This window comes from Ctenocephalides felis, unplaced genomic scaffold (assembly GCF_003426905.1).
Source record: "Ctenocephalides felis isolate EL2017-DRISC unplaced genomic scaffold, ASM342690v1 CF-g0.4_SCAFFOLD_03570, whole genome shotgun sequence".
NCBI lineage: Eukaryota > Metazoa > Arthropoda > Insecta > Siphonaptera > Pulicidae > Ctenocephalides > Ctenocephalides felis.
In genome coordinates, this window is record NW_020539724.1 from 16,224,280 (window position 1) to 16,294,584 (window position 70,305).

Here is a 70,305-nt window from a genome sequence, read left to right on the forward strand (position 1 = left end):
ATAAATAAATGAAATTTGGATAGCTTATGCTTAATTAATAGTAATATTAAAATTAAAATTTAAAATTATTTAAAATTAATTGAATTTAAAATTAATTAATATTAATATTAATATTAAAAAATAATTGTGATATACAACTTGGCATTTTTGCGGGATTATAAAGAATTTAACAATTAATAAATAAATGAAATTTGGATAGCTTATGCTTAATTAATAGTAATATTAAAATTAAAATTTAAAATTATTTAAAATTAATTGAATTTAAAATTAATTAATATTAATATTAATATTAAAAAATAATTGTGATATACAACTTGGCATTTTTGCGGGATTATAAAGAATTTAACAATTAATAAATAAATGAAATTTGGATAGCGTATGCTTAATTAATAGTAATATTAAAATTAAAATTTAAAATTATTTAAAATTAATTGAATTTAAAATTAATTAATATTAATATTAATATTAAAAAATAATTGTGATATACAACTTGGCATTTTTGCGGGATTATAAAGAATTTAACAATTAATAAATAAATGAAATTTGGATAGCGTATGCTTAATTAATAGTAATATTAAAATTAAAATTTAAAATTATTTAAAATTAATTGAATTTAAAATAAATAAATAATATGAATAAAATAAAATAAATAATATGAATAAAAAATAAATGTGATATACAACTTGGCATTTTTGCGGGATTATAAAGAATTTAACAATTAATAAATAAATGAAATTTGGTTAGCTTATGCTTAATTAATAGTAATATTAAAATTGAAATTTAAAATTAATTAAATTTAAAATTAATTAATATCAATATTAATATTAAGAAATAATTGTGATCTACAGCTTGCTATTTTTGCGGAATTATAATGAATTTGACAATTAATAAACAAATGAAATGACAGATAGTAAAAACAACTGACGCTCACGCTCAGCTGCCCTACCTCTGTGGCGTGAGCGTATGTGAGCGCAAAATATGTGCTACGAGCATCCTACGATGGTGCTACGAGCGTACTTATGCCACACTCACAGCGCCAAGTCGAACGATGAAAGCGCGCTCACGGCGCGCTCACAGCGCGTAAGCGTCCAAGTCGAATGCACCCGAAAATGATAGATGAATTTTGACATTTCTCCGAACTGCTGTTGGCTGTCAAAAAATAATTGATAATATATAGTCACAATGTGATATTTATTTTTATATTTTAAAATAAGGAACATGCTGGAGCAAGAACATGTATCATTAAATTTACCCGATATTAAGGAGTCCGTTACTCATAGAAAAAGCATATGGCGTGTAAGCAAAAAATTTACTTACTTATGCAAAATTTGCTGATTCGCTTTGATAATGAATTTAATGTTATTATTTTAGTGGTGGAATCAACTGTCCAGATTTCAACGAAGTCTATTTTATATGATAGTATTAGTTCTATTTTTTACACTCTTATATTTATTACCAAGTCAACATAATGGAGATGGAAAAACTATAGAGCATATACAAATAACACCAATTGAAGCAAATGTTAGTTTTCCCAACATGGCTATTATATATCTACTATATTTTCTAATTCTTATAAATACGTTTGTTTATAGAACTTACCATTTTTACAAAATGATCAAGTGGTATCACCTATTAATTTAAATCAAAATTCAGAAACTAATGGCTTAGATTTAGAAAAATCAATTAAAGAAGTGAGGAAAAATGTGATTGATGAACCAAAACACCACACTGAGGCAATCTATTTAAAAAGTAGTCTTGGGACTAGTCATGGCAAAGTTTTTGATGGTAAAATTGATTATTGATATGTGACTTGTTATCTTTCGACCATTAGCATTCATGACTCACACTAAAATTGGAAATATGTTTTTATTTCAATACTTCATACAGTTTCATGTATATTATTAAATATTCTTCTTAACTATACACCAAGGAATGCAACTGATGTATACATTAGCTTTATGTGAAACCATGAATATGGCTTGATTCTTTAAAATAATTATTTATAGGCCCAAAAACAGAAAGACAGAAAGCAGTTGTTGAAGCCTTCAAGCATGCTTGGAAGGGCTATAAAACATTTGCTTGGGGACACGACCATTTAAAACCAATATCTGAAACTTATCATGACTGGTTCGGATTGGGCCTAACTATAGTGGACTCTCTTGATACTATGTACATAATGAATTTAAAAAAAGGTACGTAGATGTGTTTCTTCAAATATATTTCCTTGAGCAATTATTGACAAAATTGCTATAATTTCATTCAGAGTTCTCTGAGGCAAGAGATTGGGTTGCAAATCAATTAACATTCGAGATTTCCAGAGATGTAAATTTGTTTGAAATTACAATAAGAGTTCTTGGAGGTTTACTAAGTGCTTACCACCTGACAAATGATGACTTGTTCTTGCAAAAAGCAGTGGGTATAAACTTAACATGTTGATGTTCTAACAGCTAAATTAATATTCACCATTTCTTATTAGTTAGATTTGGGTGAACGATTACTTCCATGCTTTGAAACAAATTCTGGAGTACCGTTTTCTGATGTAAACTTGGCAACTCGAAAGGTTTTTGTTAATGTTCATATCATTTATAAATATATCACCATGTAATTAATTTTAACTTTAAATTTAGGCACATTCCCCAAAATGGTCACCAGACAGTTCCACTTCTGAAGTGACAACATTACAACTAGAATTTAGAGACTTAAGCAGAAGCACTGGAGATGAACGATTTGAAGTATATAAATTATACTTAATTTATTGTAAATTGTGAAAACATAACATTTGTTTCTAGAATGCAGTTAACAAAGTATCATGGCACATTCACACATTACCCAAGACAGAAGGCCTGGTTCCTATATTTATCAATGCAAATACTGGCCAGTTTCGTAGCTATTCAACAATAACAGTTGGAGCACGTGGAGATAGTTACTATGAATATTTATTAAAGCAATGGCTCCAAACTGGAAAAACTATTCAATTGTACGTAAATAGTACACATTCTTTTAAAATAACCAGAATTATCAAATATTTACTGAGTAAAACTTTAATATTAAATTTTGATATTTAAATGTTCAAAACTTGAGATTATTTATTGTAACATTGTGATTTCAATGATTTTTTTCAAAGTTCTAATTGTATCTTTTCCATTATAATAGCTTAATTGACGATTACTTAGACGGCATAGCAGGAATTCAAAAGTTACTAGTTAGATACACTCCACAAAATAAGTACTTATACATTGGAGAGCTACTCTCTGGAGGAAAAGACTTTAAACCAAAAATGGATCACTTAACATGTTATTTACCTGGAACATTAGCGTTAGGTGTGAAAAATGGAATGCCATCAACTCATATGAAACTAGCAGAGCAATTATTAGAAACATGCTACCAAACTTATGCCCAACAGAAAACTTTTCTGGCTCCTGAAATTACATATTTTAATATTCAGGTATTAATAATCACATTGTGAGCTCTTATTTTAATGTTGTCACATATTTTAATTAAAAATTATTACATATAAAGGATGAAGGTACTGATGATATGTACGTAAAAACTAATGATGCCCATAATCTTTTGAGACCTGAATTTATAGAAAGCCTATGGTACTTTTACCAAATAACGGGTAACACAACATACCAAGATTGGGGTTGGCAAATATTCCAAGTAAGTTTGAAATAAATATTTATTAAATGTGCCCCGAGTTCTAACACCTTTCAAATTATAATTTTATATCTTTCTAGGCATTTGAGAAGCATACAAAAGTAACAAATGGTTACACATCTATAGGCAATGTGAAGCAGCCTCTTAACATACGTCCAAGCGATATGATGGAATCATTTTTTTTAAGTGAAACTCTAAAATATTTCTACTTGCTTTTCAGTGATAATCCAAAACTGTTGGACCTCGATAAATATGTCATTAATTCTGAGGCACATCCCTTACCTCTTGAGTATTAGCTAATACATTGAAAATAACCGAAAATTCTTAATTTTTATAAAAAATGGCAACCGTTATTACAAAATTAAGACTGATTTTAGTTTTGTTATAATAAGTATGTTATGGAATAGTAAAAATAGTAGAAGCAAAAAATCTCACGCTCACATCCTGATTTGTATGATTTAATTAGCACTTAAATTATATTGTTAATCCTTCATATCACATTCATTCTGTAATTCCTTAAATAAAAGTTGTTATGTGAAGATAAAAATATACAAGTATGTGGAAAGCTTTAGGACTTTATTTTCTGATGTATAAAAAGAAATTTCTATGAATCGGAGATAATCTTTAGAAAGGAATTTTAAAAATGTATCATATTGGGCTATATGTAAACTGAATAATGTATTTGTTAAACATCTAAAACAAATAATTCAAAGAAATAATAATATACTCACTCATGCAGAAATACAGACATTCTTATAGATTTTGACATTACATTTATTGAAGAAAATTTGCAATCATTGGATTAGATTTATATCGATTCATGTAGATTTGCATTTATTCACGTAAAAATACACTCATTGTAGTGAATTCACACTCATTTAAAAATTTACAATTAGTATATTCACACTTACACCGAATATAGTACTTCTAATCATTATAATACCTTCACGTAGATTTACACTTATTGGAGTAGATTAGATTGATACTCACTCCCATATTTGTACTAATTCTCATAGAATTACACTATGGGTAAGCGCCATACAAAAATTTGTTTAGGAGTCTCCTTGAGAAGAATAAGTTTAAAAACCACTGAGATGAGTAATACTCACTAAAAGCTTCTGATAGAGAATACTCTTTCGTCAACTAAATTGGAGTGTTGATATATAATTCATAAAACCATTAAAAAAACTGAAAAGTTAAAACTAACCTGAAAAATGTGTTCAGATCAAAAAATGACAAACTCTGACAGAAATTAAAACTGTTTACTTAAACACACCTATACACTTCTTAATGTTTAATAAAGATAGTTTTAAATCAAATTAAAACTAGTTGAACATTGAATAAAAAGTTTACAACAAATAGTTAATTCTAATTGTTGATATATCTTTGATATATGAGAGAAACACTACTGCACTTTTGATTCTCATTCTTACGTGTTCTACTTTAAACGAATTTCGATAGACTGATTTTATTTTTGAATAAAATTTCAAATAATGACAGCGGCGGCCATTTTTCTTTTACAAAATAATTTTGAAAATGCTAATATATTATATTTGTACCTTACATTATAAGAAAAGTGTTCACAACATTTTTCATCCACACTTTAGAAAAAATAATTTATTTTTCACTTACACATTTATTCACTTCGACTAAATTGTAATTCTTTAACGAAAGAAAATTGTTGAAGAAACTGTTGGCTAACTTAACGCCTATCAAAACTGACATTTGTTGTGTACAACGGTTTGACGTTTGACGGTTGCTATGCACGCAATTTTGAGGTTCGGACGTTTTAAATCATAAACAATATATAATTTTAAACGAATTTTAATGGATTAATATAAATAAATAATTGTTGTATGGATTTTTAAATATATATTTTTGAATACTATTTTATTTTTATATATAAATATATTAAATTCTGGTCATTGCAACATGCAGGTAAGATATTTTTTCTTATTATTGTGCAATAATTATAAACATTAAATTTTACTTTATTTTTTAAAGGAACCAGAGAAAGAACATTATTCCTTTAAAGTAGAATGGATTGATTCCGAAACGGGCTTTAAACGCCATTTTGTTCTTAATTTTTTCCCCGCTGATAACACTTTAGAATTGGTAAGAAATAACAAATATGATATACTGAATATTTTGTCTCTCAACAAATATCAGCATTAATATCATGCTGATAATGTTCAATGTAAAATTGTGTTTCAGTTTGATATAGATGTCAATAGAATCTTTTTGAAAAGAAGTCTTGTCAAAGATATAACAGCTTCCGACTTCTACTTAAACAATAAAATTACAGTTTTTGGAAGATTGATGGTGATTGTTGACTATGCTGATTTACATACAAAAAACAAATTATGCAAAAAATCTCAGAGGTATAATATATGAATATTCTATATATTGGTGAAACTGGTCTAAGTACATATCTGCAACTATTTGTGATTTAAATCCTGGTGAAATATATTTTATTTAATAATAACTTTGGGTTCTAATCTTTATTTTAGAACAATAGCAGTAATCAAACCTTTTGGAATGCAATATATTGGTGGCATCTTGAGACATTTGCATCAACGTGGATTTACAATATTGAAATGTAGAATGATAAAATTAAGAAAGGAGCAAGCAGAAGCTATTTATATTAAGGACCTCGAAGAATCACATTATCCGTAATAGTCTATTTGATATATGTAATTTGTATTTATTGAAACTTATATTATAAAATTCAGTTTCACACTACTATCTATCTATATAGTTTGGAAAAAAATTGAAGAAAAACTGGTACTTCAACTAGTTTCTATTTTCAGTTTGCTTATTGAGAATTTAATACTTGGACCAGCGTTAGCTATTTTACTAATGGCTGAAGATGCAATTTGTGCTTTGATGGAACTCATGGGACCCACAGACCCTAAAGAAGCTTGTAAAATTGCTCCCACAAGTCTCAGAGCTATTTATGGTGAAACCATTCTGAAAAATGCAATTCATGGAAGTTCTGATGAAGCTGAGTTGGAAATGGTAATACTTTAAATTTTGTCGCCAAAGCTTTAATCATTAATACTAACTAAGAAATTTATTGCAGAATATGAAAATGTTCTTTCCAGAAAAATATACCCCTGATTTGAAGTCATGTTTTCTATTGAAAAACTCAACGCTTTGTATAATTAAACCTCATGCCATAAAAGAAGGTTTACATGGTGACATTATACATGCTATTATGGAATGTAAATTTAATATAACGGGTATGGAAATGTTCAGTTTGGATTTAGCAAACGCTGCAGAGTTTTTGGAAGTATATAAAGGAGTGGTTCCAGATTTTTCAGTAAGCATTGAATAAAGATTTAATACAATAAATTTCATGAAATTACTATTTTCTAAGAAAAACTTATCAAATTAATGTTCATGTTTAATATTATTGATGTTTAAAAAAGTATTTTCGTTTTTATAGAAAATGGTCACACAATTATCATCTGGTCCTTGTATAGCAATGGAAATTACAACTTCGGACTTTAATGAAGAAACACCGCAACAATTTAGGACTTTTGTAGGTCCTGCAGATCCCGTAAGTACTTCATAATGGCAAATCAAATAAAATCTTATTAGCTTATTAAATCTTATTAATTTTTTATTTTTCTTTAGGATCTTGCTAGACAGCTTAGACCAAATACATTGCGTGCCAGATTTGGCAGAACAAAAGTGGAAAATGCAATTCATTGCACAGATCTTCCGGAAGATGGTCTTTTAGAAGTAGAGTACTTCTTCAAAATTTTACAATTTTGAGGAGTATGTAATAAATTAATCAATTATAAGCAATAGAATGTCAAAAATATTTTATAGTTAATGCATGTTAAGTTTTAAATTACATATACCGAATTATATAACAAGAATAAAGTGTTTTGCCATGTTTAAACACTATTACTAAATGTTATTTTTCAATGTGCTTAATAACACAATTAAAAATGTATCCGCATAAAGGTATTTCATAATGATATGATTTATATAAATTTTCTAAGTGGGGTAAATAAAGAATAGGAGTAACAAAAATCTAATCAGTCAATAATGCAGTAAAAAAGAGAAAAGTGATTTCTCCTGAATAAAATGGAAAATTGGTCGTTCCATAATTTTTTCTTAAATAGTTCTTATGATTTTTTAAATTCAATTCTGGAACTTAAGCAATTAATTTTATAAGTTCATATACTATTTGATATGTTGCATTATGTAAAGAAAAAAATATTTACAAAAATATGCAACCAATATTTAATATAAAAAATTAGTTACATTGTATAAAAATATTTATAAAAAAATGATAAAACGCTATTGAAAGTGAAACATTTTCACAGTTAATATAAAAGTCTTGTTAAAATAAACATGATCAGAGGAAATAATCCGGGAAATTAACGGCGATGACTTGGCGACGAATGCAGCAAACGTGTGAGGGACAATCAAAATTGCAGTACTAACAATAAATACAGTATCTGTTTTGACAATTGTTTTACATACTGAGGTCTTTCTCGATGACAAAAGACTTGAAATGTTGGTGACATCTCCTCTAATCACCACCATCTTCTTCATCTTCGAATTCAGCCTCTTCCTCAGCAGTAGCTTCTTGGTATTGTTGATATTCTGATACCAAATCATTCATGTTACTTTCTGCTTCAGTAAACTCCATTTCATCCATTCCTTCACCAGTGTACCAGTGCAAGAAAGCTTTTCGTCTAAACATAGCAGTAAACTGTTCTGAAACACGTTTGAACAACTCCTGGATGGCAGTTGAATTTCCAATAAATGTCGCTGACATCTTCAGACCCCTGGGATAATAAAAATTTTAAGAAACCATTACAAGGTTGCTATAAAAATTATCAGGGGCAAAATTAAATTCACTTAATATATAATACCTAGGTGGAATATCGCAAACAGCGGTTTTCACGTTGTTCGGTATCCACTCAACGAAATAACTCGAATTTTTATTCTGGATATTAAGCATTTGTTCATCTACTTCTTTCATTGACATGCGACCACGAAATACTGCAGCCACAGTAAGGTATCTGTAGATTGTAATTGATTAAAATCATTACTCAACTCATAAAGCAAATTTATCTTTGTATGAATTGAAGATGTTTATATAAAAATACTGAACTGATTTTAAGTACAACTAATGGGGTGGGTGGCATCGTGCCTTAGGGCAAATTGCTGGAACTTCCCGTACCGTAACGAAATGTTCGAGGATTACTGAATGTTTTCAAATAGATTATTATAAATATTGTAACATTGTCTAATATTTATAAATATTATATAAACTAAATTGCAGAGTTGAAATTATTTGTAAAGTATATTAGAACTATAGTCAGAATTAAAAATAAATATTTTCGATATTCCAAAAACTAAAAAAAAAAAAAAAATGGGACAATTTTTTTTTCCAAAATCGATTATTTTGTTAAGACAAGCAGAAAGTTCTTTGAATCATTTAAATCGGACGCTTAGTTCTCTCAAAAACTGCCATTTTTTACATATTTAGCTCCGTATCTTCAAAATGGCTGGGCCTGCCTTTGCCAAAAACTAATAAACACTTCTCCCAATCATTACTAATTGAATGTTTTTTAGATCATTCAAATCGGATACTCCGTTCTCTCAAAAATACGATTTCTATTTTCTGCACTCTTTGCTCCGTATCTCCAAAACGGCTGGACCTGCCTTTGCCAAAAACTAATCAGCTCTTTTCCCTATCAATAGGAATCGGATGTTTTTTGAACCATTCAAATCGGCTGATCCGTGCGCCCTAAAACGTGACTGGAAATTTGTATCCACACATACATGCACACACACACACACACACACACACATCCATTTTTTCTGAGGTATGCCAAAACGTTCAGAAACCTTCAAAACGTCGAGAAATGTAAAAATTTTCAATTCCGATTTTCGGCCCATTACAATAACTTACCCTACGGGAAGTTAAAAACTATTCAAAAGATATTAGTTGGAAAATATGCCGATTAGTTTTTGATGAAGGTAGTCTGTTTCATCGCAATTGTTCAGTTTTTTTAAAACAATTAATGATTTTTTTCATTTAATGATATTGAAAAGATAATGATCTTAAACAACAAAGTAAAATACTATAGTCCAACGACATGTCGGGTAATTTTAGAAAATAATCAATGTTTTAAAAAAAGAGAAGCGTTTGTGATGTGAAATGTTGGCGTTTCCTTAGAAACAATTTAAAGTCATTCGATTAAAATAGTATTCGCATTGGTCAGTTTTGACTGACCATCTGAACAGATTTTAGAAATTCAAAATGAGTTAGAAAGATCATTTGAAAATCGTGCTGTTTAGTTTTTGGCAAAGATCGATTGGACCGCTTTTTTGTAATGAAGATTAATTTCTTTTTACATTTCCAACGGAACTTTGGCGATAAAGTTCAGGAACTGAACTCCATGTACGTCCTAATACGCGGCTCATTATTCCAAAATTTCATGAACTTTAGAACTAGGAGCTTAAATTAGGTAAGAATCTCGGAATTCGAGATACCCAGCTGTAAATCTATAAATGCTTGTATTTTGCACCCTAAAAGTTGTCTCAAAACCTACATATGGTAAGGTGGACGCAACATATGTAAGTTTTCAGACAAACTTTTAGAGTACAAAATACAAGTATTTATAGACTTGGGTATCTCGAATTCCGAGATGAACTTACGATAATGACTATCCTAAAATATTATAGACATACGAAAATGGTAGTACTTTTAAATTTTAGGATGCCACTTGCATCTAGTTAATGTTTAAAGTAAAACAAAAGTACAAATGATATAACTATCGACTTCACTCTCACCTTCCGTGTCGTGGATCACAAGCTGCCATCATATTCTTGGCATCGAACATCTGCTGTGTTAATTCTGGTACAGTGAGAGCTCTGTACTGTTGGGATCCACGAGAGGTTAAAGGAGCGAATCCAGGCATGAAGAAATGGAGGCGCGGAAAAGGTACCATATTTACCGCCAATTTTCTGTAAAATAAATAATATAGTAATATAATAAGTATAATAATAGTAGTTCAGGTATAAACTTAGGTTCCTGGTCAGAGAGAAAGTGTCAGCATCATACATTTTCCATCAAAAATTGTCAAGAAGCAATATTTTATCATCATAATTTTAAAGATATACTAAATCAAAATTCTGATTGTTAAAACCGATTATTTACACACGTCGGAAAAATCATGCAACTTACTTTAAGGTACCAGTTATACCTAGTTTTTATTATTTTACCTTAAATCAGCATTCAGTTGACCCGGAAATCTTAGACAAGTCGTAACTCCGCTCATTGTGGCGGACACCAAATGATTCAAATCTCCGTAGGTGGGAGTCGTCAGCTTCAAAGTTCTAAAGCAAATATCATATAGGGCTTCATTATCAATGCAATATGTTTCATCTGTATTCTCAACGAGCTGGTGAACTGATAGAGTGGCATTGTAAGGCTCCACCACGGTATCTGAAACCTACAATAAAAAACAAACAAACATGTAAATATATATTAATAATATTAGTACTGTGTCAAGCATTGTAAGAGATAGTTGGTGATTTTTGTTTCTCAAAAATTAAATGGGATTTAAATAAAATATTAAATAATGTTTTGAAAATACACTGAATATTAGGCATACCATGGTCTCGAAACGTCTGGTCTGAGTGTTATATTGTTCATATTTAACATTTAATATTCGTTTCACTTAAATTCTATTTATATATTTATATATACATATATATATATATATATATACATATACTAGCAAACCCGACGAACTCCGTTTCGCCACCAGATGGTTTCGTGAGAAAGATGAAGAAATTTTTTGTTTGTTTTATATTTGTAAAGGAAAAATTTGATTTTATCACACAACAGCAATGAATTTATTTCGATTACAAAAATGAAGTGTTTGTTAGTTGAACTTCTCTAAGTAAATGAAAGTGAATCAGCAAATTATTCGTTTCATTGAAGTGCTCTTTGGTAAACCACATTTTTGTTTTGTGGTCTGACGTTAACATAAACAAAGCGGATGGATTCGCAACTCGTGAACAGGCAACGTATAATTGCCCATGTGAAAAATAATGATTTTCAGAATAATCTATTTGAAATTTATCCCGCAAACACTATGCGATTGGCCTTGCGGCTTGTTAATTGTTATTGCGAACGCAAGGCAAACTGGAAATTGCAATCGTTTAAAGTCAAACGGAAGACCAGTCGGAATCATTGGTATGTCACCAAATTACCAGCAATTTTTGATTGAATGGTGAAATTCAGTGCGCGTACATCATTATTGTTTGCTGCAAGAATTGCTCGTTGACGTAACCAAGCATAATTCTGATAATTCTCACTAATATCATTACTCGAATTTTTAATTACGGTGCGTGAAGTTCCAGCAATTTGCATTAAGGCACGATGCCATGCACCACTAATTTTCTTAACTATAAACCTTGCGGGGCCCGAGACCTTTCCAGCGAATGCAAAATTGACGAACTCGGTTCGTGCCTTTTGGAGTTATATCGTCAGGAAGGAAAACCCGACTTATTTTTATATATATGTAGATTTAAAAACTAAAAAAATATATATTATGAATTTTACCTTTGGACTGGGCACAACACTAAAGGTATTCATGATTCTATCAGGATATTCCTCACGAATTTTTGAAATTAATAAAGTTCCTGAAATATTTAAACTTGTATTATAAGTTATTATATAATTAAATAATTATATCGACATTTCAAGAAAATAATATGGTTTAAAATTTGATTTAATATTTTAGTTTTAATTGAAAATTCGAATTTTTAAGAGAACTCACCCAGTCCCGAACCAGTTCCTCCGCCAAGGGAGTGGGTGAGTTGGAACCCTTGTAGACAGTCACAGCCTTCTGCCTCTTTTCGAACCACATCTAACACAGAGTCAACCAGCTCCGCACCTTCGGTGTAATGGCCCTGTGGACAAAAATATTTTTTATAAAGGATTTTTTATTAGAAATGTACTATTTTAATTAAGAACGTTGGCAGAATTCACTATGTTATGATGTTTTTTTTTAAAAATAAATAGTAAGTTTCTTATTGATCGGACCCGTTCTGCACGACGTATTCAGATGTAAAACAGAAAAACTGAAAGGAATCGGAAGAAGAAGAATGCAAATGATTGACGACCAGAAAAGAGAAAATACAGGGAACTGAAAGTCAAAGCGCAGGATCAAGAAGAACAGAAGCAAAAATTCGGAAAGGAATACATATGAAAAAAAAAGGTAAAAAATGGGGGGGAGGGGAAATAGTGGTAATTAGAATGATAGCCAACAAGGGTAAGGGAATCATTTATTTGTGGTGGCTCTCGCACCATGTACCTGCCTTCGGGCAGACTACGATTTATTATTAATATTATGTTTCTTACTAACCTTTGCCCAATTATTACCAGCTCCTGATTGACCAAATACGAAATTGTCGGGACGAAAAATCTGGCCAAATGGCCCAGAACGAACGGAATCCATGGTACCAGGTTCCAGATCCACCAACACAGCCCTAGGCACGTACTTTCCTCCAGTGGCTTCGTTATAGTAAACATTTATCCTAAAATAATAATAAAAAACTAGTTAAATTAAGTTTTATCAATAGAAAAGATGTTAAATCAATTACATTCACCGCTAATAAAAATTTATATTTATTTTAAGTTATATTTAATTAAACCATTACATATATCATTAGTATGTTTGAAAAATATCAATTGAAAATCTCATTGATTATGTTTTAGTAAAAGCAAAATCTTTGATTTTGAAATAACAGTAATTTTTTGAAGTAAAACTTCTTTAGGCACGACTAGGGTATAAATCCGTACAAATGCAACGGAACAGCCGAACTGTACGTCATTCGCTCTCGATGAAATCATTTCAATACAGGTCGATTGTGATTAGTCGTCGTGTTTGTGAATAGAGATCTGTCGTTGTATGCGTACCAGCATCAACGTTGTATGCTTACCGATATCAACAAGGAAATCGGCATAGATAAATAAATATTTTAAAGTTACATCGTAGTACAAATGCCTGAATCAGAAGAATCTTTTACCCTGTACCTTGAAAATAATAAAACAAATTACACATTTATGCCTTGTACTAAATGTGATTTTATTGATTAGAATATTATTTCTATATAATTCGTAGTTTCTATAAATCTTTGAAGTTATTAAATGGAGAATATTTTTTAGGCAGGAAAGATATTACAACTGTTTAAAGAATGAGATTACATAGCCAGCGAAAAAGTGAAAAAAATACAAGCAGTCAATAAATCTATGTTAATTTTAATTACATATTAAGTTCTTCAAGCACAATTATTACATGATGGGTGAAGTGGCGAAAACAATATTTGTTTAGGCGTTGTTTAACATAATCCACTGTGTGAACGAATATTATAGAATTTATTAATCAGCAATTACTTCATTTCTCTAATGAAGGTTTATTTCTAAATGCTAATTACAATGACAAACCGATCATGTCATATTTGAAGTATGACTTTAATTACATCATTGTTTTTAAATATTATACATATTTTTAATGCTATTAAAAATATATAATTTATAATTTATCATCATATGAATGTGTATAGTGGTTGCAACTAATAAATGTGTACATCACGAGTGTTACCATATTACTAATAAACATTATTCAAAATTGTTGTATGATGTATTTATTTTTACTTAAATGCCATCTTGTACAGCAGCAAAGTTTTACTTCAATCGCGTGTGAACCTTACGTGCACACTTTTTTATCTAAATAGCTAAATCTCAATTCTTATTAATTTTGTCGATTACTTACACCTAATAACTAATTATTTCACTGTAAATTTTAAAATATTTAGATGAAAATACTTGCCGCTCTAACTGCAAGTCGCTATCGCCGTGGTAAGCTCCAGTGGGGTCAATTCCATGTTCATCACTGATGACTTCCCAAAATTTAGCCCCAATTTGATTGCCGCATTGGCCTGCTTGAATATGTACGATTTCACGCATGTTGTAAAAGTTATATCAAAAATAGACTTGAAAATAACTGAAAATATTAAATCATAATATTATTGTATATAATATACATTATATTTAATTTTAACCCTTTCCACTCTGCTGTCCACCTGAAGGGACAACATAATTATTTCACTCGACACTGGAATCAACGCACCATGACTTTTGAAAAATGCTTTAAACTTTAACATGCTGCAGAAAATAAATTTAAATATTATTGTGAATGTATGCTTATCAAATAAAACAAATTGCATAACATACATAATAATATCAAGTTTACAGCAGATACGTTTTCGTCAGAATGTGGCGCCGAGTTGCTGATAGACAACGAACGGATAGGTAACGAGCGCAAAGGGTTATATATAAGTTTATTATACGCTTTATTTCAAATTTTTTCACAAATGTAAATATAATGCACTTAGATTGTATTATTTACTTACTCTGTTAATGTCCAAAGAATTATCCTTGATTCCCTCTCCTAGTTTACCAAAAAGTGTAAAAATACTAAAAAAATATGTATTATGAATTTTAATTTATGTATTGAAACGCAAAACACATCCCCACCCAATTTAGTCGATTTTATATTTGAAATTTTGCTTTCATTTCTAATTTTAAAAATAAAATTCGTATTTTACGTTCCAAACATTTAAAATTTTGATAACCCGTTTTATTTAATTTTGTTTCATAATATAAAAAATTTCAACGCCGACTCATCTCGCAAATTTTACGCAATTTTGTTTCGATTTTTCGAGTTGTCAAGGCTTCCTATCACTAAGGAAGATTTTAGTAAGAGAATTCATAATTTAGTCAAATCTTTGAGAACATTTTAATAAATTTAAATGGCAAAAACAGCTCAAATAAATTGCATTAATGTGAAAAAATCTTAATTTTGAAGCATATTGAGTGAAACGTAACATATAAATTTTCAAAAACCGAAATAAAATTAAAATTCAATAAAAACTAAAAATTATATAGCTCCATCTTTGTTAAATAAACCATTATAATGACTGGCTCTCAATTAAAATTTAACCAATAAAGCCTGAATTAGCTTTCAAGAAATATCAAGGATTATTGAAATCAATAGAGAAATCACAGATATCTTTTAGGAAATGCCCAACAGTATGGTGAGAAATGCGACAAGAAAGTTAAAAACTACTGTTTTCGATCAAACTTGTTCACTGGAAGGGCCACCATAAAACACAGGTGATCTCATCGTATTATTGAACTGATTCCAAAATGCTAAACATGCTGTATTATCAGAGTAAATACATCATTGTCAAAGAAATCAACATTTTCATTTAGTATAATTTCCAATCACAACAATTAACAAATTGGAAGTGATGAGAAGTCATATGGTAAAACTTAAATACATCACATACAATTTTGACTCAATATTCAACAAAATTGTAATACTCTTATGACAATACATATTTCAATGACTGAAATAAAACTTCACTTGACCAGTGAAAAAATAAAGAAGTTAGTAAAGTCACTTCAAATCAGTAATTGCAAAACTAAAAATAAGATCAAACTCATCTCATCTTTCTTCGGTCCTCACAAAAATCTAAATTGTTTTATTAGTTACAAACCAAACATAAAATATAAGTAGTAGTTCAAAAACTACTAAATTGTAAAACAATTTCCTATTTTCTAAATTAAGAAAAAATGTAAGTAAGCAAATTTTTGATTTATTAATAAGATTTTTAGATCATGTGTGTGCATTACAACTATTTGCTGTGTTCTGACCACTACTTACTTATATTTTATGTTTGATTTTTAACTGATCAATTAATTTAGATCCTTGTAAGAAGAATTGAAGAAAGATGATATAAGTTTGATCTTAGTTTCTTCTTTATTTTTTCACTGGTCACTTGAAATTTTACAGTTTAATTTAAAATTGTTTTATAATTGTACCAGTGGTACATTCAATATATAATTATAAGAAATAAAAAAATACTTACAATATATCCAAGATTTTTATTAAATTATTTTATCATTAAAATATTTTATCATTATACAGGTTTTCTATACTTTGCTTGCAACCAAACTCTGTACATTGTTAATTGTCTACCACGATTTACTTGGAGTCTTCGGTCAACAATATTTTGCTCTTCAATTAAACCTGCTGTAGTAAATAAGGTCCTTATTTCATCTGAAACAAACATTCGAGAAACATTAAAATATTTCTGATTTATCTATAGACATTTCAGCAATATTGAAGAATTAGAATATACCACAAAAGTGTAATAAAATTTTTAAAGTAGTTCTTCTCTATTTGATACTTTCATCATTTCTAGTTAACTATAGTTATAGCAAAAAATAGACTATAGACATAGTAATAATATTTTTTTAAATTACCTTGTGTGAAAAAATATACCCTTGTTCCATCTCCTCTAACATAGAAATTTTCCTGTAAACACTGACCATGTTTAAATCTTAGTTGTGCTAAATCATATCGCCCATAATCTCTGAATACAATAATTCCACCTGGTTTTAAATAATGATATATCTGATTTGCAACATGTTGCATTCTGAAAAGAAATTTATGGTAAATGTTAAATGTGCTCAAAATTAACATATTCATAGATTGAAATATAATAATCTTAAAATAAATTATATATAATGAGAATAATAATATGTGTTATACAAATTATAAACTTACTTTTCAGGATTTATTGCCGATAATACAAATATCAATATAATTATATCCAAACTGTTCTTTTCAAAAGGTACATCCCAATTTTTCTCTGTTGCATCTAGAACAAATACTTGAGCTCTTTTAGCATCAAATTGTTCATGTTCTTTCAAAATATCAATAGCCTTTGCAGAAAAATCACTCCCATACAATTTTAATTTAGGATTTATATTATATTGCAAAATTGGTAATATAGCATTGCCTACACCACAACCAATTTCAAATATTGAACATGATTCAAATTGTTCACTTGCACTTGTCAAGTCATCTGGTTGCTTATCGTGTACACTTTTAGGAACATCTTTATAATGAGGTGCTAATTCTGGAAATTCGGTAAATAACCAATGTCTGTCTTTGAAAAATCTGTAAGAAAATTTATTTATCTTTATAAAAGTTTATTAAAACCTTTATTATATGAATTTGAATCAACAAAAATAATATCTAGCAAACAAAAATATTAATTATTTCTTATAGCATCATATTTTGATCATGCGCATTGTTTTCAATATAATATTATAATTGTAACACTAAATTATCTACTAAAAAATATTAAATAAATACTAAATAAATATTCTACTAAAAATATTAATTAAAGCAAGTACTTGTTTTGATGAATTCCATAAAAAGTATCCCAATATTTATTTGCATTTTCTTCGTAGTCATTAAGTTTTGCAGCATCTAAGACAACCTCTGAGATTTTCTCCACTTTTTTACGTGCTTCCTCTTCTTGTTCAGGGCTCCACTCAACATTATCCCTAATAAGAATAAAATTTACATCAATTGTACTGTTTTAATATTGAATAAAATATAAAAAGAACTAAGCTTAGCAAAACCAATATAAATTAAATAAATCATGTGAATTTGATAAGTAATTGATCATTTGCAACCTGATCATTTGCTGAATCACTTTTAGATGACATAGTTAAGTGCACAAGTAAATAAAAGAATATAAAGTAATTTTAACACTGGTAATGTAAATTATATGATCAAGAAACATTATATAAACTTTACACAGAATATAAAATCTTGTAAAAGCTATTTTACAACTACGATGAGCTATAAAACCTAAGATTTTAATAAATGTCTGAACAAATGTAGTATGAAAACAACAATCATACTATAATCATAATATACTCTTCTTTTATCTTTGACAACAATATTAGTATAATTATTTTAAATTTTCATTAATATCTGTTTAGGATGTAGTGTTTAAATCCTACGTTCTAGTTTGCATATTGTTCAACAAAAATCAGCTCTACATAAATAATAAATAATTAAATAATATTAATAACAATCTTTGATAATCACCACGAATTGAAACTATAAATCTGAGAGGTGTCTCTCAAAAACCGTGTTCCATTTTTCGGTTTTTTTCTAAAACGTGTGTGTTCATAATCGCAATATTTTCTTAATCCATTAATTTGAATCAAAACATATGTGCAAGGTTTTAATACAATTTTCCTACCAAGCGTTATGACTGAATACATCATCGTCTTTGCCTAAATATCTATTGCCAAATTGTGCTCGTTTATCACTTTCCATTATCAACTTTCTGAATGCATTTAAAAATATACTATTTATTTTTTACATTTCGATAAAATAAAATAAAATACTAGACCATTTTTGGTGCTACACAATATATTAAAATACTTATAAAACTATGCAATAAATTGCAAAGAGGTTAATAGTTTTGACAGCCCAGCACGTGTTATTAAATGAAGAACTAGAGACATCTATCGACAGCCAACAATGTCATTTTGTTGTTTTTTTATTTAATATAATTTAAAATATCATTAATTTACTTATATAAATCCTTTAAATATATAAAAGATAAAAAATAGTTTATTGCGCAAAATATTTACAATAATTTGTTTTTTATATACAATGACTTTTTAAAGAATCGCAAGAGCAAAATTTTGCTGAATGACACAAGTTCAAACTTGTTGACCAGCTATCCTGGTCTTGTTGACCAGGAGATCTAAAATTTAATTAAAATTAATGTAATTATTACTAAAATAAAAAATAAATACTAGTTGTAGTATTATCTAATATTAGGTATGGTAAGTACGCTAAAAAAATGTAACATACTTATAATTTTAAATTATATTCTATATTCATGAAGTCAAAACATAGAATTAATTACTATATATATATATATATATATATATATATATATATATATATATATATTTATATATATACTTTTTTTGAGATAGAGAAAGTTCTTGTAGGACGATACATAAAAAAACAAAAACAAAATTATAAATTAATCTTTAATTCCAACAGAATGGAACACCAATCACCCAATAAGAACTTTCTCATATATCTCAACACCAAAAATAACTACAAAATCATAATATATATATATATATATATATATATATATATATATACGAGGTCTGTTCAAAAAGTACCCGGAATTTTCGTTTTTTCAAAAAAATATTTATTTATTCGTCTACATTAATGTGGTCCCCTTCAAAGTAGTCCCCCCCAGATATAATACACTTATGCCAGCGTTTTTTCCAATTTTCGAAGCACCCTTGATATTCACTTTTTGATATGTCCTTGAGCACTCTCAGCGATTCGGCCTTTATTTCTTCAATCGAGGAAAACCGCCGTCCTTTCATGGGTCTCTTCAACTTTGGGAATAGGAAAAAGTCACACGGAGCCATATCTGGTGAATATGGAGGTTGGGGCATGACTACGGTATTGTTTTTGGCCAAAAAATTACGAACAAGCAACGACGAGTGAGCAGGTGCGTTATCGTGGTGCAACAGCCATGAATTGTTTTTCCATAAATCGGAGCGTTTTTTTCGGATTGCTTCACGCAAACGTCGCATCACTTCAAGGTAATACTCCTTATTAACCGTACGACCTTGTGGTAAGAACTCTTGATGCACTATGCCGTTATAATCAAAGAAAACAGTAAGCAAAACCTTGACATTCGATCGAACTTGACGTGCTTTTTTCGGTCTTGGCTCACCTGGGCTCTTCCATTGGGACGATTGGGCTTTGGTTTCGACATCATAACCGTACACCCATGTTTCATCACCAGTTATGACCCTTTCAAGCAAACTTGGATCGTTGTTGACGTCATTTAACAGCTCTTGAGCGATGTTCATGCGATTGCTTTTTTGGTCAAAATTTAGCAGTTTTGGAATGAATTTTGCTGCCACTCGTTTCATGCCCAAAACATTTGAAAAAATGTTATGACATGAGCCAATTGATATGCCAACTTCATCAGCAACTTCTCTAATTGTGATTCGGCGATCATTCATAACCATTTTTTCCACTTCTTTCACATTTTCATCGTTTGTTGACGTGCTGCGTGCTGGGTCGACCGGAGCGTTCGTCATCTTCAACGTCTTCGCGGCCATCTTGGAAACGCTTATACCACTCGTAAACACTTGTTTTTTTCATAGCAGACTCACCATAGGCTTTTTGTAACATTTCACACACTTTGTTACACTTTATTTCATTTTTTACGCAAAATTTAATACAAATTCTTTGACTTTTCAATTCTTCCATTGTAAAAATCGCCGAGCTCAGAAAAACACGTCGAATCTTAGTTATATTGTCTAGGTTAGCGACTACCACAGCATTTATTATTTTGTCTAGGTACCACAGACAAAGTAAACAGTGAATATAGCTGAAAATTTCATCATACTTTAGGGGCATGCATACCAACACAATAAAAAAAAAATTTTGACAATCAGACACTCCAGACCCGCGAAATTTAAATTATATATATCTTGATATAAATTTCAGCCAGTCGTCAAAATAAAAGAAACAAATACAAAATATTTATTTAAAATATACGTTTCGACACCGATTGTGTGTCACCATTCAGCAATTCTTTGTTAACAGTATCTAAAAAAAATTTTTATAAAGATTTTTTTAAAAAGAAATAAGCTTAATTTTATATTTAAAATAATTAAAAATAAAATTGAGTTAATTCTTTTTTTAATATTTGTAAAAAAAATTTTTTAGATACCGTTAACATATTTTAAATAAATATTTTGTATTGATTTGTTTCTTTTATTTCGACGACTGGCTGAAAATCATATCAAGACATGTCTCAACGTCGAACAAAAAATTTATATTTTATTTATATTTATATTTATATATATATATATATATATATATATATATATATATATATATGTATATATATATATATATATATATATATTAGCTCATAAATAATAATGAATTTTCAAATAATAATGATAAAAAAATAATGTATAATCAGGCACAAAACTAGGTATTAGTTAGTCCTTTATACAATTTGAAAGTGCCTTGGTAAAACTATGAGTAAAACATTAAATATTTACTTAAAGTTCCTGTACAACTTTATAACTCATTATCATTGAGGTAGTTTTACTAAAAAGGCAGTTAATATACAAATATATCCATATTTACATTATTTGAAATATTACAATAAATATTATAGAGTATTATCACATTTTAATATATTAAAATTATTTAATTTCATATTTGTTTTGCAAAAACTTTCTTAAAAGTAACTAATTCAAATTTAAAGGAATAAAATAAGATAAAATACAAAAATAAATGTTATATTTTATAAATTATAGCTTCATCAATTTTTTTTTTTTTTTTGTATTTGTAAGTATGTTGCAATACAAATTTTTCTCATTTGTTTTCCTTATCTATGGATGACCCATTTAGTGCTAAAATAAATATATTTATTTCACATATTTTAACATTTTTGGTCTTCAATTCCAATCAATAGCCTGCTAATAATATATATATATATATATATATATATATATATATATATATATATATATATATATATGTATATATATATATATATATTATAACATATATATTATAATAATTTTATGATAATATGTTGTATAAATTTGCATTGCTAATCTTCCACAGCTGTACATCGAATGATAACCAAATATTTATGTGAAAAACTCCATTTATGCCAAATATATTCACAAATAATTTCAGTACTACTAAATATTTATTGACTACTTTCATAAAAAAATAAAGCATATGACAAATGAAGATTTTCATAAAATATTTGAGTTTTCAATTCATGTGTGATTCAGATTTTGCAGATTATCTATCTATAAATTATATTTGTATATAAAATTATTTCATAAAATTTCTCGTTTATATTCATATTGAATTTTTTTTTTCCAGAATGCTTCAGTTTTTTTAGTCATAAATCTTTTAATACGATTCAATAATTGTTGAGTAGGTAAAAAATTGGGTGACCACAACATTATGATGTCAGCTACAATCTCATACTCAAGCCTTGATAACTGGATCAGTGCCGAAATAGCTGTTTCTTGAAGTTCTGGATTTAGTTCTACACATACAAAACAATAAAACTTAGAAAGTAAAGAAAGATTCATATTAAAATTATTTCAATAAAAAAATAATTATTTCTCTTCAGAGTAAAATCTGTTTACACAATTATTATATATAATTAAACATGCAATATGTTGTTCTCAGTTTATAAGAATTGTTATAATATACTCTGCTTCTTTTTTTGTTAAAAAATATTTCTTATTGCAATATTTTATTATTGAATACTTCTAATTCATTACTTACCAAAATTTGATAAAATATTCTTGAGAAAAAATATGATTGTCATCAACTTATCCTTGTTAGCATTATCAATAGTCCTACAAACAGCTCCAATTACATTTATACATAATTTTATAGTCCTTTCTAGTTCATTTTTCATCACATCATCTTTACAATCTGCATATTTATCCCAGCATTTTTGTAGTAAAGGTAAAAAGCCCTGGTTGATCACTTTGTTGATTACCCAGGCAGTACTTTCTCTTCGAGCTAATAGTATAATCGATAAATATACTTCTGCACATGGATCATCTGAAAATTATTAAAAATCGTTTTCCTTAAAGAATCATCTTTCTGATAACATAGAAATAGTAACTTTGTACATATTATAAATTAATAAGCATGTGGTAATGTGCACAAAATGTGTATTCAGAGCTTGCTGATGAGAAATGTAAAAATATTCATAAAAATAAAATACATTTGAAAAATTTAAGACTGCATAGTATTGATTCATAATGCTTGTATATAATGATTTATATCTATCTTAGAGATAGTAAATACTGTATTTTCTTAACTAATAAAAACAATGAATACTCACGGATTGTTAATTTTATTATTTTTGCCAATAATCCATCCAAGTCCCGGCAATCTTCTGGTATTTTGTATCTGAATAAAATTTGCTGTCGAACATTCATATATTTAGGGCCTAAGTAAGTTGCCTCTCCATTAGACTTAAAATTCAGTAAAAGATATTTCATAGTAGTATGAAGAATATTTTCTATAAAAAAAATATTTGTGAATATTAAGCTCTTGTTATTACAAAGATTCATATTAAACATACTAATTTATAATTGAAACTACTAGCAATTTCTAAGAACACTATTTTCTCTAAAAGAAATAACGCTTATGTATTAAAATAAAAAAATGGTTCTTGAGCAAAAATATCAAGCACTTCTTATTATAAAGATTCAAATTAAGCAGGTTACTAAATTTGTAATTAAAACTATTGGCAATTTCTTAAAAAACCAAAGTCTACTTAACATTTTTAAAAATTAAAATGACTTACCTCTAATATTAGAATTGTAACATTGTAACAAATCAGGACAAGCTGTTAATATCTGTTCAAAAATATTCACACATTTAATGTGGAAACAATATAAACTATCTGCCAGAAATATGGACAATGCTTTTACATCTCCAGCTTCTAAACACAAGGAAATGAATATTTGAGAATACAACATAAAATATTTATCATCAGCTTTTTTCAACCTGAATAATTTGTATGATGTCGCAGACATATAATAATGCTTAAAACCTTCATAAATTTGATCAAGATGCCATATAAGTCTAATTAAATATTTTGCAGGTTGTGGATTTTTTTTAATTATCGTTCCCCAATCATCTTTCATGTTGTATAACAAACATTGAGAAAAAACTTGTTTTATGTCCAAATCTGTAATTTGTAATTCACTAATGGCTTTTGGTATACCTGCCGATACATCTGGGCTCTCTAGAAATTCTACAAGAATCATTTTAATTTGTTGTTCTTGTGTTTTGAAACTTGGGGTAAATGGTATAGCTGTTGGAAATTGCTTAATGAGCTTTTTATAGTTTTTATTAGGTAGAGCATATTCCTTAATGAGTTCTGATAAAACACTTATGCGATTGTTGAACTTTTCAACAGGTGTTTGTACTGAATTAATGCTTCTTACATGTTTTTCCATGACTGAATAGTCAAGACACGTTGATTGGAAATTATTTTGTTTTAATCTAGTATTATTGTAATTGATTATACTAGTTTTTGTTTGAACAGCATTATTGTCTGAAATATTTTCTTGTTTATAAGAAGAATTATTCAATGTAGGAGTATCAGAGTTAACCATTTCAGAATCAGAAGTTCCTTGAATTATTTGAATCTCTTCAGATTTTTCTAAAACCATTTTCAATTGCCTATTTTTTTCTGGTGTGTGAAAATCTTCATTTATACTTTGTTCAGTATAAAAATTTAATTTCATATTTTCTTCATTTGAATTTTTAATTTTTTCTGTGTCAACATTTTCATTGTGAATTGAGTTACCTTTGCTCAATATACTAGTATCGTTTTCTGAGAGACACACTGTATTTTCAATTTTATTAACAAAATTTTCTTTAGGTAAATTGTCATTTTTGCCATCAATTTCTTCAAAACAATCTGATTGTTCAGCTCGAGTTTTTGAACTTTCGTTTTCATCTAAAACTCCATTGATCTTGATATTATTGTTCTGGATCTTATTAGAGTCTTCTGTTTCTGTTTTTGTAACATTAGTAACACAATCTTTGGTTTCCTTTGATTCATAGTCGCTTTCATGGGATTTGATGTTTTTAGTTTCTGTGGAACCTTCAGGAACAAATTTTACATGAAAATCAGTTTTTGATTTGGTATTATCTTCCAAGTAATTTGGACAATTTTTCAAAGGATCCACATTTGATTTAGTTACATTACTTGAACTATCTATTTCTGCCAAATTTATGTTCAAATTTTCAAGTTTTCTGTCCTCTTGTGTATCATTCAAATTTGAACTTTTAATAGAAGTAATTGAAGTTTGATCACATTCGCCAGTTAAATTCTTACAAGTGTCTATCACAGACTTATTTAATTTATCATGTCGATTGCTTTTTCTCTCTTTTGCTCGATTGGTCTCGGTTTTCTCAGTATTCAAAACTTTTGTAATAACAGGGCTTTCAATAGTTTTAACACTACTTGTGCTTAATTTCATGTCTTTATTCTCCGTAATGGCTGTAATTGGGATTGAATTATTTTTTTCATTTTGAATGTTAACATTTTGATTATATAAATTTTCTATATTTGGAACACTGTTCACTTTTATAAAATCAGTTTTTATTTTTTTTAATTTCTTTCCTTTTGAAAATATTTCTAGATTTCTCTTCATTCTTTGGGAATCGTTTAATATTTTAATAACTGACTTACGTCTACCTTTGGGAGGAACACTCTTCAATTCATTATTTACATTGTCATTATCAATACTAGCAAATTCCTTAATTATTGGAGGAGAGATGTTATTTTTTAAAGATTTTAGTTTTCTTTTTGAGGTTTTGTTTGCATCTTTTGGAGACAAAGCAGCAATACTTTTAATTGGACTGATTAGTTTATCATGTTTTTTAATGTTCATATTATTGTAAATTAAATCATAGTCAATTTGTTGTGGTTTTAAAGTGCAAGTGCGTTTCGGAGCAATTTCATCATGAATTAATGGTTGTATTTCATCAAGTAATCGCTTTTTGCTTTTTTTATTAATTTTACCATCTAGTGGTGAACATTCAGTATTTTCTGTCTTGCCCAAATAAGCATTACTAATATTATTATTTTCTGGTGAGTCTTTTAATTCATAAGTTTTATTAAATTTCTTTGTAATTACTTCGAAAGAATCTTGAATGGAATCAGTTACTTCAGAGAGAAAATTATATATTTTTTTTATTATCTCAGGTAAAGCATTTTCAGCTCCCAAATCAAGTTTATTGAAGGCATTTATATGCTTATAACCACAAGAATTTATGGAAAATATTAATTTATTTCTATTTTTAAATATTGTTTTGCAAATTTCAGATGTACTAAAACCAAGAGGATTGCTTATAAGTTCTTGATCATTTTTAGTTAATGTATTATTTTTTATAAACTGATCATGAACAATATCAGTTTGAATAGAAACAGATGAGAAATGCTTTTCTTCTGGAACTGGAGATACAAAATGAAAATGTCTTGTAAAATTCATAGCTTTCTCAAATGATAATTCATCTTCTAGTTTTATACATTTTTCACAAGCAATATTTTTGTTTTCTTCCACTGGCATTTTCTGAGATTTAACCTTATTATTTGCTGGAAATTCACTTTCATCATCAGAAGAAAGTTCTAGATCAGCCATAAGGCAGTCATCAGTATGATCCGTTTTATTAGCATTATTTGTCAGAAAAGATTTTTTCTCATCCAGTTGTTTATCATATAATGTTTTTAGTTCATTCAAATCACGGTTTAAATTCTCACATTCTTTTAATAAATTTTGATTTGAGTTAAACAGCTCTACATTTTTCTGCAATGATTTTATTAAAGATTTTATTTAAGTTTTTTATTTGAATATTTATATATATTTATATATATATATATATATATATATATATACATGTGTATCTATATAAGTTACCTTTTCAAGATCCTTTATTTTTTCATCTCTTTGAGCATTCTCTTTAACTTCTTCTCGTCGATTATCATATAATTCTTTTAGTTCATTCAAATCACGGTTTAACTTCTCACATTCTTGTAATAATTCACGCTTTGAATTAATCAGTCCTGCATTTTCCTGCAATGATTATATATTATACATATATATATATATATAAAATATATATATATATATATATAAATGTAAATATATATATATATATATACATATATATAAATGTAAATATGTGTGTATATAAATTACCTCTTCAAGGTCCATAATTTTTTTATCTTTTTCAGCCAGATCTGTATTATCAATAGTTAATTTTTCTATTAAAGGTAAACTTCTGCTGCAAGTTGATTATAATGTTTATATTATAGCATTGTTGATTAGCAGGATATATATATAAATATATATATGTATATATATATATTATATATATATATATATATATAAACAATTTCATGACACATTTTGCATAAATTATACTTACTCAATTTGCAACAACCTTGCTCGAAAAATACTGTTCGCTCTTAATAACAAAGGTAGATCATCTGATAAATCCTAAACATAAAAAAAATATGAATTTCACACAATTGAGACAAAACCTAAAGCAACGTAAAGACAAAACGAGTTTATACATCTCAAATCAAAAAATCTCAATCCAAAATATTGCACAAAAATTATTATTATTAAAAGACAACACATTATACGATAGGTTATTATAACCTCAAACATTGTACAGGATTTGACAAATTTTTACGAACCTTAACTTTGTTTGTATCTTCTTGTTCACAATTATTTACAGTTTCACATTCCATTTCCAACAAAATATTCATGTACTAAACCAAATACATTTATTACTTAAAGTAATCACCGGCATTTTTATTAATTTTGATAACAAGATTCTGTAACTTTAGATCAAAGACAAACAAGAAAACACACTACTATCTAAACAGAAGTTGGCAACATAATAAAACAAAAAAATTACATTTCTCAAAATCTGATGGTGTCAGTGATAATATTTTAATATATTTTATATTTATGTTATAGTTATTACGAGTAACTGGTTCAAATATGTATTTCGGATTCTAAACTATATATAACTGAATAATATAAACGCACTTTCATTAAGAATGCCAGATACCATAGATAGATGAATAAACAGACACAGCATCGCGCGCTTTTCACTATGGCGCGCCGCTAACCTAGTGATTGTTATCGATTCAAATTAAAGCGCCAGAATTAAAAAAAAAACATGATTTATTATATTTTGTAATATATTCAAATATAAACCTATCAGTTTTCAATGAATCATGTTTAATAAAGCATGCATTTTAGATTTGGGACGAAGTTATAACATCTGCATTAAAGGCAACTTATATAACAATAAAAAAAAATTATAAGAATGAAAAATATTTTCAAAACCTCATATAATATAAAATATTTGGAAATAAATATAATATAAATATAATATTTGGATAAAAATAAAATAAATAAAATAAAAATAATATAAATATAATATTTGCGATAAATTCAAAGTACTTGAACAGCATCCTAAAAAATATATTCAGTTAAATATACATATAATATGATAAAAACGATTTAATCCATATTCTAAAATTAATCCAAAATTAGATTGCATATTTAACATAAATTTAGAATATACATATTATATATAAAATTACAGAAAAATAGTATTGATAAGTATTATTAACCATATTAATAAAGGCCTAATATAAGGTTTGTCAACTAATTGCCATTAATATATCTCATTATTTTCTTAAATTATGAGATGTATTAATTTAATATAGAGAGAAACACTATATTGATATATAATAATTCTAATACTTTAAGTATGTATATATTCAAGTATAATACTTAAGTATGAGTCAGAAAGTCTCAAAACCTTTAAGAAATTCTCAATTTTGGAATTTTACAGATTTGCTGACAATAAGATATGAGTGATATTATAATATTTTAAAATATAAAGTTCAAATTTATAGGCATAGTTTCAAAAGGCATGATTTGCACTTAAATTGAATTTAACCAAATTATAATACTTAAACATTTCCATATAATGTAAATTGTAATTATTTCTTATTACGATGCCTGTGTGACAAGTTTCTTTTTATCCATTACTGCATTATCTACTTTGGGTGCCTTGCCAATACTGCAAGTATTATCAATTGTGATAGCTTTGGAGCAATCCCGAGTTTTGTGAATACAGACGAAACGATCGCAAAGATCAAACATATTGTTTCGTAGAGAGATGATTATGAATTGGGCATTTCGAGTACGCTCCTGAGAATAAAATTGAGAGATTAGGTATATTTAATGAAAATAAAATGAGAAAGATATTTTTACATTCATTAAGTTTAGATATTGTACATTATATTTAATGATATGATTAAAATGAAACACAAAAAAATTGATATCAATATCTACAATTTTGTACTCATTTGTATCAATATCTTGATGCATAAAAATTACTGAAAAAAATAATTTTAGTAACAACTACTGTGGTACCTCTCAAACCAATTTTTTCCATATAAATACATTTTTATGCCATTAATTCTTTTCAGCACTGTGGTATTTGTTAAGTTTTTAGAATATTAAAAATAAATTTATTATTTATTTAGTTTCATTGAAAGACTTCCATTCTTGAACTGTTGCAACTTTTTTTCGGATAATTCTTATTCATAAGTTTTTAGAGCTCAGAAAGCTGCATACAAATTATTATAAGACCTTTAGTTAGAGTTACATCCTTTATCAACTAATTATGTTTAAACACAGTGAATATCTATGTGTTTACGTACATCCTAGCCATTCTCATATTTTTCAATAACTTCACTTTCAATAATTCAAGAAATATGGCCCTTTTCTCTTGGTTATGATCATAAAAGCAAATAATATTTTGTAAATGTAAAAAAAGCAAAACACTTGTTCGACCTCTATTAATATATAGTAGAAATCTCAAACATTGCAACAATCCTCAATATATTTGCTTGCGTTAATCAATACTAACAATTAATATTAATATAAAATTGAAAAGACTAACTATAAAATAATTTATATCAAAATATTTTTATGATAGAAAAATCATTGTTACAAGTAACGAAATTATTTATATTTTCATTTTGCCGTTAACATTTTTCAAGAAAATTCTTACTCGCACAAAACTAGAATATTGCTCTTGTGTCGAAGAAACAAATATTTAGAAACACTCGTATGACAGGTCACTCGTAAGACGGACTTAGAAATATATTTGTCCTATAAATAAATATTTTCTTACCTTAATATAATTGGCCACAATAGAAACATTTCTAAAGTCTAAGGCTGCATCAATCTCATCCATAACATAAAGCGGCGAAGGCCGGTAATAATGTAAAGCAAGTACCAGAGACAAGGAAGCTAAAGTCTTTTCTCCTCCAGATAAATCACTTATAGCTTTCCATGATTTTTTAAATGGTCTTACACTGAAATTTATGGAATAGTCATTTTAATAAGCTAGATATACCATATTTACACCATGTACATTATTAAATTCCCAAAATTTTGAATTGATTTTGAAAACTTAAAAACTATTCAGAAGATATATCATTTGGGTGCTGTGCTGATTAAATTTTGACAAAGATTGACCATCAGAGACTTGGTATGACTTAGAGTTGTAGTTCATCAACTTTTTTATAAACAATCTAAATATAATATTCAGATTCAGAACTTAATAAAATAAAAATAACACAAAATCATATGATTAATTATACAAATACTTCTGATATATCTACAACTTACTTGAACACGATTCCTTCATTAAAAGGAAGCATAGAGTCAACGAGATCCAATGAAGCATCTCCACCCAATGTTATTACCTAAAAGATAATTTAACTAAGTAACAAATAAGTTTAAATACCACAACATATAATTGATAGAAATTGTTATTGCACTGTGTTTATTAAATAAATATTTTATTCTGCACTCAAGTTGCAGGGTCATATGGGCCTAGTTTTCTTGTATTTCATATTCTAAATATTGTATGCTCTTTGTACAAAAACAAGCTTAAAATATTCTCATAGTATTTGTATAAAGCAACAAAATATGAATTTAGATCAATTTATCAAGTAAAAAAACACAGGTTATAATTTATATTCACTCACCTGATAAAGTTCTTTTAACTTCAAAGAAATAATTTGAAACCCTGTGATGAATTGGTCATGTCTGTCTTTAGATAATTTTTCTTTTAATTTACGTATATTGTTTCGTTCATCAGTCAAAGCATCTAATTCCTCAGTTCGCGCAATCAATTGAACCTCTTTATTCTTATATTCCTGAGAATGAAAATATTATATGTTAAGACAAAAAAATCTAAATAATTATTGGTTACTAAATAAAAATAGTATTCATCATACTTCTATAGCTTGCATGTTGGGCTGTGATTTTTTTAAGTCTCCATGAAGTACTGATGATTTATACAACAAGTTTTCTTCCTTGAATACTGCAAGTTCTTCATTTGTGTATTCCTTCAACTTTTGTTTTTCATTTTCATTTTCATATGGAATATCCTCCAGTTTCAAACTTTGTAATTCACTATTAACTTTATGTAATGCTGAAGCATTTTCTTTTAATTTGCTAGCCAATTCTGCAACTTCTTGTTCACTGTCCAATTTATCAGAATTTAATTTGACTAATTGTTTGCTTAGATCACTTGTGGAAGACTTCAGGGAATTATATTCTTCCTCCGTTTCACTGATTTTTGTCTGAAATATAAAAAGCAACAATACAATAATTTATGTAAAATATTAACAAGCAATATTAACACATTAACTATTTTACACACACACACACACATATATATGTATATATATACATGTCAACATCAAATTCAGAACCATACAATATATATATATATATATATATATATATATATATATATATATATATATATATTTATCAGTATGCAGAGTTGCTGTGCTTATCAAGTTTCATCGAATGGCTAAATTTTCAGATCGGTTCAGCCGTTTTTGAGCAAACCTCAATGAAAAGTCTACTTTTGACTAACTTGTTCTCGGAAACATCAAGTCAAAAAATTGTTCACAATATTAATATTAAGACATTCACCTCGTATTCACTAATTACTTCAACCAGCTGAGCAGCATCTTCTTCCAGCTTTGTTTTTTCATCTCTTAAATCTAATATTGTCTTTTCAAAGTTCTTGATATCAGCCTCATGTTTAGAAACCATTTTTTTACATTTTTCCAGATTTCTGTAAAATAAAACTTGATGTTATTATTTTGAAATGGCTTTATTTCAACTTTAATTACGTCTTGTAATAAGCACCAAGTAACAGTAATTTATAATTCAAATGCATTAAAAAATTAAGGATAGTATTTTCATTTATAAAATATTTGTATGATGGCAATGTGTCTACATGCCGACGAAGGCTAAAAATCCTCAGGATCTAATTCACTACCTCAAATATCACAAGCAATAATAAATCTACCTCAAGGAACACACGACTTAAATAAAATTGTTAAAAAAAACACTATAGGAATTAAATACAAAACGGGTACACGTCGCAATTTAGCGGCTTAGATTTCTACATATCACACGATGCGTGTATATCTATTGTTATATACATAAATGTTATATTTCTTGTCATCTATAGTTTTATGATTATTTTAATTGTATTATAGGCCTAGCGAAAATTTGTTTGTCAATTTTTGTTGGTTTTATTCAATAGTACGAAATATTATATGAATATATTTTTATTATATTTGTAAATTGAAAAGGTTGTGTTAGTTTGTAAAAATTTCAGTTACTAAATATATATACTCGAAATTGTTGATTACACAGTTTTCTCTGCTCATTTATCTTAGAAAATGTCTTATAGAATGATGAATGTATGTTTGACTATTATAAATTTCAATTTCTATTATGTGAAAAGCGTGAGATCGACTTCGGAACATTAATAACGAGGCGATCTGGCGTTTATTTTCATTTTAATATATTATAATAATTTTATGGATTTGTATATACAATTATTTGACATTTATGCTAATGTTTAAAGTAAGAAAATTTTATAGAAATAAGATATGATTTAAAGATTATTGCATGAAAAAAATTATAAAACAGAATGAAAATAAATTTACAAAATAACTATCTATATACAACAACAAAATTTCTACCCTGTACTTAAATTTATAGAAATAACATTAATACAATAATAGGTCCAAAACAATTCATATAAATCTTGTAACAGGCACTAATATTTCATTTGACTTTTTGTTGAAAAATTAATTTTGATATCAATATCAATTAATAAAATCAATTTTAATATTAAATAAAATTCTTGATTTACCTTTCATTATTGGTAAGTTCGATTGTAAGTTTAGCCGATTCTTTTTTCAGATCATCAATGTTCTTAGTTACATTTTTCAATTCCTTTTCTACTTTAAATAAAGTGTCTTTCTTCAAACGGTTCAATTCTTCATCTAATTGTTTCACTTTATTTTCCAACTGCAACAATAAAATTAATTGTAAGCCATAAAAGCAATTTGACTAAATACAATAACATTTTTCACTATTAATAGTATTTCAGAATAGCAATTTTAAAAATAACAATAAATTTGAGCTTTGATTTATATCATATGATACAATTTAATATTTAGATATTTTTATTATCATATACTTTCTTCATGTTACACTTTCAGTTTTGATATATATTAGAAATGCCTTAAATTTGAAGGATTTTATAATTAACATAATAACAACTGTTGATAAACCAGATGTGGTATATGAATCACAGAATGATTAAATCCTTGATTTATTACTGTGAATCAAATCATACAATATGAGAAATACCTCTTCGGAATCTTCAATTGATTTTTTATGTTTTAGCTCAAGATTTTGAATTATTTCTTCTTGTTTCTTCACTGCCTTTGCATCACTACAACTATTTTTCACTTTTTCTTGTTGCTGCTTCAAACTTTTCGATAGCAATACATGTTGTTCGTTTAGGGCCTAAAGCAAATTTCTAAATTAATTTTGAACCACAATAAAAAATAATAAAAGGAGTAAGAAAATAATTAATAAATGTTTATAGAAAATACCTACATTAACTTCCATTGATAGCTTTTTATGTGTTGAATCAAAATCTTGTAATGCTTTGTAATTGCGCCTTATTATTTCTTCCAAGCTTATCTAAAATTATAATTAAATTAAATTAATAATAATTAAATAATTAAATTATTCTGGTTTATAAACATGGTATTTATAAGTGTAACATTATATAACATAAATTCTATATAATAAAAGCCCGCCAAAGGAACGATTCGTTGCTTTGAAATACGAACAAAATTCGAAATACAAGCGAGCTTTGAGGGATCAAGAGTTTTCTTGAAAAATATTGATGACAAAAAGAAAATGAGAAAACTTGCATCAGTTGTAACAATAATTTTTCTACCATAAAAAATTTTTAGTTGTTGTATGACAGTAAATAATATTATAGTTAGTCATTTCAATTATATATTAATATTACTTGTGATGTTACGATTTACCCACACGAATGTGTCAACGATTATTTTAACATTTAAAAGTTAGACTATAAATTAATAGTGAATGTATAGTTATATATGTTGAATTCGCGTTTCTTTGCTATTTTTACATATACAAAATATTTGCTTTCATAACCATGAGTCTCTAAGAAAAGGGCTATGTCTCCTGAATTATTGAAAAATTTAATTTAAGTATTAAATTTCAATTTTCATGTTTCTGGAACATATTAAATATTCTTAAGCTAGATTGCACAATAAATCCATACCTCTCTGTCTCGTTTTTGTTCAAGCTCTTTCTGTAAATTATCTCGCATAATTTCTAAATTTTGTAAATCTGCCTGGCTCTCTATATTAGAGTTAGATCTACGTGTGTGTGTTTTTATTTTGCTGCCCATGCGGTTTCGTGCAACTGATTTTCCTCCTCCAGTCATAGTACCTTTCAAAAAGTACGATGCATTGTTAAGTTTTGCATACAAAATGTATTGTAAATAATTCTATATTTTAATGAGCTTTAATAGATTAAAAATTAACATTGAAGATCTAACAAATTCTAATTCATAAAGTTGCAAAACAATATCTTTCTCGTCTGTTAAATAAGTAGAATTTGGTGAAGTAGCTTTTATTCATAACTGATCAAATTCTTACACAAATTACATACTACAAAATATTTTTAAATTTTTAGATAAAAAAATTAATAAAGAAAATTGATAAAAATAACTTGGAAAAGATAAAAGAAACATTATGTCTTAAAATATTGTTAACTCTGAAAAATTCACATATTTACAGATTAAGTTCAGTTAATATTAGCAAAAATTAATTAGATCCTAACAAATGGTTATTGAATTTTTAAAATACCCCAAATAGTTATTTGGGGTATGTATGTAATATGTATTTATATATACAAACTGTTATTTGTGAAGACATGACCTGACTGATCTTTCAAATTAATTTAATTAAATAATCAATCATTGCAGTAAAAATATCATTAACAGAATTCACTTCTTAATCAAATGATCAAAATTAAAAGAGATGAGAAGATATTAAACTTTTATTTACAGTAAGCCATAAAAATGTTTGTCTTACCAGAGCACTCAAACAATTCCCCTTTCAATGAAACAACTCTGTGTCTTGGTGTTCCATAAGCTAGACGCATACATTGTTCCAGATCAGCTCCAACCAGAGTATTTCTCAGGGCAAAGTAAAATGCTGGTGCTAAACTTTCATCGGCAATACGCACTAAATCATATAAACGAGGTGCATTCTCAGGGCTGCAACCATAAAAAAGATAATTTTAATTATAAATATAATACACATATAAATGTAATAAGCATCACAACAAATATAAATGTAATACACATCACAATTTTTAATATTCAATGCTTAATGTTGAATATAATAAAAAAGTTGTAAGTGGCATTTGACCTAAGCGAGTTGCACTTCCCAATACATTTAAATAATCAACCTCATCAATATGAATTGAGATTCAAATATTTAGGCAAACTTCTTCGAAAAGTTTTAGTATACATATTATGCTGATAACAGAGCATAATCAGTTTAATATTAGATACCAATAATTTATTCATTGCAACATTGAAAAAATCTGGTAATATATTGCATCTGTCAACTTAAAGCCCCCTTTGGTCATAGATATATATTAAATTATTTTTATATATTACCTTTGGAATGGTGTTTTAATAGCATTCCATAAATGTTCCTGTTTGTCCAGTGCAATAAATGTTGTCCGCCCTATATTGTTATCCTGAAGAAATTTCAAAGCAGTTTGAGCTGTATCCATATTATCAACAAGAATACAATCAAGTTGTGAACACGCAGTAGATATTGCAACATTGTATTTATCATCTATAGCGCCTAAATCACCCTGAAATAAAGATTTAATACATGTTAAAATATTTTGTTTAATTTTTAGATGTTTTCCTTTCAGATATATATATATATATATATATATATATATATATATATATATATACACTGAAACATATTTAGAACAGCAGGAACAATATTGTTTCTCATGAATCTAATAAGTATCAAGCATGATTTTGTGAAACTAGTCTCTTAATGAAAATAATAATGTAAAAAATGAATAGCAAAAAGTGAATACTAACCAGCCTTCCTATAAGCCCTGGGAGCTGACCCTCTTGCTTTTTCCTCATCAAATAATCAAGGATTCTATTCCGGCTACTGCTTTCTTGATATACTTCTCGACTTTGCGTCAGCTATGAATAATAAAATTGAAAAACAATTTGTTGTTAAAATTCAATCTACTAAACAAATTGTCACACTATGTAACTTTGCAATAAGCACTGTATATATTAGTCTGTTTTCAAGTAGAATAAAAATAAAAAGGAAAAGGGAAAAAAAAAGCATCTCTTGCCACACCATATAACTATGAACGAATATTAACAAATTCCTCCTCGTAATGGGTTTTATATAACATGTTAAATATTAAAAGATAATTATATTATCAGGTGCCATCAAAAACTATACTAACCACAAAACTTATTGTGGATATAATATAAATCTTAAGTCCTTATATTATAATAATCAGACTATTATAATATTCAAAAAGGAAAGCATATTACATATATAGCAAGACTAGCTAACAAGATACTGGGATTTGTTTATATGTTCTCTTTAAGAAGATAATAATTAGGAATAATTTAATAAAAAAATATAGTCAAGTTTTCTTTAAAAGTTCAAAATTAAATTAAGTAAATTGTTTTTAAATTCAAAAAGTCATTACTCATGACTGAAGATTTCATAAAGAAGTTATTTTAGTATATAGTATTTCAACAACAAATTTCAAAACTGACCTGCTTAGTTATCTGATGAATTTTAGCAATTACATTTGCTGTACTTTCTTTAATGGGAACCAGTTCATCTTGAGCTTCTTTTAATTTTTTCTCTATTTCAGGTTTCATTGTTGTAAAATTATTCAACTCCCTAAAATTAATGTGATGAAATATGAAATATTCTATTATCAACAGCATCAAGAATTAAAATTCACATACATGCTTTTAGGACCCAGCTGACTTTTAACTTCTTCTAGTTGCCTTTCCATGTCTTCTAACATGGCCTTTTGCTTATTCTCATTGCTTTGTATTAAAGTTAATTTTGATTTTTCCATATTCAGCTGTGAATATTGTTAATAAAATTAAAAGGTTAATAAATTTTATTACAACTAGCCAATAGATTGAATAACAAAAAAAAAATAAAATCAAACATTGTACTCCATAAATAATTTATATCAATTAATAATATTTCTAGAGTTCTAAACATTCTGAATTCAAGAGCATTGAATTTATGATTTTAGTTTCAGTGCACATTGTTTAGCTAAATTTTGTTTAAATAGTTTAGTTTAAAAATCAAACCTCTGATAAAATTTTAGAAGAGGCTTCTTTAAACGGCATAAGCTTTTCAGAAGCCTTTGATCTCTGTTCAACTATAACCTCACTCTCCTTTTTAAATTTGGTCATTGATGATTGTTGCTCGTCAACAAGTTTCATTTTCCTTTTTTCAAGATTTGCTAAATCCTCTGCACATTGTTGTATTAACTTATTATTTTTTTCAGGAATCTAAAAATTTGATAAACTTAATGAGTCTGATATTTGCTATAAGACTTTATGTAAACCATGTAAAAATTAAAATCAAATTAAAAAATTGACTAAACTTTATTTATAAAAGCATACAAACCTGCTCCAGTTCCAAGAGCTTGACTTTCTCCTTCTCAAATTCAGTTTTCAGTTTTTTCCGTTGATTGTTTGCTTGTTGCATTTCAATAGTAATAATATTGTTACGACTATTTGCTTTTTCGTATTTTGCATTCTGTTTAGAGAAGTGCTTCTTCAAATCATTGAGTGTTCTGTGATAATAGTTACATTAGTTAATAATGACATTATTTTATAAAACATTATTAAAGCAATTAAAAAGTATCTCATTTTTTACTTCAATAAATCAGCACCACCAGTCTCGTTTTTATTCTTTTCTTTTTCAATTTCTTCTATAGATTTCAAAATGATATTCAATTTTTCATCTTTTTCATTTTTCACTTCAGTTATCTTACTCTTCTCCACTTGGCATTTCATTCTAAAATATATAATGCCATTGTAATTTCAATTTTATTCTAGATACTTTAATTGAATTACCTCTGATATTGAAGTAATTCACTTCTCACAATAATAAGTTCATTTCTTTTTCTTAGATGTTCTATGGCAGCATTTTTTGGTCCCTCCATATCTTTTAACTCACGCTGTAATAATTTTATTCTATTTAATCGATGTTGATGATCCTCTGTAAGATCCTCCCATTTTTCGTTTAATTTACTGATGGGCTCCTAAAATAAAAAATAGAAACGAAAGCAATGTAATTATTATTAAATTCTATAAAACATAAGTTATTTTTAGTGATGTATAAACCTTGTATCTTGTTGTTCCTATGATATCTTCCAAATATTCTAACATTCCACGATCATGCTCAGTTTGAGCCTTTGGTTTCATTAAGGAAATTTGTTCCACTTCTCCCTGTAAACCATGATTATGTATAAAATTATTATCAGAAAAAATATATTTATAATGATAAAATTAGAATAAACTATAGTAAAAGCAACATTCATTTCAAAATACAGTTTTAATTGAAAAAGATTAATTGTAAGAATTGATATAACAGCCTAAATCTTATTCAATTAGTTACCTGAAGAATAAGAAATCTATTACTTGATAAATCAATTCCATATCCTCCGAGCAATGAAGCAATTTCCTTATATGTTTTCTTCTTACCATTCACACTGTAGTAAGATGAATTATCTTTAAAAGCAGTCCTCCTGACTTCTATCTCATTGCCAACACATTTGTAAGTTCCATCATCATTATCCACTATGCTTTGAAACACTACAGCAACAGAACAACTATTGACATTCTGTGCACGACTAGAATTATGAATAAGGCTAGACACTTTCTTCGTTCTCATGTTACTAGCTCTATATCCAAAAACAAAAAGCATTGCATCAATAACATTACTTTTTCCGCTGCCATTCGGTCCAATGACAGCTGTAAAATTTTGATGTAAGGGCCCAACTATTCGGACGCCATAATAACTTTTAAAATTCTCATTAATGATTTTAGTAATTATTGTCCGTGGACCATTTGTTTCCATTGAACATACTGGTTTGTATGGAGGAGGAATATAAATGTCTCCAACGTAAGAACCACCTTCTTCAAAAATATCATCATTTGAATCATCTAAATTCGTTTCTCTATTGCTACTATTAACGTTAACTGGAGTAGGCTTTTTAGATGCCATTTTATTACCTACAACAACCAAGTCATTTCTCGTTAAAATTATATTTTAAATTATAAATAAAGTTTTGTATAAAAACAATAACATAATGTAAAATATTGAATATATATAACTCACGCGCAATTAAATTGTAATCTTAAAATATGTATTGGTAAAATGCCTAAAAAAAATAATAAATTTAACGGACAAGCGGTTAAACTGAATAAGATTTGACAGTCCATATAGCATAGACCCTTTCCTTATGGCATAGATGATAAACTACATAACTAAATAAAGTACAATGCTTGGCTGCATTTTAAGTACTATGTAGGTTCTTATCTAGGTTATTCTATGTTTTTAATCACATAAAAAACCGGAAATAAAACAAAACTGCCATTTAAAAATATGAACGTAAAATTATTTATGGATTTGTACATAATATTATTTTTTTTCTTGTACTTCGAATTTGATAAAAAAAACTTATTTTATGGTAATTAAAAAAGTCATTTTTAACTTATTTCCTATAAATAAATGAAATACCTTTCGTCGTTAAAAGTTACCGCTGCAATTAAAAAAAATGTCACCTTGTTCTATGAGAATGGCAACACTGCTAAACTAATAGATTATTCAAACCTAACCTCGAAATATTTAATATGCCTAGACAACCTAGACAATATAATAATATAGACGTTTCTCTCTCCCGGTATTTTGGTTCAGAGAGTTAGTTTTCGTAGCGTACAACAGTTCGAAATGGCGCTTCAATCGCGTAGCGCTCGGCATTCGAATTAGCGCGCCAAAATTTGAAATAAAAATATTACAGTTTTTAAAATAAATATAAATAAGAAATGTATAATTTGAAAAATAATTTATTTGAATTGAACTTTTGTATTACAATATTATATTTTGTAAAAATACAATGAAAATGACATATCAAACAATATTTGTATCACATAAATAAAAGTAAAAGAAGGCAATAAACATAACTACATGTGTCAATACAAATCACTCATTCTTGTCATAACAATTTCGATTGGGTTCTAACCTGTTATTATAATAATTTTAGTAAAATATAGTCACATGTCATCAGTAAATTATAATATGAAAGGTTTCAGCAATGCATTTTCTAATTATAATAATCTGGAATAGAATAGTCATTAGTAAAAATTATAATACATACAACCACACAGAAATATAATTTCTAACAATAATAAAATGGATTAGAATATAGTCATTAGTAAAAATTATAATAAATACAAGTATACAGAAATGTAAGTAAGTAACGATAATAAATGGAAAAGAATACATAATATAAAATGGAATGGAGTATCAATCGCCAGAAAATTACCACATACAGAAGGATTCAGAAATATAATTTTTGATAATAATAAAATTGAATGCATAATAAAATGGATTAGAATACAGTCATTAGTAAAAATTATAATAAATACAAGTATACAGAAATTTAAGTAAGTAACGATAATAAATGGAAAAGAATACATAATATAAAATGGAATGGAGTATCAGTCACCAGAAAATTACCACATACAGAAGGATTCAGAAATATAATTTTTGATAATAATAAAATTGAATGCATACAATAATAAACACACATATTATTGTCTAGGACACATATGTTTCAACTAAAGAACCACTAGTTTTCAGAATGAGTAGTTAAAAAGCTAATAGATGTTTCTTGCACCATATAATTTTGTTCATGCTCTGAAAACAAAAGAATTCAAAAGCAGTAAAAAATGTAAGTGAATAATATATATATATATATATATATATATATATTCTTGAATGTTAATTTTCAGCCAATTGTCGAAATAAATGAAAAAATAAATAAAGAACTATTTATTTATACGTTTCGACATGGTTGTGTGTCATCATTCAGCAACCCTTTTTGAAATTTTTTACAGTTTCTAAAAGAATTTTTTTTCACAACCTCGAACAAAAAAATCTAATATTGTGTGTGTGTGTGTTTGTGTGTATGTGTATATGATATGCATATGTATAATAAATAATATATATACGGTAAATTAAAAAAATTAGCGCACACCACGCTTTGTGTTACGAATTGCCAGTTGTCTCTTTCTCATTTTATCAAAACGCAATAGAGCTTTTGTTTTCATAACATTCATAGGGCTAGAAAAAGTTATTTTACCGCGTAGTGCTAAATTAATATCATTTACCCAATATTTTATAAAATACGGTACAAAATGGTTCAAAAATATTACTTTTAAATTGTGTATTGGGCAATCAAAATTAAAGTTTTGAGTAAAAACAAATTTATCCACAATGCAACTAAGCAATGTTTTTAAATTATTTTTTACACAAATTTTAGGTAAAAAATGTTCCGAAACTCTAACGCATTTGGAAAAAATGTGAACAAAGCTTCTAGAAGGAAAAACAAGAGATTTTCCAGTGCGATCCCTAACCCTTATCAGCCAATAATCATCTCCATCCTTTTCTGTTGCTAAAATATGGGACTTACACATGGAGCACGATTTAACATTTTTTAACATTTTCTTGGTAATGAAGCCAGTCATGTATGTATTCACCTGGACATGCAGTAAACTGCTACTAACTTCTTCTAATGTGAATTCATCAGTATTCACATTAGACGAAACTAAAACATCTTCATGCAAGCTAGATTCACACATGGAATTGACTGATGCATTAGACAATAGTAATGTTTTTAACGAATCAATCGCACCTTCTGTTTTATCAAGCTCACAATTGGCAGAGCAAGAATGGACGGAATGAAACCTATTGACGACAAGACTTTTATAGGATCCAATAAAAGCACTGCAAGAAGGATTGCGATTGTTTACCCCGTGACTTCTAATACTACCAAAAAAATTTTCAAGAGGGTCTTGATTAAAATTACGAGTTGACAAAAATTTAATTTCCGGACACTTTATTTTCTGCCAAATATATTCGAAACCCTCCAATGTTCTAATAAAATTTTGAATAGTTGGTGGTGTTTTAACTCTCTTGTCTTTCTTATAGAAGCATATGCTTTTTAAGACATGTCTAGCTTCCTTCCAAAATACTAAATGCTTAGACTTATCTGTAAGAGCACTGCGAAGAGGTTTATAGTCACTGGCAGAACTAGAAGCTGTTCCATTCACACTGTCAAACAGCTCATCTATGAATTTCAGGAAATCAGCAGTCCCAGTACCTTCTTGAGGAAAATTATCATCTAGAATACGATTAAAAGAGGTTGTATTATAAATGCGATTAAATACATTTTACATAATTTTCTTTTACTCACACTGCTTAGTAGCATATCTGTGCATCATTGATGAAACGCTATAAGAAAACACCACTGCAGCATCCTTCACTCTCATTTTTCTCATTTTGTCAGGATACACGTTATGTGCTCGTAACTTGTAGCACATGCGAAAATTGGGCAATTCTGAATCAATTTCGAATAACTTAATTATATGGCTCCAGGATGCCCTTTTTTCTTGATTACGTTGAATGAAAGTGACATCATATGATGAAAAGCTGTTTCTCAAACATTTCAACATATGTGGTGGATCATAAAGTGGTATGATTTCCTGATCACCAACAAGAAAGCCTTGAAGTTTGCAACTTCTGTCTTCTTTGAGAAACTGTGCTCTTGTCTCGTTAAGCAACAAGTTAATTGCGGCGACATTTGTAGCATGCTGATCACATACAGTGGCTACAACAGTGAGACCAATTTCCTGCAGGCTTGATATAACTTCTCTTATACAAACTTTAAGTTCAGCGCTTTTGACACTACTTTCAGCAAAGTAGAATGCCACTGATGTTTTAAAGTGTCCACGAATGCCTTTAATCATGAACACCAAAGCATGGTCAGCAAACTTTGGTCTCCTCTCTGTAACCTCCTCGAAGCCTGTTATATTATCCTTACTCTCGTCATAATCAAGACCTGCAGAAATACTTATCTCGTCAAACATCAGAACACAGTTTCTATTAGATGGATCCATATTCAGAACAGAAGTACGCAAAGTCTCCATAAAAGGTTTATTTATACCAGAGCTGATCGGAATATTAGCCAAGGACTTAGAAACAGTGCTTTTTGAAGGTAAAGATAAAAAGGACCTCCAATATTTGTAACAGGATGGACTCTGTTTGTACAAAGCGATACCCAGTGCTTTTTCATCGAGGTTGTATCTTCTTCCTTTAGGCTGTTTCGGCTGATTTTTCATCTGGCATTTGATCAATGTCGCAGTTATTGAATTGACAACATTTTCAACTTCTTTCATGCTGTTTGTACTGCAAGCCTCCTTTAGCTCAGCTCTGGCAATTTCATGATTTTTCATAATTCGTCTGGCACTTCTCTTCATTGTCATAATTATATCATGACATTTCTTTAATTTTGATGAAAGCTGCCTGCGATGCTTCACACCTATAAACTTCAAGAAATTTCTCCTTGGTGTTCGAATATCTAAGAAAATGAATGATTTTATTAGTTAAATAAGAAATATATCTTTTCAAGAAACATTGAAATACCTGATCGTCTTATAGCTATATGAGGTACATTGGCAGGAACATCTGGAACAACCGGAACATCTGGAACATCCGGAACATCTGGAACAACCGGAACATCTGGAACAACCGGAACATCTGAAACATCTGGAACGAGCGCAGATAGATCGACTGAAATTGAATTTAAAATTATTAATTTATCTAAAATTTCAAGTAAAAGCTATATGAAATCATTTTAAATAACCTTCAATAAGAGAAGAAACATCTAGGAATTCAGATTGCAAAGAAGTAATTTCATTTCGAATGACAATTTCTTTCTTTAGTAACTTTCCTGCAAGTGGCAATTCATTGGATATTGATGGCACTGAAAAGTGCATTGTAAAAAATGGTGTTGCACAGTTTTTTTCTGCAATAAGAATAACACATGTTATGTACATTTTATTTACTTAAAACCATAATCAAAAAAAATTATTAGATAGAGGAAAGATAGGAAAAATAATGCGCAGCATGTTATCCATAATCAATAAAAGTTATAAGATATAATTATATGTCTAGGTAATTATAATTATAATAATATATTTGATATGTTATGTACATTTTATTTACTTAAAACCATAATCAAAAAAAATTATTGGATAGAGAAAAGATAGGGAAAATAATATGCAGCATGATATCCATAATCAATAAAAATTATTGGATATAATTGTTGGACATGTTATTTTATTTACTTGAAACCAAAATCAACAAAAATTATTGGATAGGGGAAAGATAAGGAAAATTATATGCAATGTGTTTTTTACCTAAATTGTCTGAAACCAGGAAACAATTCACTTTCAATAATGGATCTCCTGTGAATCCCGGCATATTAACTGTAGGCAAACAACCAAGTTTCAGGTTTGAACCACGCCAAGAACCACGCATTCTGCACGTCTGACTAAAATGTTCCGTGCACACACGTTTTCTTTTGTATATTTCTCTCCAACTCATGGTATAAAGTGCAGGCACTTGAATGCGCTTTAACCATTCCTTGAATACTCTTCCTTCGCGAGGGAATCTATGCAATAACGCATTATTGCGAATTTTACCGCAGCCTGGAACTATGCATTTATAACCCATACTTATTATCTGTTCAAAATATTGTATAAAACGCACAACACAATCGAACGATGTGGAAAACTGAGAAAAATGATCCTCCCGCTTCGAAGTTAAAATTAAACGAACGCAACCAACATGAAAGAGATGAAAGATTGAAATTTTAGAGTTAGATAAGACTTACCAACCTGCTACGCAACATGAAATCGGCTCACTAGCGCCAAATCCTCACCTAGGTTATGTTACTTTAAGCACGGTTTGTGAACGCGGGTTTTACACTGAGATACAAGGGCCTGCTAGACAATATAATAATTAATATGTTAATATGTTTTGAATTAAAATTGTAAAATGATGTAAACCAAATCATGTATGAAAAAAACAATATTTCAATCTAACGTATTATTTATTTTCAACAAAGTAAACCGAGTTTTCTAAAAGTTTAATCATAGGTTATGATGACGAACGACGTAGAAATTTACAAATATTTACGCGAAATTAATTGTTGCAAATCATGCTGTTTACGATACTTAGGATGTAGAAATAGTCAAACGTATTTGGACATAAAAAGCTCCCTAAGTCAGCTTGGTATTGAGGAATGTTCAGAAAGTTTAGAACCACCTCATAAACAAACGAAGGAAAATGTTTGTGTCACCTGTCTAGATCTTTTGAAGGAAAGAACAACAAATGATATATTGATGCAAATAGAACAAAGCAATAAATTCAACTTGTATGATAATATAAACATAGTTTGTGCTCTAAGCTTGCCGATATGTATTAACTTACGAGCTCTTTCTGTTTGGCTTTCCTTAATCAATAAATTTCCTAGTCGTTTTTCTAAAACTGTACAACCAGATGTCCCATTAAAAGAAGTTTGGAAATTTATCTTTGGTCCGAAATTGAGTGAATTTTATAAAATAACTTTAGCAACAAAAGGCACCATATTGACTGTCGAATTAGAATTTGAAAATGAAGATGAAGAATTAGAAAAACTTATAAAATCGAAACCAGATATATTTAACAGCAGGCGAAATGAGCCCAAAAAATATCGCCATATACTTACCAGAAAGTTTTTTGAGAATAATATTACACCAGAACATATTAGTTTTGAAGAGTTTGATAAATATTGCAATCTTCCTCCTTCAATTCCAGATTTTCCTTTGAAAATAAAAAATATATCAATTTTAGGGGATACTTTATTTATTGCTGGTAGATATAACAAGTTTTCAAGAAGTTTGTGTCAGACTCCCTGGATTATTGATGGAAAAAGAATGGCTGAAAGTAGTGTGCAAGAAATTATAGAAGAACCTGTTATAAAGTTATTCAAATGTGATAAAAATCTTGTACATCTTATTTCAAGTGGACGAGAAGATGTAGATGTTCGTTGTTTAGGATTAGGGCGACCATTTGTTCTTGAACTGCAAGATGTTCAGTACACCAAAGTAACATTTAGTCAGTTGCGAGATCTTGAAAATACAATAAACAAATGCCCAGACCTTCGTGTTAGAGATTTACAATTAGTAAACAGGGAAGATGTAAATCATATAAAGCAAGGCGAGGAAAACAAAACCAAACAATATCGAGCACTTTGTCTATACAATGGACAGAATAATCTTACAAATGATATGATCAGTATTTTAAATAAGCCTGATGGTTTTCTCATTCAACAAAAAACGCCTATAAGAGTGCTACACAGACGATCTATGATTACTAGGCCAAGATTCATACATAATATGAAAGCTACTTTAATATTAGATCATCCCAATTTATTTTACTTGGATGTTGTTACACAAGCCGGAACATATGTTAAAGAATTAGTACATGGAGATTTTGGCCGAACCATTCCAAATGTAAAAGATTTGCTTACATGTTATCTTAAAGAACATAATTATGAGGATGCATATAAAATAAATGTCGACATTGTTGCATTAGATGTTACTGCAATAGATCTAGATTGGCCGCCTCACATAGATATTAAAACGAATTGCCAAGATAATTGATGACAGACACCTTAGTAAACTGTTTTTACATATATGTGCAGTAGAAGGAATTATATCTCAAACTTTAGTTTTCAAAATATATAACAGACATCGTTCTAGTTAAATTGAAGAACATATGATAAATAAAAAATAAAATAAATTATATTTTTGTTAATTAGAAACAAGTATTTTTTATATAATTTTTTGTATTTAATAAAATATAATTGATTTAGAAATTGACTTACTTGTTTCTTGCAGAATGTAGACTTATAGAATTTATTGGCTGATTTGCTCCAGATGTCAGACATTTTAGAAATTCACAATATAAACAGAAAAAATAATACATTTAACAATGTACCTACTTCAAAATATATTGCATTTGTGTAATTACGTTTTTATACTAAAACAAAAATTATATTAGATTGAAAACTTTGCCATGAAATTTCACAGGTTATTTTTGAGTTTTAGAACCAATACTCTTCTTTTACCTACGTTTGTTTAGAACTATGCACATTTATAACTTCTTGGATGTCATTATTTTATCTATTGGTAATCATGTTAAAATCATATCTACTTTCTGCAAAAATGCAAATTTATAATAAAGTAAACGTGACTGTAATGTCATGACTAGGGGTTATGAACTAATACCATTTTTATTTACTAATCAATAAAAATTCCCGAAATTCATATATATCAACCAAAGAAACAAGTATAATGATATCAACTAAATCGTGGATTTCCATAATGTCGAGCATTTGAAAACTAGTACGTTTTATATGAACATATACAAAAATGTTTATTTATTAGTAAGTCACAATCCCCTCATTGTTTTTATATTAAACTAAACTATTTATCGTGGCATGTAATTGTAAACATTAGTGAAAGATGTTATCATAGATAAAAGAAGAGTATATGGATGTTATACAAAAAGAGTTTTGTATCAAACCGCCCATTTTCAAAAGTTAGTCGGAACGGGTCGGAACGTCGGAACAAACAAATGTTGAGAGCTACCAACACTTAAAAAAAAATTATAAAACCACAAAATCTGATTAGAAGAGTTTGGATTTTTGACGAGGTAATTTATAGATATTCCTAGAATGATATTATTCACATTAAAACGTACATCTCTCAAATTATCGCGTCATACAAAAACTCGTCGTGTACATTAAAACTTTCCATTACGTCAACGAGAATCTAACTGGATTGGAATATCAAATAATCCTTTAAAATGAATAATTTTTATAAACCAACAGATTCTAAACGGGAAATATTCCGTAAGTACTTGGAGAGAGCTGGCGTAATGGACGTAATCACTAAAGCCTTCACCAATTTATATGAGGAAGAAAACAGACCTGAGGATCCCTTGGAATATGTTATAAATGCAATGGGTGGAGTAATAGTTAAAAGGGATTCCGACATTCCTAACGTTCAAGTCGGTTCTGCTTATAAGAATCCCGAGATTATCGAGCAAAAGTCGGGATTTTGATGAAGGATCCTTATATTATTATTATTTATAAGAACGATAGAAATTTAAGTTAATAAAAATATATTCGATTTTAAATGATTGTACATAAGTAATACATATACTAAAGCCAGGAGGCTCTTATTTTTGTATGTAATTGATAATAAACTTTACAATGTACTTATTACAGTACTGAAACAAATATATTCTTTTAATCACTATTGTAGATGTTTAAATAAAGTTTATGATCACTCTAATTTAATTATACTCTTGAGCATGATGAGAATAATGTGAAGAATGCATTTTATTTAGTAAGTAAATTATTGAACTAAACAAACAATGTGCTTTCATATAGTTTTAAATTTGTTAAAAAATATCTAATATTTTATTTATATTATTTACAATATTAATGAAGTTGCTAAAATCAGTATTTTGTTAATATATTAATTTAGTTGGAAGCCCTCGAACTACCATAGAACACGAATTCAAGGAAGACTTGCAAAACCCTCTACTAATGGAAACAGCTTTTTGTAAGTCTGATTCTGATAAAATATCAGTATGCAAAGGACCTATGAAATTTGATCTCAAACAAGCAGCTTTTGTGTTGTCTAGAATGTTAAATTATTAAGGCTAATAAGATAATTATTGAAGGAACAATAAATATGAAAAAAAATGCTGTCATCCATCTGATATTTTTGAATTACAATAGTAGAATGCACACCATTTCTACCTACCAATTATTCCTTTATCCCATCTCTCAGTATTGCATTGTATGAAGTGTTTAAGTGATTTTGGACCAGGAATCCAAGTGGAAATTAACCTCGACATCATGAAGTCACAGTCCTTATCACTAACTTGCCATAAATTTCCAACTAAGCAGGGACTGAAAAAAAATGTAAATTTCAGGTTTCATGATAGTCATCCAACTAATTAAATAAAAATAAAATTATTAGACATTATGTCGACTTATTTCTCAAAAGGTATTAAAAATAACTCAATCATATATCTCATTTATAATTTAGATGTTTTTTACCTGCCAGCAATATGGTATGATAAATGAAGTCCATATTCTTCTGCAATACCCAATCTCCTTATTGAAACTGAAGAACATCCACTTAGCAAAGCAACACAGGACAAATCATGAGCTTCCAAAACGTCGTGGGATAGGAATTTTTGACCACCACCATGACCAGCATAACTGAAAAAAAACAATTAAAAATTAACAGTGTTTATATTAAAATAATATTAAGAAATTATAGGGCGAATACTTAGTTAAATAATTACTTTAGAGGATTGAGTGTATTAGTAGGAAATTGATTTAAGGGGTTGTTATGGTTTAGAGGCATAAATTTTATGCAATTTGTGAAGGACTGTAAAAGAGACAAACAATCTTTCTACTATTTTTCTTATAAGTAATTAATTAATGTTTTGAAATAAAAATAAAAAATAATCAAAACTTTAATTCTAGAAGTTGATGAAGTGAAGGATCTCAAAAAATTGGCCCAAACCATATCCAATTGTAATACATTTATGCATTAAATATATATATATATATATATATATATATATATATAAATATATATATATATATCTATATATATAAACTATATATATATATATAATATAAACTATATATATATATATATATATATATATATATATATATATATAAACTATATATATATAAACTATATATATATATATATATATAAACTATATATATATATATATATATATATATATATATATATAAACCATAATCAATGCACTTACTAGAATATTGAACTAGATTTTATAAGATCTAAGAACTCTTCTGTTGTAGCTTGCCTGCCTGAAATACCATCGATCCAATTGGGTAACCAATAATTTATGAATGATTTCACCCTCATTTCCATGAAATTTAAATTTTTATCTGTAAAGAATTTCATTAAAATTATATTTGCAAATTTTTTACAGAATTATCTTTATAACTTAAATGCATTTTTAACAAGTTTATAACTTGCAGCGCATTTTTACAGATAAGGTGAAAATAGAAACGCTTTATATTAATTTAGGTATCAGTTATATTTTTAGGGATTGTCTAAAGCAAGGATAAGCAACCTATTTAACGAATGGGCCAATATATACTTCAATATATATTGTAGTATATATTGTATTGACTTAAATTGTAAATATTTAATTTACATATTTTAGAATTTGAATAAAGTGTCTATAATCTATCTATCTATATAACATCACTTACTAATAAACATAAAATAAAAATACTTAATACTTTTATGAGAAATTTGGCACTACTTTTTTATATAACCTGATCAATATCAGTCTTATGCCATATGCAGATTTCTAATCGAGCATCACTCAGTTTTGACTTGTGGTCATTTTTGATGAATACCATGGTTAAAAATAATTGTTTGCAAAAGAGACATATTTTCTGCATTTCTTGACAAAAGCTAAATTTCCTTAAGGCTGACATGATTTTATAAAAAAATTATATGTCTACTAAGAAAAAATACAATTTTTAAATCTGTATTATTTTACATGTTGATCACTTCCATTTGATAGTTTTTATTTCAGTTTTTATTAACTGAAAAAAATATTCAAAGAGCTGCTAGTTGCTCATCCTTGGTCTAAAGATTGATTGGACAAATAAAAATGTTTGTTTACTATCAAGACATTACTAAAATACCTGGATCCAATATGTAACTTCCCTTCAGTTTATCAACAATAAAGTATCCCTCTTTTATCTGTTCTTTGTAGGTGTAGTACAGTGCATGTAATAAGTGAAGCGAATGAACTCGTGTTACTGATTGCAATTGAAAACATTTTAATACTTCCCATGGGATATGATCTAAATCCTGTAATATAATCAGAAACATAGAGAGCAGCATTTATATATTTCATAAATATAAGCATTCCTAAAAGAAAAATCTGATTAAAGAATTTAGTTATATTTTAAAATAAGTATTGATAAAATCACATCTTGAATCAATTAGTATAAAGTAAATAGTTATTCTAAGATATTCATTACATCAAAAGTGAAAAATGATTTTCTATACCTATGATAAATGTGAAAATGTAAAAAAAAATGTTATAGGAGTATTTTAAAGTGGGCACATTCCATATCCATGCAACATCCATTAAATGAAATATGAAAAAATTGAATTTGAAAATAAATGAAAACCTTTCAGTCCAAAAAAAAATAATCATAGTACATCACAATATATCACTTTGCTTGATATAAAATAATTTTATCAACAATTGCAAAAGGATTTACTTGATATTCTGAACTACTATTAAATCAATAATTATATATCCTACTGTTAAATTAATAATTGTTACAATATATCCTACAGACTTATTGAGTGATGTGTTATCATGACTTTTATATATATATGCATAATTATATATTTTGATAGAATATGCCACATTGATAGATTATATTTATAACCTGATCGACAATAAGTATTATTGGGCCTCGTTCTGCCTTCCTTATACTCTTGTAATGAGGTTCATCAGAATGATAACGGCTCTTGAAATGCATTGACAGCATTTGTCTAGCATTGGAATCGTCCTGCTTAGGCAAAATTACTTTGAGTGCGTTGTTAATAGATTCAAAAGAACATGAATACCCAATGTAAACTGCCAGCTTATATAATAAAATCTTTTGTTCTTGTGTTATGCTGAAACCAATTAAAAATTTAACTTGATTGTAAAATAAATATTAATTATAGTAAAAGTAAATTATTGTATAATATAATTCTTACTTGAAATCTTTTATGCAATCATCAATCTCTTTGCAAATAATCTTATAATCATCCTGATTACTTTTTAATTTCCCAAGTAACAAGCTGGCGATACCACCAAAATAATCTTCAAATTCTAACAACAATGTCTATAAAAAACAAAAGTAATGGCATATCATTTATGAAAGCAATTCAAATGTTAATATTTGGAGGTACCTTATAATTTAAATGTAACTCGTTTCGTGACTTTTTTTTGTCAACTTCATATTCATGCAATATATCCAACAGTTCAGTTAAAATACATTTACTACCTGGAATTACATTGAGAAAAGCATTAACATCGTTTAGGACTATTTACAAACAACAAAGAAAATCATGTTACATTAGCATATTTCAATTTTTCAAAATCTGACAATAGTCAGAAGATTGTAAAAATAACTGTATAAGTAAATCATTTGCAATATGCAAATCAACAAAATAAAGAAATCTAATCCAACATAATTATTGTTTACACACATATACTAAAATAAAGTTAAATAATTACCTTTATTAGGTTTAACACATATTGTTATAGGTTGGTGATTTTTAATGTCCACGTTTTCACCTGAAAATATAGTGATATATATGGGTAATGTCGACAAGTTTCGACTAATGGGCCCTACCATGTCATTTTGACATGGCCCCTTTGTAATTTGCGCTATTGTCCATTCTACAACAAAATATGTAAAACTTTTTGTTAGATTTTTGAATATAAATAATTCTTTATGATATTGATATTGTAAAAAACTTTTATACTTTAACTCTTTATACTTTAAAATATTAAATTAATCATTACAAGCTTATTAGACAGAAAGGTCTTTTAGTTTACCTGGTGGTAGACCTTCATTCAATTTTTTCATAGATTCAATGTCAGTGGAATGCGAGATGCATTTTACAAATGGTAGTGAATTAAAGTCATTGCCTATTGCATCTGCTTTTTGATTATTATTTATATAGTATTCCACAAAATCATCTTTTAATGCTTCGAGTAATTTATTCTCTTTCCATTCCTTTGTGTTGTACTTTTTAACAATAGAATTAAATGCTTGCTCACTACAGACTGTAGCTGCACCATTTTTATTCAATTTGTGATTGAATAATTTATTGATATATGGGCGAAGAGCAGGTCCTAATGATTCTTGAAAGTTATAAGCACATGAAAGTAAGTCACCTTTATTGAATGCAAAAACACCTAGATATTTCCTAAGATCTAAAATAAAATCAGTGCTTCTGTTGTCTTTCACTGCTTTTAAAACAATTTTATTATAAAATTATTTATCTTATTACTTACTGGTGTAAACCAAAGAGCTGGGATCAATTGTCGTCAGATTTAAAGTTGATTCTATGAAAGATTCAACATTTTCTTCAGAAATTACATTATTTTCTAGTGCTTCTAATAATTTCTTGACCTCAAAGATTTGGCTCGAATCTTCCATTCTCAGTAAGTGTTAAACATAACAACGTTTATGTTTCTGAATTATATCATCATTTATATTGTCTTTCATCATATCATATATCATAGTTTATATTGTATTATATTTACATTATTAGTCTAGGTTGTATCATTTCGGCAGTTAAACTGAATAATTCACACGAAATATAACCAACAAGACGTACGGAGCGGTGGCGACATCTGACACAGAACCATATGAACCCGGTAGTCACTACGTAGTTCCTCACGAACTGGGAACAATTTTGCATAGAGGCGCTGCAATCAATCGCCTTAGAATCATAGGAATCTAATTGGATTCCTTTTACGCAAGAACTGTCAAATGTTAGTTCCTCAAGAACTGGGAACAATTTTGCATAGAGGCGCTGCATGCAATCGCCTCCTGAATCTAGGAATCTAACTAGATTCCTTTATACGCTTTTATATATAATTATGGTTCCGGCTTAGGAGAAATATCAATGTATATACTTATATATGCAATTTCCCTACAAACTACGGCATGTAGTCCAAATATAATGATGAAAAAATCAATATATACATTTATATATCCATTTTCCATACAAACTAAGATAGCTAGTCCAAATATAATGATGGAAAAATCAATATATACATTTATATATCCATTTTCCATACAAACTAAGATAGCTAGTCCAAATATAATGATGGAAAAATCAATATATACATTTATATATCCATTTTCCATACAAACTAAGATAGCTAGTCCAAATATAATGATGGAAAAATCAATATATACATTTATATATCCATTTTCCATACAAACTAAGATAGCTAGTCCAAATATAATGATGGAAAAATCAATATATACATTTATATATCCATTTTCCATACAAACTAAGATAGCTAGTCCAAATATAATGATGGAAAAATCAATATATACATTTATATATCTAATTTCCATATAAACTAAGACAGCTATTTCATATATAATGATGGAAAAATCAATATATACATTTATATATCCAACTTCCATATAAACTACGGTAGCTAGTTCAATTATAATGATGAAAAAATCAATATATACATTTATATATCCATTTTCCATACAAACTAAGATAGCTAGTCCAAATATAATGATGGAAAAATCAATATATACATTTATATATCTAATTTCCATATAAACTAAGACAGCTATTTCATATATAATGATGGAAGAATCAATATATACATTTATATATCCAACTTCCATACAAACTACGGTAGCTTAGTTCAATTATAATGATGAAAAAATGAATATATACATTTATATATTCATAATTCCTAATTCGAACAGTTTTTGATTTTATATATAATTTATTCAAATATAATATCATCTAGAATATAACCCAATACTGCCCTCACGAGAATATATAAAATGTATATATATATATATATATATATATATATATATATATATATAATATATATATATAAATATTTCACTAAAACCACATCGATTCCTAAAGTTTCACTACTGTATAAAAAATATATAAATGTTTATATGGATATTTTATTAAAACAATAAATTTGAATCATCACTTGCAATTTTATTCAACCACTTTCTTTACATATTAATTACATCTTAAAATATACAATATATATTAACTATTTTTACTAGTATTTAAGTATACAATATTTAAAATGATCATATATATATATATATACATATATATATATATATACACATATATATATATATATATATATATATATATACGAGTATATATATATATATATATAAGAAAAGAGATTTTCTTATCAAAGACTTATTTATACATATGTACAGTGAGACACGCCCAACAAGCAATTTTCGTGTTTGAAATTTTGAATATATTTGTTAGTTCACAAAGTGAGTGTTTCACTTTAAGAGTTTGCCTGTTGAACGATAGTTGTGCTTGTTCAAACTGAATTATATGCATATATATATATATATATATATATATATATATATATATATATATATTAGGGTGGTCCTTAAAATGATCATTTTCGAATTTCCTTGCTCCCAGGGGCTCAAATGGTTTCAAATAGATAAAAAACAATTCTCTGAAAGTTTTAGCTCTTAATATTAACGTTTAGATAGAGCGCAATTCAATCAAAGTTTTGTATGAAGATAGCATGGAAAAATTTTCAAAAATTAAAAAAATGTTTTTTAGATGTAATTTAGCGAACAAATGAATGAATAAAACTCATTCATTTGTCGCTTAGTTATACCTAACACATTTTTTTTAAATTTTCAAAAATTTTTCCATGCTCTTTCCATACAAACTTTGATTGAATTGCGCTCTATCTAAACGTTAATATTAAGAGCTAAAACTTTCAGAGAATTGTTTTTTATCAATTTGGAACCATTTGAGCCCCTGGGAGCAAGAAATTTCGAGAATGACCATTTTAAGGACCACCCTAATATATATACATATAAATATTTACATGTATATATATATTATGTAAAAATTATTTAATTTGGCAAGCGCTTTATTATTAAGATGAACACATAAAAGAAAAGTAAGTGATCAAGAGCTAAAAATTTTGAATAACAAAAACCTCTAATTTTTATACACTTAAATCTAAGCACAGACATGCACAAAAATAAAATTAATACATTCATGATCAGAACTTAGGTATTTCTTTACAAATGTTATCATTAGATTCAAATCCATATTCACGCACTCATTCGCACATGCACTTTACTATTAACATATATTTTACACACAGCAGCACTTTATTATATATATATATATATATATATATATATATAAATTGTGAATTGTATAACAAAACGCACATCACTCAAATAATATACATTCATACTACACTTAACAAAAAAGTATCTACAAATATTAATTATACATTGTCTTCAATTTATCTCACAGCCACTCCATTAACAGTTACAGCATGGGGACGTCTGGGCTCTGGTTCATATCCGTGGTACTGGTTAGAACCAATAGAACCAGGATAATTAGCTGAATGAGGATAGCCTTGCGTTGAAGGGGGCCCGCTACCTCTGACAGAAGCATAAGGGGCGTCGTAAAGACCGTCTGACATGTCATAAGTACCTGTGGAGAATAATGAGGTTGTAATTCAATTAGCTACATAGCCATCACAAGATAGATAGCCACATTGTCAATATTTTATCCAAAGTATTTTTTTCGTGGTTAGATTTTTTTATTTGAGCATTGTTATTTAGTTTACAACGCCTGAATAAAATTTTTAAGTAGTCGTTAGTTAATTGTTTTATAAGATGTATTCTTATTTTTAAGTTGGCTTTAACAATTATTTTATATAACCACTAGAATAGCTTACATGTGGTTGGGGTAAAAAGAACCACCTGCACCTTTACACTGGCAAGGTGCAACAACTCTCTTACATTGCATTTAAAATGCTTACCTTGATGTCGATTCGTTTGCCCATCAGTTAATGTTGCATAACTTACAACTGCTGCATTTGCATCTTCTTTTCGTTCGGCACCTTCAATATTTTCAGTATTTTTGACTGGCCTAGCCTTTCGTCTATTATTAAAAGATAAATATCAGTATCAACTAAATATGATATACTTCAATACAGTTAGAGTGTGGGAATATCCAGTTATACAGAAAGTATATACATATATTTGTTTTCCATAATTTCCTCGATTTATAATATGTAAAAGTATTCAAATGCAGAACAAAATATTTCATCACTTACAATCGCATGTATATGAGTCCCATAAGAAGCAGAATAAATAATAATATTCCAGATGCAACCCCGATCGCTAATCCAAGAACACCTCCATCTTGAGTAGCCTCATCTGCTGCAACTGCAAAAATTTCAAATTTAAACTTACAATAAAAATACTAACATATTATTGTTATAAGAAAGTCGAATCAATATTACCTTCACATCGTGGTATTGTTCCTGACCATGAACCATCTTCAAGGCACCTTCGCAAATAGGGTCCCTCACGCCGTCTACCAGGAGCGCAATGGTGTTCGGCACTAGCACCATAAATTCTCGAAGAGTTCACTAATACCACTCGACCAAATTCAATATCTTCAGGTAAAGGACACTCCACAGCTGTTAAAAGAATCATGAAAACTTATATATTTCAGAACATTATGTTCAAATAGTAATACCCAATTATTGCCTATAAAATCTTAATACATTTAAATATCTAAGAAGAGATAAAGATTAAATTCGAGAATTATTTCGCAAACGATGTCTTTTACCGTTTGGCAATGATTTATCTGTCCAGTTGTTAAAATTTTTGTAAAATAATGTTAAATTTTATCTCGATCTTACGTTTGCATCTGGCAGGTTTTCCGGTCCACTTTCCTAGTTCGTTGCAGGTACGAGTGAGATTTCCCAGGGGAGAAGAACCTTTTGGACAATTGTAAGTCACAACTGCGCCGACGGTGACACTTGACAAGGTAACGCTTGCTCCGTCCAAAAGTTCGGGCTCGGGGCATGTCACTTCTGCAATTACCGAAATGATGTAAATAGGCAACAAAGGTAAGTAAAAAAAAATCCAAATCCGTAGCAAAAATCCGTTGCAAATGAGTGCTGTTTGTTCATATTTCTAAATTATATTTATATATATATTGTTGTACACCCCTGATATTACAAGTTGCTAACCACTGTCATAATATTAGATTTCTAACAAGTCCAGACTGAAATCTTAGAACCCCTGAGCTTTAGCTGATATTACCGGTTCATATTAACTTTTCTCAAACTACTGCGTAGTAGCTGACATTAACATTCTCTCACGAAATCATGAATCTACATCGACAAATCTCACCAAGATCATATTATTGACATTCCGCCTAGTTAACAATTCTCACCAAGTTCGCATGAATAATATTTTGTTTAATCAGCTAAATTCATTACTTTGTCCTTTTCGTTGCATAGAATATTCGAGACAAATCCCCACTACGTTTCAAAGGACTTTAGTTTTAATAATTATGAAATAAATCAGTCTTAATCTGTCGGTCGCCGGGCAAACACTTCTCTTCCAATACCTCCGAGTTCCTTGTACTTAAATTGTAATAAAGTGAAGTTTTTGAAATAGTCTTTTCATTTATCAATCTCAAGTATTTTCAGCAAGTGAGTTTTCAGGAACTCCGGAAGGTCCAGAGCAACAACACCGATTTGAATATAGCGGTGCCAACAGCCCTTTCTGTTCATCAACGCGGTGCCCAACAATATATATATATATATATATATATATATATATATATATATATATAATCAAACCTTCGCATTTCGGAGCATCACCACTCCACGTTGCATTCTCCATACAAAGTCTTCTAGAAACTCCAACAAGTTTGAAATTTGGTTCGCATTCATATAATGCTGCGGCACCATAATATGATGCATTGCTTGCCAAAGTTACGCGACCGTGTGTAACTGATGGTGCAGAACCACAATCCACAACTAAAATGATAATAAATTGGTGAATATTCTAAATGAAATTTATTTGGTAGAACTTTATGGAAAATCGCTTACAATGACAATTTGGAACATCACCGCTCCAATGTCCAGTTTCTTCACACGTGCTCAATGCTTCTCCTTGTAAAGTATGTCCTCTGAAAATGAAATTGAGGAGAATAATATAGAGACATAATTTTTAATCGTGTTTTTAAATATTACTGCAATTTGTGCAGTAGAACTAATCCCAGTGTTCTATGAGCTGTTGTGACGAATTTTCTTCTACCAAGCATTATTAAAGAGCAACCCAATGGTTGTCCTTTCTCTGCAATAATTTTCATACCAGTAAAATATGATTTCGAAAAGCAATTTTCAATCGGAAAATTTGGATCTTTATTAGCAAGTGAATATAAGCAAGTATTTCAATCCGAAACCCCGTGGTTGCAAGATCGCGGATCTTCCCTCTGTACTTTGAATGCCCTATAGTTTTTAAATAAAATCAAGTTTTACTAGTTTATTACCTTTCACATCTGTATTTTGCTACGGCTCCCACTCTGAAGGTTCCTGCTGAGCTTCCAGAACTTGATTCAGAAGTACGGATTAATGTCCGGCCATACATTCTGTCATTTCCAGTTACTGATACAATACTGTGCTTTGCAATTGTAGGTTCAGGACAACGGATTTCTGCAAAAAATACCATTTTATTTATTAGTAAAAACAAATAAAAAACCTTATTTGTTTTTATACCATAAATCACTGAAACTAACATTACTTAAGAATCTCATTAGATTCATTGTTAGAAAATGAGTAAAGCAAACAAACCAGAGACATATAGAAAGAAAATAATTAGCATAAACTAATTTAACTTAACAATATCAAAGAAATTAATGTTTTTAAAATTTACTATCTGTCCATTACCATCGCATTTTGGTGCTGCATCACTCCACCGACCGTTGTCCAGGCAGTATCGTCGTTTGGAACCCCTAAGTCGATGACCAGAAGAGCAGGAATACTCTATCTCACTACCCAAATGTGTGGTACTATTTACATAATTAACACGCCCAGAAGCTAATTCTGGTACACGTCCGCAATCGACATCTGAAAAAAACATGTATTAATGAGGAACAAGTGCAAATTTTCAATATCGTAATATTAAATAAATAATACATATTTAAGTATTATGAATCTGCTTACATTCGCATTGAGGTTCGGGTCTGCTCCACTCTCCATCAGGTCTGCATTCTGCTTCGGAAGGCCCCCTTCTTGCATGACCTGCTTCGCAATGGTATTGAATGGTGGAATGAACATTGAAATCATATCCGACGACGTAACCGCCTGCTGGCACATCGGGCTCCAAACACGTTATTACTATAGACAAAACATATTATTAAGAAATCAGTATGAAAGTAATGCTACAAATTTACAAATCATTTAAATTTTCAACGTACATTCGCAAGACGGTGTCGGTGTGCTCCAAACTCCATCCCTGGTACAAACGGCTTCCGACTCTCCTACCAGCCAGTGATCTGCATCACATGCATATCTGAAAAAAAATTATATAGCAAAAAATCATTGATATAGTAAATAACAATACAATTCTCAACTAAACACATATTCCTAATTTCATTGTCTATTTCCAAGTATTACTTCTTTAAACTATCTATTTCTAAGCCATTATTTCTTACTTGACTACACCACCATATGGCACCGGTCCACTAGGACCTTCTGATGAACTCCCGGCAGAGCTTCCATCTCTGGTTGGTAAACCAGATAATACGAGGGTAGCATTACCAAATGCAGGTGTTTTAGGCGGTGGACATTCTACCCATTTACATTCAGGAATAGGCTTAGACCAAGAGCCTCCCAATTCACATTTTATAGTCTAGGAGCAAGAAAGAGGTAAAGGATTGATTACTTCATTCATGCACAATATTAGTTGAATCTCGTTAACTGGTATTTTCTTATGTTTAAGTTTAACTATACTTTCCAAATTGTTTTCACAAGACCCAAAAATATTAGTTATTGATTATCATTTAAAAATGATCCTGTTCTACTCACCGCTTCTCCAAATAAAGTATACCCCTTCTGACATTCATATTTGACTTCTGTTTTAGCTTTAAGAGCACGATCCAATGTAGCATCTAGAACAGAGCCTTCCACTTTTGGCGGAGCTGGGCACCAATGTAATAAACATCTAGGAGTCTCCACGGAAGCGCCACCACCCCATGTACCATCGCCATCACATTGTCGGCGCTCCGCCCCTGCACAGAGAAAAATTAGAAAAATCCTTGTTTTAATTTCACACACGCCAAACTGCAAAGATTCTACAAATGCTTGTGATTTATAGGTTCAATTTTTTATAATATAAGTGAATCATAAAACTACAATATTATCAGATCATCTTATCAGTTGTCAATAATGTGCATAATGTATCATAATCTAAAAACATAATAATTTTGTTGAAAATATCTTGAACTGATAGCCATAAAACTGCAATGCAATAGTATGTATTTAATAAATGTTAAATCAAATTTTATATAATGTATAGACTTTTACCAATTTATTGCCTTTCATAAACACTATTGCTTACCAACTAGTGTGTAATTTTCATGGCATGTATAAATAGCACTCGCGTTATAAGTTGTTCTTTTGTCTATCAAAGACACTGTTCCATGATCCAAAGTTGGTGGTGGACCACATTCAACGACTGAAATAACAAAATATAACAAATTACGATTTATCAACCTTTATATCATTTTTTATCCATACATTATCATTTACTTACATTTACAAGTGGGTGCTTTACCAGTCCATTCTCCGCGTCTGCAAGTTCTTAGTGCTTCTCCTAGCAGCATGTGTCCATCTGGACATGCGTATTTGGTCGTAGAACCTTCTTTCATATCACCGGAACCTCCGCTGATTAGTTGGGTCAAAGAATTCCTGTCAGGTGATCCGCACTTTGCAGGCACTAGAAGAAAACATTTCTATAGAATTTCCATCGACATTACCTTCGATAAATAACATTTAATAAGAATTAGAAACAGAGTAATAAAAATATACCCACAATATTGACAAATCCAATGCAAGTAATCCAAATTGCATCCAACATCGTTCCACAGCCAGCCCCTACCGCCATCCAGAACTGCGCAATTTTGCTCACCATTGTAATTATTGGGCTGGTCTTTACCCCATGCTGGTCTCGACACTGTGGCATCTGCAATATAAATTATAGAAGAAGTGAATAATATTTGTTGTAATAACATGATTTATAAAACAATAATGAATAATAGAACTTACTATTAACCCATTTCCAAGTACTAGCTGCTATACCAGGTTCTTTCTGGACCCCAATCCATACCAGTTGAGTTTTAAGGGATTCTTTCCTTCGGTCCAGCTCAGACAACAAAAAACTAAAAACCATAATATTTTTGTATCATGAATTTTCAATTAGAAATATTTTTAATTAATATAAGTACTTTTACTACATTAATAGATACAATATTACAAAGGTCATTATTTCATGACATTTAGCTCAAGATGTGATTTGGTCCATCCAGTTAGTTGAGTGCATTAGGGATAGTTAGTGTTTTTAATCTAGGAGTTTAAAATTATTAATCCCTTTGACCTTTCCCTTACCTTTGTGTAAGTGCATCATAATCGTGAAGTAGATCTCCACCGTGTTTTTTACAGGAATCCCGAGCCTCTGCAAAGGAGGCGCCGCGCTGAGAAGCAAATTCGTAGCATGATCTAGTAAAAGAGGCGACTTGAAGGGACGCAGCAGCCCCCTGAGGTGCACAAGCATCGCTAGAAAATTCTGGAGATAACAGATAAAAATTTGTTATCTATATTAAATAATAATAATAATCATTGAAGACCTAAGCTGTATTGTAAATAAAATTACCATCGGCTGTAAAAACTTCAACTTCACACAAAGAAAGAGCAGCCTGTGATCCCACCAGTTGTACTGCAACATATCTGCCAACAACTGGCCTGGCACATGCAAATGACTTTGTAACTCCTTCCTCTGATAAAAAAAAATAAATTAAATTAATAACCTAAACCTAAACCTAAACCTAAAACTGAAAGCCCAAAAAGATGTGTTACGAATTGTTGTCACATTGTGGTGAGACCTTAGGGATTCATGAAAATTGTTACTGGGCTTACCGACAGTACCAGGATACCAGGCACACAATGGATTCCTTTGTAAGTCCGTACTGCTGTTACCAACACGAATTTCTAAATCTTGTAAAGGTTGTTGGCCACAGCAACCCCTGTAAAACATTAATGATAATGGACCATTCATAATAATCAAGTTTATTATAACTATTAAATAAAATTTAAGCAAAAGTCAATGATTTCGAACTGGCAACAATGGAACTTGAAACTGGAACAACTATGTTCCAATTCCAAGACTTTGGTCCATTATGGTCTTCTACCTGGTAGCTATCCTGACTAGACGAACTTCGTAAGGTATCAGTAAATCAACACTCCACCAAGGAGCTGGTTCCTTCAAAGTTTCAGAACACTTTCTATCACCTCCAGATCCATGACCATCGTTTGCGTGCTTTGCAGAACCTCCTCGAGCTTCTGATGACTGATTTGCCGGTCTGTGCAGAGCTACATTGACACCTGGTTAAAGAAAAAAACATAATAAATTGTTAATAATAAAAACTATAATGACAATTTATCATACAAACGACAACATTAATTCTTTCGCTGGACTAGTGCTTTCCTCAGGAGAGACACTGCTGTACAAGCCAAAGAGCCGCCCAGTAGCGCTACTGAACGAACCAGACACTACAGCATATTTTAAGACTTTCCAATTACCTCTCTTACTATTTTCAATAAATTTTCAGAATACATATACAAAAAATCACTTATATAACTTACAAGTTCTAAATTTTATTATGATAAGTTTAGCGGGACAAAATAAAGAAGGATATAGTATGAAGCTTCAAGATATTGTACTAACAAGGAGGACCCGCGCGTTGCTCGTCTGGGATTTTGATGAAATTTGGCATAATGGTAGGCTTTATGCCCAAACTGACCGTGGTAAAATATTAGAGGCCTGTGAAAAGCGGTTTAGTTATAAAAATTAATTAAAGTTTGCATTTTTGCAGCGCACTGTGCACATAGCTTGGAACGCTTGGAGATATAATATGTCTTTTAGGATTTCGTGTACTTTTAGATTTAGGATTACATCTACTTATGCTTTTTTCATTATATTTAATAATTTAAGTGCTTAGCCCTTTATCTCTTCAAGTTTTATTACACAAGTATGAGTCTTGTGTTCTTGCAATAATAATAATGCTTTATTACTGAGACAAAGAATATAAAGTACACTATTGTATTTCTATTAATTATGATAATAATGTAAGTTTGTGAATGATGACTATCGCTTACAAACTTGTTATAAGATTCAGAAAATAATTACCGGTAAAAGTTAGTTATTGTATGTTAAATAGGGAAATCGAATACGTGTACCCATGGTGGTAAAAAATTGTAGAATATGTTTTTATTGATCTGGGAGATAAATATTCTGTAAAGCATAGTTTCTCAATAAGAAGTCACAAAAAAGGCTTAAGGCTTTAACCAGTATTTGAGTGCAATAAATTTATTGCAATTGAGAAACTGCAAAGTCATGCCAAAGAAACAGATTATTTCATTTATTATGAAATTTGGAGTTTCATCGTGAAGTAAATATTTAGAAGTATTGACTTCTGATTAGAGGTTCCTAGTTAGATACTCTCCTTGGACAGACTAATATCAAGCAGTAGTAATAAAATGTAAAAATTAATTAACTAAACATGGTATAATACTGAGACTACTACTACAGTTCTAAATAAAAACTTACACCATGTTGCTTGCATTTATTACCATCTTGATTCGTATGCAATAATGTATTCCTCTAGAATTATCTTTTACCATTACATAAAAAGACACTTTAGATAATTATGTTACATTTGCAATTCTCATGTGCAGTCGATTGAAGGATACGTGAAAGGCAAAACAATAAAGACATCTTATAGATACATTTATTAAGATTTTCTCATGTTTAAATATTCACGATACTCTTGTAAAAATGATAATAATCTGGGAATGTCAAATAGTAATGGTAGGAAACAAAGTAATAAAGATAAATTGATCAGAAGGACAGTTGCAGCTTAAAAATGCAATCATAAAATTAAGTTAACTATGTTATATGTTTAGGTTAGATGTTCTCCTCGGGCAGCCTAATATCAAGCAGTAGTGACATTGGTGAATGATTTTTCATGATTTAAAATACTTTTTTAAAATCGATTTTACACGATTTAAAATTTTGTAAATGATGACAATTAATAAAGATTGAAATAACTTAGTCATTATTTATAAGTAAATATTGTTAATATTATAACGAATGAGAAAACAACTATTGAGTTATTTTTCCAACATGTCCATTTAGTACACAAAGTTCCTCTAACGGCTGACAATTGTAAATACCCCAAATTTATTAAATGTCCTTAACTGGACAGTTGTAAATAAAATAGAGAATAAAAAAATATCACAAGGAAACTATAAGTATATCTATTAGGGCGGGTCAAATAGTAAGAAATTAAAAAATTTACCGGATCATCTCGATTCTGTTCCTAAGAGTTCATTTCTACCATTTCAGGGGAAAACCACAGATCAGAAAGAAATTCGAAAAAAATCAGAAAGTTTTTTCTAGCCAAAGTGCTTTAGAATCGACAAAACCACATCTGGAATTTATTTTTAGAAATTACTGGCGCCAGAGGATATTTGAATGTTGAATTCATACAATTTTGTATGTAATTTTTTTTTTGATAATTTAATTATAATAGATATTATATTAATGAGATAGTCAAATGAAATGTATTTATAAAATATGAAAACTGTTTTCATAATCTCTTATACGAGGCACTTCTGCCTGAGATGTGAAAATAATGTGTACATATAAATAAAAAAAAATTGCTTAGAGATTCTTACTGACGAGTAAAGTGAATCTCGATTTGCGGAAGAGACTATCAAAACGCTATGTCTGCTGCATAGCTCTTTACGGATCAGAGACATGGACTCTAAAGAAGGCCGACAAACACTATCTGAGAGTTTTGAAATACGTTGCTGGAGGCGAATGGAGAAGATAAAGTGGACAGACAAGGTAACGAATGAAGAAGTCCTGAGAAGAGCGGGTGAAGAAAAGACTTCACTGACCACGATCTTGGAAAGAAAAGGAAACCAGATTGAATCCCTTCTGCCAAAAAAGTGTCTTCTATACGACGTCGTCGAAAGCAATATAGAAGGACGGGAAAGATTGTGAAGAAGAAGAATGCAGATGGTTGATGACTTACGAGAGAATAGGAAATACAGGGAACTAAAAGCTGAAGTACATGACCAGGGAGCATGGCAGCAGAAGTTTGGAAAGTAAAATTCATAAGAACGAGTATAAAGTGATTAATGGTCATTAATTAGTGGTAATAAAACAGTAATAGGAATAGTAAACAAGAGAGGAGAAAAAATCAATTTTGTGGTGCTGTGATCTCATACCTTAGTTCTGCTTTCGCGCATATTAAATATTCATTATTTATCCTTTATCCTATTAACTTACCACAAAAAGGTATATCACCCCGCCATTTCTTCTCAACCTGGTCACATGAGACAGAGCCAGGTGCTCCTAATAATTCATAACCAGGATCACACAGGTAATCTGCGTTGAGTCCTTGATTTGTATACCTATATCGGGCGTTTGGTGGTACTTGGGGTGCTCCACAAGGACTGCTCACTTCTGTTAAAGGAGGAAAAGATAATATTTATTTTTGTACATTAATATATATATATATATATATATATATATATATATATGTAGATTTTGAGATGATTTTGAATTTTGAATATAATCTAATTAAAATAGATTCAATTTTAGTTCATGCGAGTCAAGAGTAGTAGAGCGAGTAGTCAAGTATATTTGTCGAATATTATACTACTGCTTGACATCAAGCTGCCCGAAGCGGGTATCGAACCTGTAACTTCTGATCCCATAACACAATTCACAGGGGAGACCAACGGAATAAATAAAATTATTACAATTTCGATCACGCCATTCCGAAAAACTATTCAGATTATATAACGCAAATCTGATCGCATATAAATGGTTGTGAAGACCAACTGTGCATGAAGATTCAACACAGATTAGAAAAATCTGATTTGAATATTATTGAAGGTCTCATTAACATATAAATTTCTACATTTAAACAACGACTCAAAACTCATTAGAATTGTATATAATGTGTTAGATACATGTGCGAACAAGAAAATATTTAGAACAAGATATTTATAAAAATATTAATAGGCAATTAATAATAAAAAATCCTATACGTTTTGACAAAATGTGTGTCAGTTTATTCCATGAAAACAGATACACACATAAAAAAATAATTATCTTGATTATAAAGACAAGACATAACAGTTAATAGTTGAAAATTATTTAAAAAAAATTAAAAAACCTAAATGTATGATAATGATATAAAATATTTATTTTTTGTTAACGTTGTTACAAATTAAGTATTTGGTATAGAATTAGTGTTAATCGTTGAATGTAGAACATATAACAGAAAAATTAGTAACTTTTTATTTCAGATGATATAAGGTGCAACCTTCGATATTCATTTCTGCCAACTTGATATCAAGCAGTAGTGATATCAATTTTAAGGTACAATCACAGATCTAAAGTGTAATTATAAGTCAAAATGGCCTTTTAGGTCCTATGACCTATAATATATACCACAAAAAATTAATAACTTTTTAGTGCCCCATTCGATATTCAATTCTGCTCGATATCAAGCAGTATTGATATCAATTTTCAGTCAAAATCATAGATCCAAAGTGTAATTTTAAGACAAAATAGCTTTTCAGACATTGCTGCAATATATATAACATCTCTATTGTAGAATAAATAAATGTATTAATAATATCATCAGAAAGTAAATGGTCAACCACTGGGTTTCCTTCTAATAAAGCTGGGTTAAGACATTACCAGCTCATAGCCATAGTTCTGATTGCTCTTCAAATATAAAACAAAAAAGTTGATTCATGAAGATATATAATTTTACAACACAGTAAGACCATGCTGCATAATTAACATATATCAAAATAAAATTAAAGCGACTAATGCGCCACTGCAACAATTATTTATATGTTGCATTTAATATTCAAAGAAAATCAAAGAAATCCATCCTTGAATTATTGGATATAAAATACTTATATAACAACTCGTCGAATTTTCCGTTATATGATCTTGAATATGCAAAACTATGTAGGAAATTATTAATATCTCTGCTAGCTTTTATTGCAATAACAGTCATACAACAAAAAACATTTGATAGATTTAAAAATACAAATTATATCATAACTATTAACCAACTCTTTATATATAGAATAAATTATTAATTAATTTCTTTATAAGAGAATTAAAAAGGCACTCTTATGAATACTGTATGTTATCAATTTTAATACAATATCAACAGTATAATTTTATAGGAATTATTGAAATGAAAAGGACATTAGCAAAAATTTTTCCCAATTTGACTTTTAAAAAATATTTTACCTTAATAAGCTTGAATAATTCATTTATATTTCGCAATTGCATAATATTCTTCGAATTATTATTCTTGACAAATAATAAATAATTTTACCTATGATTATGAACACAATCATCGAAATTTCTACATACAAATTTTATCATTAATTATATCTCTGATTTAGCAAGAATTATTATGTGTTAAAACCCATAAAAAGTACTTTTATTTATATTTAATTAGACCAATTAATTAGAAGAATAAATATTCTATGAATGCAGAAGGTCATTTAAATGGAATAGTTTGAATTAACCAATATTGCAGAATAAAAATTACATTTTCGATAGAAATATTGCAATTAAAATTCAATATTCATTACTGTAATTATCGAAATATAAATTTTTCGTTCAAATGAAGTATTTCGATAAAAGTTTTGAAATAAAGATTGCACGATTAGATTTTTGATGATATTTTGTGATTTGAAATTTATAAACTAAATTACATTTTTAAATTATCTGAGAACAAAAATCAGTTGAAGTAAATAATAAAATAATAATAATAAGGTAGAAGTACATGCAGATAAAAATTTCAACTGTTTATTATTTAAATAAAATTTTTGCTTCATAATATATGTTATTATATTGGATGTCCTAAAAGCGCAGCCCATTTTTCCAAATTTTAATGAATTTTTATAAGTTGACTACTTTTCGTGGGCCTCTAATATTTTAGGATGTTAATTTAGATCATGAACCTTATCGCTATTTTAAGTTACATTGCGGACACTAAAAAAACTTTTACAAACATTTAATTACCAAAAAACTACTAAGCGGATCACTTTGCCATGAATTCAGATAAATATTTGGGAATCACCATGATTTTTTTTTATTAAACGTCGACGAAAAATTATAATCTTGTAATAATAAAATTGCTCGGCCGATTGTCCCGAAAAATTAATGCCAGTCCTTATTGAGTATCATTAATAGACTTCTAAATTTCTAAAATCGGTGCAGTCGTTTTTGAGAAAATGTCGACCAAAGTCACATTTTGGCTCACATATACATATGCTCATATACACATAATTTTCCAATTTTAGATT

The 70,305-nt window shown here is 28.7% G+C and overlaps 10 protein-coding genes across 13 annotated transcripts; 4 read left to right on the forward strand and 6 right to left on the reverse strand.

Moving 5' to 3' along the window:
* The first annotated feature begins 1,094 nt into the window (after window positions 1–1,094).
* Window positions 1,095–4,203, forward strand: LOC113383288 (endoplasmic reticulum mannosyl-oligosaccharide 1,2-alpha-mannosidase). Of its 2 annotated transcripts, none has more exons than XM_026621550.1 (11): window positions 1,095–1,296; window positions 1,372–1,521; window positions 1,593–1,785; window positions 2,007–2,192; window positions 2,264–2,416; window positions 2,481–2,560; window positions 2,628–2,732; window positions 2,790–2,977; window positions 3,154–3,445; window positions 3,520–3,660; window positions 3,738–4,203. In XM_026621550.1, the coding sequence occupies exons 1-11, from the start codon at window positions 1,219–1,221 to the stop codon at window positions 3,951–3,953; spliced, it is 1,782 nt and encodes a 593-aa protein (XP_026477335.1). In that variant the 5' UTR covers window positions 1,095–1,218; the 3' UTR covers window positions 3,954–4,203. The 2 variants fall into 2 exon arrangements, with proteins under 2 accessions (XP_026477335.1, XP_026477334.1); XM_026621549.1 differs by having other exon boundaries at window positions 2,264–2,412; window positions 2,477–2,560; window positions 3,738–4,202.
* Window positions 4,204–5,538: 1,335 nt separating this feature from the next.
* On the forward strand, window positions 5,539–7,533 carry LOC113383242 (nucleoside diphosphate kinase 7-like). The gene is made up of 8 exons (XM_026621490.1): window positions 5,539–5,595; window positions 5,662–5,772; window positions 5,872–6,038; window positions 6,168–6,329; window positions 6,468–6,675; window positions 6,740–6,979; window positions 7,106–7,219; window positions 7,297–7,533. The coding sequence occupies exons 1-8, from the start codon at window positions 5,590–5,592 to the stop codon at window positions 7,435–7,437; spliced, it is 1,149 nt and encodes a 382-aa protein (XP_026477275.1). The 5' UTR covers window positions 5,539–5,589; the 3' UTR covers window positions 7,438–7,533.
* Window positions 7,534–8,061: 528 nt separating this feature from the next.
* Window positions 8,062–15,181, reverse strand: LOC113382724 (tubulin beta chain). The gene is made up of 9 exons (XM_026620954.1): window positions 15,118–15,181; window positions 14,535–14,708; window positions 13,068–13,239; window positions 12,480–12,612; window positions 12,263–12,342; window positions 10,915–11,144; window positions 10,483–10,656; window positions 8,553–8,702; window positions 8,062–8,465 (listed from the first exon to the last, which is right to left on the reverse strand). Exons 2-9 carry the CDS (start codon window positions 14,669–14,671, stop codon window positions 8,207–8,209), a joined length of 1,335 nt encoding a protein of 444 aa, XP_026476739.1. The 5' UTR covers window positions 14,672–14,708; window positions 15,118–15,181; the 3' UTR covers window positions 8,062–8,206.
* Window positions 15,182–16,674: 1,493 nt separating this feature from the next.
* Window positions 16,675–19,072, reverse strand: LOC113382725 (methyltransferase-like protein). Its single transcript, XM_026620955.1, has 5 exons — window positions 18,838–19,072; window positions 17,975–18,127; window positions 17,340–17,735; window positions 17,036–17,208; window positions 16,675–16,829 (listed from the first exon to the last, which is right to left on the reverse strand). The coding sequence occupies exons 1-5, from the start codon at window positions 18,912–18,914 to the stop codon at window positions 16,690–16,692; spliced, it is 939 nt and encodes a 312-aa protein (XP_026476740.1). The 5' UTR covers window positions 18,915–19,072; the 3' UTR covers window positions 16,675–16,689.
* Window positions 19,073–24,003: 4,931 nt separating this feature from the next.
* On the reverse strand, window positions 24,004–28,135 carry LOC113382723 (girdin-like). The gene is made up of 6 exons (XM_026620953.1): window positions 27,919–28,135; window positions 27,645–27,715; window positions 27,416–27,500; window positions 27,134–27,289; window positions 24,207–27,022; window positions 24,004–24,141 (listed from the first exon to the last, which is right to left on the reverse strand). Exons 1-6 carry the CDS (start codon window positions 27,988–27,990, stop codon window positions 24,099–24,101), a joined length of 3,243 nt encoding a protein of 1,080 aa, XP_026476738.1. The 5' UTR covers window positions 27,991–28,135; the 3' UTR covers window positions 24,004–24,098.
* Window positions 28,136–29,103: 968 nt separating this feature from the next.
* Window positions 29,104–47,935, reverse strand: LOC113382831 (structural maintenance of chromosomes protein 4-like). 3 transcript variants are annotated; one of them, XM_026621073.1, is made up of 23 exons: window positions 47,792–47,935; window positions 46,631–46,725; window positions 39,412–40,028; window positions 39,138–39,242; window positions 38,868–39,055; window positions 38,668–38,808; window positions 38,416–38,584; window positions 38,094–38,297; window positions 37,734–37,855; window positions 37,536–37,665; window positions 36,828–36,938; window positions 36,381–36,583; window positions 35,788–35,972; window positions 34,971–35,140; window positions 34,265–34,351; window positions 34,013–34,171; window positions 33,510–33,667; window positions 32,270–32,414; window positions 31,561–31,908; window positions 31,309–31,479; window positions 30,947–31,023; window positions 30,447–30,630; window positions 29,104–29,455 (listed from the first exon to the last, which is right to left on the reverse strand). In XM_026621073.1, the coding sequence occupies exons 2-23, from the start codon at window positions 46,665–46,667 to the stop codon at window positions 29,255–29,257; spliced, it is 3,912 nt and encodes a 1,303-aa protein (XP_026476858.1). In that variant the 5' UTR covers window positions 46,668–46,725; window positions 47,792–47,935; the 3' UTR covers window positions 29,104–29,254. The 3 variants fall into 3 exon arrangements, with proteins under 3 accessions (XP_026476858.1, XP_026476859.1, XP_026476860.1); XM_026621074.1 differs by lacking the exon at window positions 47,792–47,935 and having other exon boundaries at window positions 46,631–46,734; XM_026621075.1 differs by lacking the exons at window positions 46,631–46,725; window positions 47,792–47,935 and adding an exon at window positions 40,135–40,214.
* LOC113382832 (putative tRNA pseudouridine synthase Pus10) lies at window positions 45,973–47,671 on the forward strand. The gene has a single exon (XM_026621076.1). The coding sequence runs from the start codon at window positions 46,023–46,025 to the stop codon at window positions 47,565–47,567; it is 1,545 nt and encodes a 514-aa protein (XP_026476861.1). The 5' UTR covers window positions 45,973–46,022; the 3' UTR covers window positions 47,568–47,671.
* A 660-nt stretch (window positions 47,936–48,595) lies between the features above and the next one.
* Window positions 48,596–49,164, forward strand: LOC113383287 (c-Myc-binding protein-like). The gene has a single exon (XM_026621548.1). It carries the CDS (start codon window positions 48,775–48,777, stop codon window positions 49,030–49,032), a length of 258 nt encoding a protein of 85 aa, XP_026477333.1. The 5' UTR covers window positions 48,596–48,774; the 3' UTR covers window positions 49,033–49,164.
* A 194-nt stretch (window positions 49,165–49,358) lies between these two features.
* On the reverse strand, window positions 49,359–54,354 carry LOC113383129. Its single transcript, XM_026621380.1, has 11 exons — window positions 54,082–54,354; window positions 53,620–54,000; window positions 53,296–53,460; window positions 52,968–53,062; window positions 52,773–52,900; window positions 52,457–52,688; window positions 51,695–51,863; window positions 50,782–50,920; window positions 50,042–50,206; window positions 49,743–49,891; window positions 49,359–49,616 (listed from the first exon to the last, which is right to left on the reverse strand). Exons 1-11 carry the CDS (start codon window positions 54,224–54,226, stop codon window positions 49,444–49,446), a joined length of 1,941 nt encoding a protein of 646 aa, XP_026477165.1. The 5' UTR covers window positions 54,227–54,354; the 3' UTR covers window positions 49,359–49,443.
* Window positions 54,355–57,098: 2,744 nt separating this feature from the next.
* LOC113383460 (sushi, von Willebrand factor type A, EGF and pentraxin domain-containing protein 1) lies at window positions 57,099–67,674 on the reverse strand. The gene is made up of 23 exons (XM_026621725.1): window positions 67,620–67,674; window positions 67,244–67,420; window positions 64,077–64,269; window positions 63,805–63,911; window positions 63,542–63,664; window positions 63,277–63,454; window positions 62,938–63,050; window positions 62,705–62,854; window positions 62,426–62,608; window positions 62,231–62,347; window positions 61,699–61,901; window positions 61,326–61,522; window positions 61,089–61,183; window positions 60,835–61,008; window positions 60,559–60,738; window positions 60,162–60,324; window positions 59,719–59,798; window positions 59,467–59,646; window positions 58,516–58,689; window positions 58,111–58,290; window positions 57,922–58,033; window positions 57,625–57,746; window positions 57,099–57,293 (listed from the first exon to the last, which is right to left on the reverse strand). Exons 1-23 carry the CDS (start codon window positions 67,672–67,674, stop codon window positions 57,100–57,102), a joined length of 3,450 nt encoding a protein of 1,149 aa, XP_026477510.1. The 3' UTR covers window position 57,099.
* Between the last annotated feature and the right edge of the window lie 2,631 nt (window positions 67,675–70,305).

What these genes read in the sequence shown, in the direction of transcription:
- LOC113383288 (XM_026621550.1), top strand. Translation starts at nt 1,219, where the DNA reads ATGCTGGAGCAAGAACATGTATCATTAAATTTACCCGATATTAAGGAG. An exon ending in TCATGGCAAAGTTTTTGATG is followed by an intron (nt 1,786 to 2,006) that starts GTAAAATTGATT and finishes AATTATTTATAG; the next exon opens with GCCCAAAAACAGAAAGACAG. An exon ending in TAAACTTGGCAACTCGAAAG is followed by an intron (nt 2,561 to 2,627) that starts GTTTTTGTTAAT and finishes CTTTAAATTTAG; the next exon opens with GCACATTCCCCAAAATGGTC.
- LOC113383242 (XM_026621490.1), top strand. An exon ending in CTCGAAGAATCACATTATCC is followed by an intron (nt 6,330 to 6,467) that starts GTAATAGTCTAT and finishes TTCTATTTTCAG; the next exon opens with TTTGCTTATTGAGAATTTAA. An exon ending in TTGTAGGTCCTGCAGATCCC is followed by an intron (nt 7,220 to 7,296) that starts GTAAGTACTTCA and finishes ATTTTTCTTTAG; the next exon opens with GATCTTGCTAGACAGCTTAG.
- LOC113382724 (XM_026620954.1), bottom strand. Translation starts at nt 14,671, where the DNA reads ATGCGTGAAATCGTACATATTCAAGCAGGCCAATGCGGCAATCAAATT. An exon ending in GTGTTGTGCCCAGTCCAAAG is followed by an intron (nt 11,145 to 12,262) that starts GTAAAATTCATA and finishes TTTTTATTGTAG; the next exon opens with GTTTCAGATACCGTGGTGGA. An exon ending in GTTTGCGATATTCCACCTAG is followed by an intron (nt 8,466 to 8,552) that starts GTATTATATATT and finishes TTATTATCCCAG; the next exon opens with GGGTCTGAAGATGTCAGCGA.
- LOC113382725 (XM_026620955.1), bottom strand. Translation starts at nt 18,914, where the DNA reads ATGGAAAGTGATAAACGAGCACAATTTGGCAATAGATATTTAGGCAAA. An exon ending in TATGGAATTCATCAAAACAA is followed by an intron (nt 17,736 to 17,974) that starts GTACTTGCTTTA and finishes ATTTTCTTACAG; the next exon opens with ATTTTTCAAAGACAGACATT. An exon ending in TCGGCAATAAATCCTGAAAA is followed by an intron (nt 17,209 to 17,339) that starts GTAAGTTTATAA and finishes ATTTCTTTTCAG; the next exon opens with AATGCAACATGTTGCAAATC.
- LOC113382723 (XM_026620953.1), bottom strand. Translation starts at nt 27,990, where the DNA reads ATGAATATTTTGTTGGAAATGGAATGTGAAACTGTAAATAATTGTGAA. An exon ending in AAGATACAAACAAAGTTAAG is followed by an intron (nt 27,716 to 27,918) that starts GTTCGTAAAAAT and finishes TTTTATGTTTAG; the next exon opens with GATTTATCAGATGATCTACC. An exon ending in GCAAGGTTGTTGCAAATTGA is followed by an intron (nt 27,501 to 27,644) that starts GTAAGTATAATT and finishes ATCAACTTGCAG; the next exon opens with CAGAAGTTTACCTTTAATAG.
- LOC113382832 (XM_026621076.1), top strand. Translation starts at nt 46,023, where the DNA reads ATGATGACGAACGACGTAGAAATTTACAAATATTTACGCGAAATTAAT.
- LOC113382831 (XM_026621073.1), bottom strand. Translation starts at nt 46,667, where the DNA reads ATGTTCTGGTGTAATATTATTCTCAAAAAACTTTCTG. An exon ending in GGAATTGTTTGAGTGCTCTG is followed by an intron (nt 35,141 to 35,787) that starts GTAAGACAAACA and finishes ACTTTTTGAAAG; the next exon opens with GTACTATGACTGGAGGAGGA. An exon ending in AGTTAAAAGAACTTTATCAG is followed by an intron (nt 31,024 to 31,308) that starts GTGAGTGAATAT and finishes ATTATCTTTTAG; the next exon opens with GTAATAACATTGGGTGGAGA.
- LOC113383287 (XM_026621548.1), top strand. Translation starts at nt 48,775, where the DNA reads ATGAATAATTTTTATAAACCAACAGATTCTAAACGGGAAATATTCCGT.
- LOC113383129 (XM_026621380.1), bottom strand. Translation starts at nt 54,226, where the DNA reads ATGGAAGATTCGAGCCAAATCTTTGAGGTCAAGAAATTATTAGAAGCA. An exon ending in ATGTGTTAAACCTAATAAAG is followed by an intron (nt 53,063 to 53,295) that starts GTAATTATTTAA and finishes ATGTAATTCCAG; the next exon opens with GTAGTAAATGTATTTTAACT. An exon ending in TCATACCATATTGCTGGCAG is followed by an intron (nt 49,892 to 50,041) that starts GTAAAAAACATC and finishes ATTTTTTTTCAG; the next exon opens with TCCCTGCTTAGTTGGAAATT.
- LOC113383460 (XM_026621725.1), bottom strand. Translation starts at nt 67,674, where the DNA reads ATGGGATCAGAAGTTACAGGTTCGATACCCGCTTCGGGCAGCTTGATG. An exon ending in GCATTGGATTTGTCAATATT is followed by an intron (nt 62,609 to 62,704) that starts GTGGGTATATTT and finishes GTTTTCTTCTAG; the next exon opens with TGCCTGCAAAGTGCGGATCA. An exon ending in GCAAAATACAGATGTGAAAG is followed by an intron (nt 59,799 to 60,161) that starts GTAATAAACTAG and finishes TTTCATTTTCAG; the next exon opens with AGGACATACTTTACAAGGAG.